The 71,519-nt window shown below is 46.0% G+C and overlaps 6 protein-coding genes across 6 annotated transcripts in view; 4 read left to right on the top strand and 2 right to left on the bottom strand.

The window, feature by feature from the left end:
* Positions 1-14,715: 14,715 nt before the first annotated feature.
* Positions 14,716-26,172, top strand: psip1a (PC4 and SFRS1 interacting protein 1a; the record flags this gene model as incomplete). Its single annotated transcript, XM_080534643.1, has 16 exons — positions 14,716-14,787; positions 14,885-14,961; positions 15,788-15,926; positions 17,126-17,209; positions 17,709-17,810; positions 19,194-19,253; positions 19,376-19,436; positions 19,608-19,701; positions 20,471-20,675; positions 21,057-21,127; positions 21,683-21,738; positions 23,371-23,441; positions 24,172-24,273; positions 24,725-24,926; positions 25,157-25,256; positions 25,963-26,172. 16 exons carry the CDS (start codon positions 14,716-14,718, stop codon positions 25,991-25,993), a joined length of 1,527 nt encoding a protein of 508 aa, XP_080390769.1. The 3' UTR covers positions 25,994-26,172.
* Positions 26,173-27,268: 1,096 nt separating this feature from the next.
* On the bottom strand, positions 27,269-31,480 carry snapc3 (small nuclear RNA activating complex, polypeptide 3; the record flags this gene model as incomplete). Its single annotated transcript, XM_080534642.1, has 9 exons — positions 27,269-27,717; positions 28,697-28,804; positions 29,189-29,347; positions 29,910-29,992; positions 30,190-30,339; positions 30,432-30,539; positions 30,679-30,757; positions 30,970-31,053; positions 31,251-31,480. 9 exons carry the CDS (start codon positions 31,478-31,480, stop codon positions 27,570-27,572), a joined length of 1,149 nt encoding a protein of 382 aa, XP_080390768.1. The 3' UTR covers positions 27,269-27,569.
* A 2,588-nt stretch (positions 31,481-34,068) lies between these two features.
* Positions 34,069-41,345, bottom strand: dhx40 (DEAH (Asp-Glu-Ala-His) box polypeptide 40; the record flags this gene model as incomplete). Its single annotated transcript, XM_080535313.1, has 17 exons — positions 34,069-34,749; positions 34,887-35,103; positions 35,492-35,561; positions 35,726-35,820; positions 36,272-36,380; positions 37,024-37,138; positions 37,384-37,541; positions 37,820-37,900; positions 38,215-38,397; positions 38,545-38,631; positions 38,910-39,009; positions 39,298-39,429; positions 39,528-39,594; positions 39,824-40,060; positions 40,362-40,481; positions 40,660-40,805; positions 41,156-41,345. The coding sequence occupies 17 exons, from the start codon at positions 41,343-41,345 to the stop codon at positions 34,631-34,633; spliced, it is 2,226 nt and encodes a 741-aa protein (XP_080391439.1). The 3' UTR covers positions 34,069-34,630.
* Positions 41,346-52,226: 10,881 nt separating this feature from the next.
* On the top strand, positions 52,227-66,939 carry dnajb14 (DnaJ heat shock protein family (Hsp40) member B14). The gene is made up of 8 exons (XM_080533269.1): positions 52,227-52,377; positions 55,654-55,828; positions 61,742-61,887; positions 62,347-62,535; positions 63,125-63,210; positions 64,596-64,705; positions 64,990-65,162; positions 65,832-66,939. Exons 1-8 carry the CDS (start codon positions 52,245-52,247, stop codon positions 65,954-65,956), a joined length of 1,137 nt encoding a protein of 378 aa, XP_080389395.1. The 5' UTR covers positions 52,227-52,244; the 3' UTR covers positions 65,957-66,939.
* A 592-nt stretch (positions 66,940-67,531) lies between these two features.
* pla2g12a (phospholipase A2, group XIIA) lies at positions 67,532-70,422 on the top strand. Its single transcript, XM_080533624.1, has 4 exons — positions 67,532-67,906; positions 68,476-68,552; positions 68,782-68,947; positions 69,423-70,422. Exons 1-4 carry the CDS (start codon positions 67,672-67,674, stop codon positions 69,539-69,541), a joined length of 597 nt encoding a protein of 198 aa, XP_080389750.1. The 5' UTR covers positions 67,532-67,671; the 3' UTR covers positions 69,542-70,422.
* Positions 70,423-71,481: 1,059 nt separating this feature from the next.
* Positions 71,482-71,519, top strand: part of LOC308159807 (caspase-6-like) — a 6,745-nt gene continuing 6,707 nt past the window's right edge. Inside the window, exon 1 of the mRNA XM_080533623.1 lies at positions 71,482-71,519. This exon is cut by the window's right edge and continues 53 nt beyond it. The gene's annotated coding sequence lies outside the window, so the exon portion shown is untranslated.

The raw sequence follows: 71,519 nt of genomic DNA, 5'->3' as shown, positions 1-71,519 counted from the left end.
ACACAGTCAGAACACAGTCAGAACACAGTCAGAACACAGTCAGAACACAGTCAGAACACACTCAGAACACAGTCAGAACACACTCAGAACACACTCAGAACACAGTCAGAACACACTCAGAACACAGTCAGAACACACTCAGAACACAGTCAGAACACAGTCAGAACACAGTCAAAACACACTCAGAACACAGTCAGAACACACTCAGAACACACTCAGAACACACTCAGAACACAGTGCATTATTGATGGATCTCTGTGGCGTCTGGGGAGTAAATAAGGCTTTTTAACACACGCACACCGGCGATCGCTGACAAGCAGGCTAGCACGTTTCACCCTGCTGGAGTACCCCCATAAAACTCTCCCCCCCGACCCCCCTCTCCCCCCAGGACATTTAAATTGCTAATCACAGCATCGCTTCTTTAACATCATACGGACAATCAATTATTTAAACGTGTGTCCAGCCAGCATAATTATTTAATTTTCAGCCCAAATGTTATTTTGTGTGTGTGTGTGTGTGTGTGTTTTTTTTGTTGTTTTGTTTTTAATCTGTCCAACCTTGAACATTAATCATGGTAATCCAGCGATGTTTAAAGGAGACGAAAGCGTAATTACGGGCCGTGTTCGCTCGTTACTGAAACCCAATCAAGGACAGGGAACCTGGGAGAGAGTGGGTACCATGGGTGGCCCTGGGATGAGGAGGGGGGGCGGGGGGTGGGGGTTGGCGGGGGGGGGGGGGGCACCCTATGATCCCATCCATCTTCCCGCCCACTCATGTTCAGAGCGGCCCACTCTACTGTAGTTTCACTGTGAAGGGAGGGGGGACCGAGAATCTCCTCTACGGACCCAAAATGAATCAAAGGAGAAGTTACAGTACAGAATTGGAAGCAGTGTTTCTCCACGCCGAAAATCACTTCACGTACAGTTATTCATACGTCCAAGTAGGCCTACGTAAGCACTTCTAACACCACCCCAGTGATCAAACGACTTTGATAAAAAAAAAAAATCTAATCAAATCAAAACTCGTCACTGAATGAGATGTAATGAAGAGCGCTCACAGCTTCACAAATGAACAACACAGTCATCCAGCATCACGGCCTGTTTGGCCAAGCAGAACATTCCCAGCTTTGACCGATATACGCTATAATGAGTGATCATCTCTTTTCCTCTAATAGGTATCGCTGTAACGACTCACTCCATTGGCTGCGATATTGCCAGTGACAGCAGCGGTACATCTCATTGGTTCGTGACAGCTTGATTGCACAGTGAATGAAAGCCTGGCTCCATAAAAAAAAAAGAAGAGCGGCCTTAAATCATGATGGCCTGGAGGCAGGCTGTCTATCTCTCTCTCTCTCTCTCTCTCTCTCTCTCTCTCTCTCTCTCTCTCTCTCTCTCTCCTCTCTCTCTCTCTCTCTCTCTCTCTCTCTCTGTCTCCTTTTGTCTCTCTGTCTATACTTGTAGTTCCCATTTCTTAAAAAGTTAATCCAGTTTTCGTTTCAGGTTTACTATTATTGTTATTTGTCTTGTCCTTGTGCAATTGGTCCTTTTTCATTTCAGAAAAATAACTTTTCATAGCTCTGTACATGTATGGTACCAATATGATCTTTTGCCTTTGACTTTTAAGAAAAAGAAGAATGTCTGAATATTATAATCTGCATTGTTGTTGGTCGGGGAGGGGAGCGGGGGAGGGGAGGGTGGCTGGGGGCAGTTTGGAGAGACTCACCGCAGGTGTTGAACGCAACACTGTGTTTACGGTGCATTCTCTGGCTGCGGACACAGTCGGGCTGTTTTACTCGCCTCTTGTTGCATCACATCGATATGAATACAAATAAAAGGTTTAAAAGTAAAAAAGTTTTGTTTGTGTTATGCCTGGGAGTGTGAGAGCACGGGCTGTGTTCTGAAGTTAAGGGGTGAAGAGGTCAGAGAGAGAGAGAGAGAGAGAGAGAGAGAGAGAGAGAGGGACGATGGTGAGAGGGGAGATGGGTTGTTTGGCACTGGGCTGGATGACTTTGGCTGGGAGTAGATGGATGGTATGGATGGATGGGGTTAGGAGGGGGAGAGGAGGAGGGTGAAGAAGGGTGAGGGAAGTGCGGGGGGGGATGGAATGACTAGCGTCTAGGTGCCTGCGTTCGGCCGTGGGCCAGAGAGAGAGAGAAAGACGTGCCAGAGTTGAAGCTGCAGTCTTAAGCGCCTGGCCTGGCCCGGCCCAGACCCAGACCCAGACCCAGACCCAGCCCGGCCGCACAGGCCCGCCAACACCCCCCCCCCCCCCCCCCCCATCCAACAGGTCCAGGCCCAGCACAGGAAAACCGCTGCAGGAATAACAAGACCAAGATGTCTGAGGGAAAAATCACACCGAAGGAAAGAGAAGGAGAAAAAAAAATGAACTCTCTCTCTCTCCGCAGAAAAAATCTAGAATCAACAGAGAATGTCAATGTTTGCTCTGAGGGTGAAAAAAAAAAAAGAGACCCGTTTAAATATACATTTATTCAGAGCCCAGGCAAGATCAAACAGCAACATTGATCTGCGCTTCCCTCACCCCCATCCTCCCCTCCCTTTCTGATTCCCCTCTTCTCCACAAGTATCGACTTTCTGCGTGGGCCATCGTGGTGAGGACTCTGGCCTGCTGTCACCTCTCTTCAGGGCAGAGGCTCCAGTAGGAGGGGAGAGAGGCCTGGCTGGACGGCCCTGGGCAGAGAAGTGTGTTTGGGAGGAGAGAGAGGAAAAGAAGCCCTTTTTTTCACGGACGATAGTACACGCGCTGCGCACACAGACGCACATACAGACAGAGACACAGACCCAGACAGGCACACGCACCCACACACACACACACACACACACACACACACACAAACACACACACACACACACACACACCAATCGCCCTTCTCTCGGCCTTACAGCCAGAGACAAATAGGTTGCCCGGTCAGACCACAAACCGAGTTTCTAATCAAGACAAGGAACTACTTATGGATCCAAGCCCGACCTATGCTACATTTCCCTAGCGTCCCTCACGCATTGACCCAATAGGAAACCAGATTAACTCACTCCGGCCAATCAAATGTAATTAGTCCGTTCTCCGATATTGCTTAATTGCAACCCCGCCTTTTTTACAACATAGGAGGATGTCAGAAACCTTTCTCGGGTGATCAAATATTTACTAGGGTATTTAAAACGGAGGATGTGGCTGTAAATTAGAAGTGGCGTCCTGTCTTGTAGTCAGCGGTGATGATGACTGATTGCGGGGTGCCGAGGCCAACGTTCCGACCGCCGTGAACCGCCTTGACCTTGTGTCCTGACCACAACCGTGGTCAACCGTGACCAATAGCCATAGATCATATTCAACAGGGAGAGAATCGATTGGCTAAGTCGCGTGTCGATTATGTGTTCGGACCAATCAACTCTTCCGAAATGACAGCCGGGTGAAATTCTCCCCAACTAAGTCAATACTGTGGCACTTTTGTTTAGATGGGAACAGTATGCTGGCTATACTGCATGTAAGGGTTTGACATGATAAGTGAAGGGTGTCACTGAGGCCATGGAGGAGAGTGGGAGGTTGTGGGGGAGAGGGGGAGGCCGTGGGGGAGAGGGAGACCGTGGGAGGGAGGGGAGATGTGATTGCGGCGCAGTGCAGATCCTGATGCAACACCCTCCTCCTGGCATGGAGCTGTAGCCTAGACAACCCAGAGATGGACCCAGGAACAGGATCGATACAACCAGGAGCTGATACAGAGAGTGATGGGCACTCCAGGCATCACACACACAACACACACACACACACACGCACACGCACACACAGACAGTGGTAAATTACATTAGAAACCCAGTCCGCTGATTCATGACGAAACAGAACAAAGAGACGGATAAAAAAAGCCTGCCAAAACCAGAGTGTTGAATTCTTAAAGTTCGATCCAGTGAATCAATACCATAGGTCCAATGTAACGACCCCCCCCCCCCCGCCCCGCACACCCCCAATACAAATTGTGAAATTGTTATGAAGTTTTCTTTGGTTCAACCGAATCATTGGGATTTATGGGTGATGAGGGAAGATATCCTGGTTTTCATATGAACACTCGTATGACGCAACGGCAGTGAAAAATCCGTACTGTGATTCTGCATCAACTCAGTCGATACAGTACAGGTTGATACAGTACAGGTTGAGGAGATGTGGCACGCCTGTATCCAATCAAATTGAAATGAACGTCAATCAATCACTCTCCCCTTTTCGACAGACGATTCATCTGGATAGCGCACGGCATGCCAAACCTGTCAGAGTTGACGAATATGGATGGGTCTAAATGCAGGGAAGTTCACGTGCAGGCCAACAACCGCCACATTTCATTTCGTCCGTACCTCGCAGATAAATCCATACTTTATGGATGAATATGTTAAAAATGAATGTAAAAAAAAAAAAAAAACGACACAAATCGTTAATATGTAAGTACAGAGAGGAAACTACGTAGAGAATCTATGATGTGAGGGATTCTCTGAAGAGCAGCCAGTATAGAGCATGAACGTGGTTTGTTTGATACCGGGCTGATCAAGACAGCCGTAGCGCAGGGCTGGTGGAGGGAGAGTGGCTCTGACTCCTGAACCTAAATCTCCTCCTGCGGTCAGAGCAGAACAAGAACACAGACAGGGAAAAGTTATGTGTCCTCTCCTCTCCTTTCTTGTCCTGTCCTCTCCTGTCCTGTCCTCTACTCTCCTCGACTGTCCTCTCCTTTCTTGTCTTCTCCTCTCCTCCCTTTTTCTCCTTTCTTGTCCTCTCCTCTCCTCTCCTCTCCTGTCCTCTCCTGTCCTCTCCTGTCCTCTCCTCTCCTCTCCTCTCCTCTCCTCTCCTCTCCTGTCTGGTCTATTTCTCAGGGCAGATCCATCACTGTCCTGTCCTGACCAGTCCTAAGGTCCAGGTCCAGGCCCGGTTAGTGGTTAGAGCTACCGGAGCACATTTTTGTTGGGCATGAGATCCGATCCCCGGGTCCACTAACACACGTCTATACTGTGTCCTGTTCTCACCTAGAACTCCCCCTAGGAGTCTGTACCTGTCTAGTTCAATCTACTTCTGCGGTGATCGCGTGTGTGTGTGTGTGTGTGTGTGTTCTTGTGTGTGTGTGTGTGTGTGTGTGTACTACAGTATGTAGCCGACTTGGCCCAAAAGAGCCCTAACCAGCCCTGAGGTCACCTCCTACGCTGTGTCTCCTCCTATCCCGCCCCCCACTATCGCCTTCCTACCTGTCTACCTTGGGAAAAAGAAGAATTGTGAAAAGCGTAACGAAAATGGGTTGTCCCCATTGAACCAGTGGCGGCGGCGGTGTGTGTGTGTGTGTGTGTGTGTGTGTGTGTGTGGACGTAGGTGAGTGTGCGAGGTGGCCCGGTGCCTGAGGTCAGGAGGTCACGGTCCCGACGAGGGAGCCCCGCCACGGGTCACCTGGCGCCGCCTGGCCTGCTCGTTACTTATCTCCCTCCGACAGTCCATCCCTCTTCCTGTCACCGCCCCCTCATCCCTCCTTCATCCCCCTCTCCTCTCCTCCCTCCCTCCCTCCCTCCTCCTCTCCTCCGCTGTGTCTGGCACCGGTCCTCCTCCGCTCCACCGGCGCCAGCTCCAGCTCCTCGGAGCCAAGGCCCGCTGAGCCGACCCCCACGCCACGCCACCCCCCCCCCCCTCCCCCCGCGCGTGCCCCACCTGCCGGCCGGCTAGGGTCATGTGACGTCCGGCGTCGGGGGGCTTTCCTAACGATGGAGGCCACAGGGGGGGGGGGGGGGGGGGGGGGGGAACCGGGAGAGGGGGGGGGGGGGGTAAAAGTCCAGAGTGTGCGAGTTCCTCGGACCGCGGCCCCGGGCCGGGGGCTCCTCTCAGCGGGCCCGGCAGTCCAGGGTAATTATTTCCCAGAGTTTGGGTTTCTGGAACTGGACTCTCTGCCCCAGGACGGGTCCCAGGAGTGGGTCCGGGACGCTGCATCCCCAACCCCCCCCCCCTCGCCCCCAACACCCCCCCACCCCCACACCCCTTTCATTAGGAGAGGAGCTAACAGGGGCGGGAGCCGCGGCGTAGCCTGGACAGAGTGAAGGGCCCTCTCCTTTGGCCGGTGATGAATTGGTTGTACTCGCAGGGCTGGTTGGGGAGGTGGGGAGGTGGGGGAGGTGGGGGGGAAATGACACACAGAGGACACGATGGGAGGAAGACGAAGAAAAAGAAGAAGAAGAAGAAGAAGAAGAAGAAAGAGAAGAAGTCACAAAGGGGGGAGTGTATTAGCAGATAAAAATACCTGGATAGCTGGCTGGCTGGAGGAAGAGAGAGAGATGGGGAAGAGAGAGAGAGAGAGAGAGAGAGACCGAGAGAGGGAGAGAGAGAGAGACCCAGAGAGAGACCCAAAAAAAGACCCAGTCCATTTGTAGCTACCGACAGTACAGAGTGTCTGGCCCTTAAACAAGAACACTATATCTGTCTGTACTACCCAGGGACCACACATCAAGGACCATGGCCTCGAGTGTGAACAAGTGGCGGCCATTAACATCAATAGAGGCCGAGGTAACGACAGGAAAATAATTGCTATCATCTTCACAGGCTCCGTCGGTTAGGCAGAACTCCACCAAAGCCATGTTCAGGTTTTTTTTTGTACCTTCCAATTATGCCTTCCAGCGCTCACAGCCAGTTTAAAGTGACACGGGTAAAAAAAGGACGGAAGGAAAAAAAGGCTGGTGAACGTGTAATTAGCGAGCGGTTTCATATGAGCGCTCTTTGATGTATAATTCAGCAGTGAGGCGGGAGGGTGGAGGGGGGGGGTGAGGGGGTGGGGGGGAGTGAGGGGACGTGAGGTCCATACCTGGACTGTATCTACCTGCCAGGCATCAGATCACAGAGAGGAGAGCATGAGAGGAGAGGGTCAGGCGGCTTCTGTGATAAGGAGCTCTCTCGTGCGCATGCATGCATGCACACACACACACACACACACACACACACACACACATACTGTACACATACATACACACACACATACGCCACAGACACAGACACACACACACACACACACACACACACACACTGAGGTGACAAGGCCAATAAAGCCTAATAATACAATTTAGCTGATAGTCGGTGTCATATCTTGATTTCAACAATCAGATCTTAAAGGAACATCTGATTGTCGTCACCCAGTTTGAAGTGGTCTTTCTAGTCAGGAAATGTAAAACAACTCCAGCAAAATAAGAGACAGTCGCTTTTGATCAGATCAGGAAGTCGTCGTAGCGAGATTGACGAATTTCCCACAAGTCTCTAGTGCTCTGCACTTCCCAGCCAGCCAACGCAGGCCCGTCTGAGCTAAGACACTAAGTACGTTAGTAAACACAAGTAATAGACGGCTGCGCTAAGGATGTTAAACAAACCACGCGGCGTCTCATTCGGAAACGATGAGCTCACACTTCTTCTCCCTAAAGCTCCTTGTAGTTTTCAAACTCGTGTGATTAACCCCCGAATACGTCATTCTGGGCGGGAGGGGAGGGGAGAGGGGGGATAAGAAATGGGCGATGTGCCCCTTTAAAACCACTTCGTACGCAGGACGCGTCTTGGCCGCGATACTCTTGATAGGTTAGCCCTTGATGAAAAGGCCTCTGACAAGCCAAAGCTTTCGATAATGAACTCTGGTGTAGGACATCACTCCTAGTCTCTGCTGCTTAGAGCCCGCAGTGTTGTCTGTCAGCAGTGGCCTGGTTTCCCTCTGCTCAAACACACACTCCTGGCTCCTCTCCCTCCCTAGCCGCCCCCCCCATGGGTCCCCTGATCCCCTCCTCATCTCCCTTATCAAGCTAATGTGCTGATTCAACGTTTCTTTTCCAAACCACCCCCCCCCCCCCCCCGCCCCTGATCCCCCACAATCCCCTCTGCTCCCTCCGGTTGCGCTCCCACACCCGAGCGAGGATTCCGCCGCCGCTTTGATCGCTTGTTTGGTCCCCTGTTAAAGGTTTAGGAACGTCTCAATTCCTGAAGCTCGTTTTCGGGGGCCTCGGCGGTTTTGGACTTAAAGGGGTTTCCATCGTGCCCCCGCCCCCCCCCCCCGCCCCCCCCCTCACACACACACACCACCCCTTGCCAACCTCCACCCACCACACAACCCCTGCCCCCCCCCCCCCGTCCAAATTCTTAAACGAGGAACCATTCTATCCTAGTTTCCCATCCCAGCACCGCTTTCAAGTTTCCTCCCGATTGGGTACCCGGGGGCGTAAAGCCCTAGATTTTGTCTCCCCCATCTTTGTCAAGCCCGTTTGCCAAATACAAAAAAGGGCCAATAAGCTCGGTCTTCATCGCTCAGCTCTCCAAAGTAATCCTCAGCTCTTCTCGGTCTCTCGAAAATCAATGCAAAGGTTGAGAGGAGGTGAAACCTACTTTTTTTTCCTATTCGTGTCGAGGTTGGGAAGTGGTAGAAATCGAAAGATCCTATTTTTTTATTACTGTCGGGTGACGTACTGTAATTTGTCTGGATCACAGGCGGCAGGTGGAGGTAGTAATCGGAGGACGGGCTCGTTTTTATGGAATGAGGAATGGTATCAAACACAGGTGTTCCTCATTCCTATACAATTACATTACATTTCTCCCGTTTCCACCTCCACCAGTCTCCACGGGTCTGTACAGTATGATGCAACTGGAAGCCTCATGTCAATCGACCTGCCGTCAATCTGCAGCTCGACGTGTCGACGCGTCCTCCAACATGAGCAAAACCTACTCAACTCGACGGTTGAAGTTCAGATGTTATCCTGCAACCTTATTCCTTATGACGAACGGCATTGTCTAAATGTGGTCCATCTGTCGTAGTTTTAACTAACCCGCAAGTGGCCAAGGAGTGGAGGTCTGGTGCGTGTGTGTGTGTGGGTGTGTGTGTGTGTGTGGGGTAAAAAAAAAAAAGTAGGTTAGCGCTGGGACGGCTACAGGACCTGCCAGCCACCTTGGCTAATGTCAGCCCTCGGAGGCTGGAACGCAGCGGGGCGCGATGTTCCACTACAACCCTCGGCCCCGGGTCTAGCTCCGTAATTAATATGTTGTTGTATCGGAGTTGAAGCGTTTGCCTTCCGAAAATGTCCCTCCGTGCGCCCCCGCGCCTCCCTTATTGAAGACCTGACCTCCAAGCCCAGCTGAAGGTTGCCACGGGGAAACTTGGCTCGCCCCCGAGCGAAAACATCTGCTTCCCTCGCAGGCAGGCGGACGGGCGCAACGCCGCCCCGCGGACCCCGGCATCTCAGCTGGCTCCCGCAAGCCCAGCGAGAGAGCCCTTCCCCTGTCCTCATGCGCTGACCCCCGCATTTATAACCCCGCCAGCAGCCCCCCCCCCCCCGCGCGCCCACCCCCACCCGCTCACCAACCCCCAACTCACCCCCAACCCCCCCAGCCCCTGGCCCAGGCCTAGTCTGCTCCATCACCTCCCTGCCCCCCCCCCCCTGCACACCCGCGTGCCAGTGTGGTCACTCTACCGCTGAGAGGAGTGCTCCTGTCTTGTCATCCCCCACCGTAGCCTGTCGAGAGGAGGGGATGGAGAGATGGAGGGGATGGAGGGATGGAGAGGGAGGGAGAGGGATGGAGAGGGAGGGAGAGGGAGGGAGGAGGAGGAGGAGGCATCTGCAGCGCTCCCACAAAGCGGCGACTGTTGGAACGCTGACAGAAGCATCTGTCATCCCCTGCCTTCACACACACACCTGCTGTCCGAGGGCCTGACTCTCTATCTCTCCTTCTACCTCCCTCCCTCTCCCTCCCTCTTACCCTCTCTCTCTTTCCCTCTCTCCCTCCCTTTTCTCTTTCTATAGATCCCCCTCCTCTCTCTCTCTCTACATCTGCTTGGGCTTGGAAGAGCAGCTCTACTACGCCTCTTCTAGAGAAGTCCTGCCTTCTCCTGACATCGGCTACGGGAAAATTGAAAAAAAAATGATTTTGATTATAATGAAAGTCCAGTTATCAAGAGATAAATCGAATAATAGCACTGTCCTTTAGTCATCCAAATGCGTCACTCATCCATTACATTCACGTACTGTGTGCAAAACGTACTGGATGACACTGAATGTAATTTTGCACACAGTACATTCATGAAAGAATGTACATTTTGTCATCTAAAGTATTTCACTTTAAATATAACTTCAACTCACCTCAACTGAAAAAAACACCAAGGCCTACTAATCAATCACCGAGGGATTAGGTCTTTATCTGGCATAGATCACCAGGTCATTGGCACATAAAGTAGTAACACTTCCTAAACAAAAATAGACCCCCCAAAACATGGCTCCAGTGTTAATGAAGAGACTGACCTGCCTGGCGACTACTTTATCATTTTTCCAATGGCATCCCCGCCCACCCCCCCCCCCCCTATCTAGCTGAAGGGATGCCAGCACCAAAGGCAAGGGGAAGGATGCCAATCCATGGGCACGACTGACACACACACACACACACACACACACACACACACACACTACACACACTACACCTACTTGTTCAAGGACATCATCGCTCACTGAACTCTAGGAAGGTGCCCTTCAGAGGGCGCGAACCCCAGTTTAGAGCACAGCTATCACACAGTACACGGTAAACAGCCTAGAGTACAGCTATCCCACAGTACACGGTAAACAGGAACCCCAGCCTAGAGTACAGCTATCACACAGTACTCGGTAAACAGGGACAACCAGGGTTGTTGTTAGGATCTTGAAACATCGGGGGCTTAGCCCAGCTCACGTTTCGTCGACGGGGGGGCGGGTGGTAACATGCGCTAAATCGACGGTGATGCGGTCGATTTAGACTTTTTTCGTTTTTGTTTATTTTTTCCCAGGAAAAAAGATCCGGGGCTATTCAGAAAACATTCATGGCTCGAGCCTCCAAGGCCCAGGACTAACGACACGCCTGGGTACAACATACAGTACACCAGTAAACCAGTAAGACAGTACACCAGTAAACCAGTAAGACAGTACACCAGTAAACCAGTAAACCAGTAAGACAGTACACCAGTAAACCAGTAAACCAGTAAGACAGTACACCAGTAAACCAGTAAACCAGTAAGACAGTAAACCAGTAAACCAGTAAGACAGTACACCAGTAAACCAGTAAGACAGTACACCAGTAAACCAGTAAACCAGTAAGACAGTACACCAGTAAACCAGTAAGACAGTACACCAGTAAACCAGTAAGACAGTACACCAGTAAACCAGTAAGACAGTACACCAGTAAACCAGTAAGACAGTACTGAGTACACCAGTAAGACAGTACACCAGTAAACCAGTAAACCAGTAAGACAGTACACTGTAAACACTGTATACTGTAAACCAGTAAGACACAGTACACTGTAAACCAGTAAGACACAGTATACTGTAAACCAGTAAAACATAGTAGCCTACACTGTAGACCAATAAAGTTTACAGAATATTTACTGTTAACCTTTTCAAAGTGATACACCACACAGCCTTGAATACTCAGTCTCAGCGTTTCTGAATAACCCATCCCTGTGTGTATCATTTGAATAAAAGTGTCCGGTACAAGACCCCTCTCTCCATGGGATTCCACACATTTTGAATGATAATGAGTTTGTTTTTTGTTGCTCGGGGGGGCTTTGCAGTCCCTTTCGATACACTTTCATAAGACAAAGACGTCCAAAGTTTTCATGTGATTATAATAAAATGCTTTAACACTGGGGGGAGGGGGGGGGGGGGGGGGCGTAGGCCTCGGAGGTGAGCAGTGGAAGAGCAGAAGGGAGAGAGAGGGAGGAAGGCGAGAGCAGCGATAGGACATCCAGCCCAGGAGAGAAAGAAGGAGAGAGGGATGGGACTCTGTGCCAACACCTCGTCTGCCAGGGTGAAGGGTATAGACACACATCCCTCCATCTCTGCGTCCCTCCCTCCTTCCATCCCTCCATCCCCGGCCCCCACCAGGCCTGTGTCTGAACAAGAACCCCACTGAGCTGGCCCGGGTCCAGCACCGAGGTCTCTCACCCGACAGGCTGGGCAGGGGTCCTGGATGCTCCTGTGTGCTATTCCTGGGCCTGCACTGTGGCTCCTCTCCTCCCGTCTCATCCTCCTCTCCTCTCCTCCTCTCCCCAATCCCCCTCTCTGGGACCACAGGGCTGACGGGCCTGTCCTTCACACTCATCAGTATCTTCTCCCATTGTCTTTCACACACACACACACACACACACACACACACACACACACACACACACACACGCACACAGCCACTCACCTAGGTCACCTTCATACACTCCAGCCGCCTGCTGTTCATTCTGTGGTAGAGGTAAAAATGTCAGTGTCAGAAGACATACTGGCCTGTAGTCATTATACCATTGCTAGTGTTGTGTTTCAGTTCTCTAGATAAGACATTTTTCTTTTTTTTATTCTCACTGTTTCTTTATTCCTGACTGAATAAGAACAATTACATTACATTCACAACATAAAACATTCACAGGCAAATAGACACACAGACATAAGAGCTCTAGCTACTAACTGCCAATGTGAAATCTTCTCCACTAGAGGGGGTTCAATACAAGCACATCACATGATAAGTCATTTAAGTGCAATACTAGGATTTCCCCACTAGATGTCAGCGTTCTATAAAACATGGATATTGGTAAATACAGTATGACCATAATGACATTGACATGCAAAGTACAGTATTTCATCTGTCATAAATAGTTAGGCCCAGCGCTCGCATAGAACGTTAATCTCACAGAAACTGAAAGCGTCTATCGCAGTGTCACTTTACTAAAGTACACCATTTTATTGCAGTGAACGAATATTATTAGCAAAAATATAAGTGGTAGTTAGAGTACATTCAAATCTTAGTTGTGCTTTCAGTAGGCCACGTTTTTGTATGTTTGCCATGTAGCAGTGTAGTGAGCTACACTAATAAATCCACTATCTATACTACAATAAATGGGAATGTAACTTATTTGTATAGTATAGTATAGTGGATAGTGTATATAGCCTTTATTTATGTAAACCAGCTCTTTTCCCTTCTTGTTTTTAGGATTTTTTTCCTAGCACCAGGGGAGCCCCCCCCCCTCCCAAATTTCGTTGTATGGTACCTGTAGGCTACTATATCAATGACAATAAAGACCATTCATTCATTCATTCAACTTGTTTTCCAGCGCTGGAATTTCAAACGTCCATAGTTAGTATGTAGTCCCTCTGCTGTCCGTGTGTTTCTCTGTCTCAGCGGTTTCATGGTTTCATGGTTTCGGTTGCTCAGTTTCTGTCGAGTCACGGTCCAGTCACTGACTGTCGTGTGTTGGTTTCGAAGCAGCTTTAGTTTGTCAAACTCTATTTTTTTCAAGGTGTAGTAGCTTGTGTGTACTGTTGTTCAACTTCTTACCTAAAGTCATTGGTAACTAAATCAGAGTAACGTCCTCAAACAACCGCTCCAGCTGGAACAGGTGAGAGAGATGTCAACAACTATCACGGGTGGAAATAAAATAGCTTAGCAACTTTACCTTGAGCTACATAAGCAACACTTCATACCGGTATGGCAACCAGTATATAGAGACAATGTCTCAGGGACACGTCCCCTTCCTAAACGTAGGTCTTCACACCCAGCCTGTTAGTAGTGTGTGGTGCGGGTTGTCTCAGCGCCGCAGCATCAGTACCATGGTAAACTCACGTAAACTTACGCATTTGACGGAAACTTACGTCCACTCAGGGAGCTTAGCGTAGGTGTGCCGTATCACGTACGTCATCCAATGAATTGGTCATGCGTCTCAAAATAAAACTTAATATAAATCAAAACCTCAATATAAAAAATACAAGGCCTTTGGTGACATTCAGTGCATAATAATAATAAATAATAAAACAATTATTTTGGACATATCTAGGTTTTTGTGTTCAAGACAACGCGCCCCCTATTCTCGTGCCGTTGGTACAGTCCATGTTGTCCTGCGCGGGAGGAGGAAAGCGTGTGCATATTGCTTACGACCAGGACAACTCTGTTATCGGTAAGCTTGTTACATTGTATTCACGTGTTGCTCAAGATCCTTTGAAGTGTTCACGGTAACAACATGCATGCAGTATTAATCAGGCTTTGATGTTTATGAATTATGGTTATTATAAAGTCGAGGTCATAGTAAGGAAAGACAGCTTGGCCGCATGTTGATGTTGTCACACGGAGAAATGAAGTAAGTAGTGTAAAGTAAATGTTGAGCATACATAGCTACGTTTTGACAAGTGCCGACACGTTTACGTTACGTGTACCATGTAACACGGTGTTGTTTGGCTTTGCGGGGAAATCTGGATGTATGATTTATTGAAAATATCCGTCCACGTTTGTGTTTGCGTGCTATAGTGCATGGATGGATATACTGGGGGAGGGGTCAGCGGTTTACACACCCACTGCATGTAGGAAGCACCCCTATGACTTTGTACAATGTGTTTTATTATCACAATCGGTTATATGAATCATACAGTTCTCAAATTGGCATGTGTATGTAAATGAAAGCACGAGATGGCTGCTCTTTCTGTGCATAATAACAACATCAATATAACAGCAAGAAAAGTCATGACATTATGGGCCGGTTTCAGAGACAAGGCTTAAAGCCTAGTCCTGGACTAAATCACACTTTCAATGTAAAATCTCCATTGAAGATGTTTTTTAGTCTAGGATTAGGCTTAAGCCTTGTCTGTGAAACCGGCCCAAAGTCTGTGTCCTCTGTTGGGTTTACAAGTTGTAAAGTTGGTATTCTGTATGCTTCAACAGTGTGCCATAATCTGTGTGACGATGGCTCAGGGTTTCAAACCTGGTGACCTGATCTTTGCCAAGATGAAGGGCTACCCACACTGGCCTGCCAGAGTAAGTCAATGCACAGACATTTCTCCCAACATAAAGTGATCTATGCATCATATCATGGGATTTGTATGATTCTTCTCTCTCCCTCCCCCTCTCCCAGATTGACGATTACGCTGATGGTGCAGTGAAGCCGGCCAACATGAAGTTTCCTATCTTCTTCTTTGGTACCCATGAAACGTAAGTAGCTAGACACCCCTCTGCTCTGCCTCTTCACTACTGTGCATTGGTGTTGTACTACTAGTGCTCTACTATGCACTATTCTGAACTATAAGATGTGTTTCTTGTTGAATCGGAATCAGAATTATTTTTATTGCCAAGTATATTTGCACATACAGGAAATTTACTTGGTACGTACTTCATACTACAATAATACTGACCAGGGAAAGCAGACACTCAACATTATAAGTCAGTTATATCATCTATCCTGACCTGCGTAGAACATATAGATCTGCAGTACACCCACTGGCTTTAAATACCACTTGTTGTTTATTAATTATTTAATTTATTCTACAAAATTATACAATTTAAAAAGACATATATACGATCAAAGCACTAGAGTGCATTAACGTGAGGAATTCAAACATGTATTTAATCCCCTAAGACCCTCAGGCAGGGCCGTTCCAGGCTCTCGACCCAATACAAAGGGTGACCCTGGCTTTGCCATTAGGGCCCCCGACTCTGAACGACCTGCCTGAGGATTTTGGGCCAGCAAGATTATTCTCTTTTGAATCTCTTCTTAAAACTCGCTTTCATAAACTAGGCTTTAATTGATGCTGCCATTATCATTTTTAACGTGTTGTGTTTTACTGTTTTCCAATTCTGTTTTTGTTTTTGAGGCTCCTCTTGTTCTTGTTCATGTGTCCTATGTTTTACTGCTTCTACTTCTATTTCTGTTTTTATTTCCGTATCTGTTTTATCTATTTGGATGGTTTTTAAAAAGGTGCCTCGAAATAAAATGTAGAATTAAAGTAGATTATTATTGTATTTCCCGCTTCTGATCCAGAGCCTTCCTGGGGCCCAAAGACATCTACCCCTACGCAGCCAACAAAGACAAGTACGGCAAGCCCAACAAGCGGAAGGGCTTTAACGAAGGGCTGTGGGAGGTGGAGAACAACCCTAAGGTGGAGCTGGATGGACCCAAGGTACGCAGGGGTGCAAACTGCTAAATTAGCAGTTTTTACCTCAAAATAGGTCATCCATGTGAATCATGTAGATGCGCAAAATATTTTTATTTGGGGGGGGTGTCTAAGTCTCATCCAAGTCACATGATGAGCGAGCTAACTAATCTTCCTGTCTGCTAAACTCCACTACTGTTTAAATAACTTTAAGCTTCATTGATTATTTTATTCGTTTTCAGTCTCGTGCCATCACCAGTTTTTTCGTGCCATCACCAGTTTGCACCCAAGGTACGGGAGGCCTTAGATGCTGCCTCCGGTGTTTCTCTAGGAAGTGACTCATGATAACCCAAACCGTACTGGAACTACGGCGTGGCTGTCGCCCTAGCCCTTAAATACTGGCGGACCGTTAGGCTGTGTTGGTTGGTTGCAGGCGTAAGGAGGAAGAGGGTTGTTCTGGTCGATACCTTTTTCATTTCTTTAAAGATGTTGTCCATAATGGTCCGTTGTCTGTACAACATACAGCACATTTCACAGAATCTGTGTCAGAGTTCACTGAATAACTTCAACAGTTCATAGGCAATAAACTGCACACAAGATTACCTTTCAACGATCACACAATACGTTGTGAAACAACATAGACAATCATATCACACACAATAATCTTGAGTTGATCCTAGCGCATTGGAATGCCACATCACATAATCTTTGTGGTCACAATTGTGCGTTGACCTCACTGGTTTATCTATATACATCAGGGGTTGACCTCCTTGGTTAGGGTCACATTCTGGTCAATTTAGGGTCAGGATTCCTGCTTTGACCTTACTGAAATGTATGCACTCATTGCAATGTAAGTTGCTTTGGATAAAAGAGTCAGCTAAATGGCATATATATATATAGGATTGACTATATTGGGTTCATTCTAGCCAATCACAAGGCCTTTTTCCCATTGGGGGGTGGGGATTAAGACCATACCTATTCATCTATTCATCTATATTATCCATGAGTGGAAAGGCATGTCAGGGTCTGTGTGGGGTGGACGGTGTTTAGAAGTAGAAGAGTGTGCTGTCTAACACATGGTCCCGGGTCAGATTTGTTGAATTCCACTAAAGGCTCTGGCTAGACGTGTGGGTAAGGTAATCTGATCTGAGGACAGCGGTTTAGTTTCGACAGCTGCGTCAAGTGTTTTGTTTTCTCACCATCGTGTCCGCGTCTCGGTCTCCTAGATGTACCCCTCGGAGGCCATGACGGAGAAGGACTCTGACAGCAACCAGGAGGGCGACGAGGACGGAGAGGAGAAGAGGAAGAAAGTAGGTCTTTGTTCTGCTTCCACCAACCCCTGCCTGCCGTGTCATTCCCTTGTAGACCAATCGGTGAACAGAATACCGACCGGCGGCTAACCTCACTTTCTCCCCTGCATGTTTCCAGTACATTGAGACGCTTAAGCGCTAATCGTGCCTTTTTGTCTTTGTCTGCTGAGGTCTCTTGTTTTGCTAACTTGTGTCTTGTCTAGTGTGTACCATGTGTGTTGTGTACCTAGGACCCATAGACGACCCTACACTGACAATGAATTGGCGGATGTTAGTGTTTTTTTATTATGATCTATTTTGTTGGGAATGATTGGATGGAAGTGCTTGAATATAGGTGGTTTTGGCAATACTGAAATTCCAGACCGGTTCCACCCAAAGAACTCTCTGGAAACAAAAAGGAACAGGGGCCCAACCTCTCGAACCCCAAAGACTAGTGGTCATTTTGGCCCCCACTAACCCCACTGGCCCCCCACCCTTCTATGTGTTTGGTGTAACCCAGGTGTCGAGCAGTGAGGCTGGACAGGTGGATGATGAGGAAGAAAAGGAGGAGGAAGGAGGAGAGGGCATGGAGGTCTCTGAACAGGGGCCTGAGGGCCAGGATGTACGTACTTTGCAATGCATGACGGGATAGGTGGCCTCCCTCCCACCTAGGGAAAGCATGTGGCACCTGGTGGTTTTTTTGATGTGGTTGTTTGTTTCTGTCCCAACTGTTTTTGTACTGATGACGGCCCGCCTTACGCAAAGCCACAAAGTGACGGGTCGGGTTTTGCCGCGGGTGGTTACCGCCCACGCCCTCTTCCTGTTCAGTCGCCGGTAACCTGGTTTTGCTGTTGGTGATGGTATTCTAATATGACTATGGTTTTTGGGGAGATTTCTTGAGCTTTGCCACACACCTTTCTAGGACAGGCCCAGGGAGTGTGAGTGTGTAGGGGGGGGGGGGGTTCTGTTGAAGTGAACGGTGAGAGGGTAGATGAGAGGCTTGTGGAGAAGGATAGCTGTCGTTACTGGAGTACACATGTGTTGTGGTCGTAGCTGTGAAAGATCCACCCGTCTTCTTAATTTTGCATAAACCTTGAATGTCGACATTCACCAGGGGAAAAAAGTAAGTTAAGTGAAAACAAAGTCGAGTGAATTGGGTATGTGCAAAATGGAACTTGCATGACCTGAAAGCATGTCCCACCTCCTCCCCCCTCTCCATTCCACGTCCCTAAACGTTTGATATACCCTGTTATTGATTCAACATCGCGTGTTAGAATTATAAGGTTCTATCTCCATTTTTGTCAAAATTTAGTTTTTTACATAATCTGATCCATTAGGTGTTTATTAATGCCTGTGTGGTGTTATTTTTTAAATGTTGACATTTTGAGTTAGTAATTAATAAAATACAAAGGTTCCATCTCACAAAACATAATGGAATGTAAAAACTTTGACGCTCAATATCTCTGAACTACCCTAAACGGAGATAGAACCTTATCATTCTAAGCTCACGATCGGTGTATAATACCAGCAGTACACTTCTCCAACCCTCTGTCTTTGTAGTGGTTGGTTTCTAGGGTGATTCTGCGGCTTTGCGGCGTGCGAGCGTGCTTCACAAACATGTCTGCTTCTGTGTTTTTATCAGTTGAATCCATTTGTCTTTCGTTTCTTTTTGCATGGCTTTCTATATGCTTTGGAGAAAGGTAAGTTTTCTTTGAGTGTTTTTGTACACAAATGACCATTTACTCGAAGAACATTCAGTATGTTGTGTTGACGCACCATCACAATGACCTATGCAATGACTGCCACCGACTGTATAGTGTGTGTGTGTGTGTGTCTGTGTGTCTGTGTGTCTGTCTGTTTGTCTGTTTGTCTGTGTCTGTGTAGTGTAGTACAACAGTTGTCCACTAGGTGGGGCTGAATACTCACTTAGCTGCCCCATGTGTTTGACGGCATGAGCAGTGTTGTGGTGGAATTCATGAAATTCAAATGTTTTATTTGTTCCTAGGACCCCACACAGAAAGACTCCACAGACACTCCCAAACCCAAGAGAGGCAGAAAGAAAAAGGTGTCTCAAATGAGCTTCATACGTTCATGGGTGAATCTAGAAACACTGCAGCAGTTTACTCCAACTGTTACTGGTTTGAAATGGAGCTGAACGTATCTGTTCCATTTCTTGTTGTCTGACAGAGTGAAACGGAGCAGGACTCAGAGAAGGACGAGGCGCCAGGCAGCCCGACAAGTCCTCCAGGTAGAGTGTCTGTCCGTCTGTCTGTCTGCCTGTGTGTGTGTGTGTGTGTGTGCACGTGTGTACCATAATTGTGTGTGTGTGTGTGTGTGTGTGTGTGTGTGTGTGTGTGTGTGTGTGTGTGTGTGTGTGCACGTGCGTACCCTAATTGTGTGTGTGTGTGTGTGTGTCCAGGTGGAGAGGGACCCAAGCGGCGAGGCAGGAAGCCCAAGGCAGAGAAGATGCTCCTACTGCAGCAGCAAGACCCCCACGGCTCAGGCAGTGAAATGTACTATCACACACACACACTGTACATACTGGCCTACATGTGCCACCTATAGACATATGTTTGTGTCATGCCTATATATACACACCCATCAACCGTCTTGAGTCTTACAGTATACGAGGGTTCACAGCCATCAAGATAACATTTACACCCATTTACACCCAGTCAAAAGGAAAAAAAGATGATATGTATGTTCTTGTCTTTGTTGTTCTTTGTCTCCCAACAAGGACCACGTGTTTCAGTACACTTTTACCAGCACTCGAGTTTACCAGTCCAAATCATCCCCCTTCTGAAACTGCCATCCCCCCTTTCCATCCCTTTTATCATTTTATCAATGAACGTGGTATTACTGCTATTTCAACATTTAGTTTTGCGCATATTGAGTAAAACTGTGGGCGAGGGGGCACGCACACATGCAATGACACTTTTACCAAGTCACTGACACTGAAGTCACTGAAGCTGTGGGGATGCTAAAATTGTCCCCATATGATAAAATCCACCATCCCCCCTGATTTTCTTTTACAACTTCAGTACTGACTTTTACGTGCTATCCTCTGGGATGTACTATCTGTACTTTTTACCCAAATAAAAGTCAATCAATCAATACAAATCTCATATTAAACTTCCTTAGGAAGTCCTAGGAAACAAATCGAGCCTCAACACCCAACTGGCCCTCACTGGTGTCCTCCTCCTGTCTGCTGTCCTCTCCTCCTCCTCCTGTCTGCTGTCCTCTCCTCCTCCTCCTGTCTGCTGTCCTCTCCTCCTCCTCCAGGGACACGGCCGAGACGGACAGGAAGCGGAAGAAGACGCCGGAGGACAAGTCCAAAAGAGGAGGAGGAGAGGAGGAGAAGAGGCCGGACGGGAGGAGGAAGAAGGAGGAGGGCAAAGCAAAGGAGTCGGACGGGGGGAAGGAGCCCGAGGCCAAACGGAGGAGAACCGCCAAGGAGGAGAGCTCCTCCGACTCGGACAACGAGGAGGCAAGGGGACCGCCCGTCCTAGATCTAGAATGACTAGAACGGGTCTAGATCTATGACTATGACTAGATCTAGATCCATTCATAAAATGTATATTCACTGAATTCAGAAAAGTGGGACAGTGTCAGGGGACAGTAGGACTCAATTTACACTTCCTCTTCCGTACGTATATCTGAAGCTGTCGTATTGTTTTTCTGGTGTTGACAGTCTGTGTGAAGGAGACCCCCCCATCACGAGTCTCTGGGAGGGTTAGAAAAGCTCCATTCATCTCTCATGGGGGTGTTATCACACTGGGTGTCAAGATGTCAAAACCCGGTTCAGTGTGTGTTATCTAGTAAGAGTGTCTTAGTTCTTTTCTCGCCTTTTTCCTTGTCCAATGAATAGAAGAGTAAGGGGCGAAAGAGGCAGCAGACAGCAGCTGAGACGGAACGACGTAAACAAGACGAGACGAAAGAGTAAGCAAGCACACACACACACACACACACCCCAAGCAGTAGTTGAGCATGCCATTGAGTCTCGACTACTGTACATACAAAGACAGTATAGGTTTCAGGAAAACCTCTTTCCAAGTATGGCGTGTGTTGTCTAGTCAGACAGCTGGTATACAACCTCTAAATACACACTGAACCCCTCTTTGCTCTATATCTCTCTCAAAGTTTGAATCGCTGTTTGTATGTATATTAATACAACTTCCAACAGACACCACACAGCTACTGTACTGTATTTTGTATAGTTTTTCTGTGTACCACATGTACAAAAGAAGAGATTTGGTGAGGCTGCATTCTCATTTTATGCACCCAAATTGTGGAATGCACTGCCAGTTTACATTAGGGATGCAACCTCAGTAAATAAACCTCTTTAAATGACTAAATAATTTAATTAGGATTATATAATGATTGGAGCACTTTGAGCTGCAACGTTTGCAGGAAAAGCGCTATACAAATAAAAAAGTTATTATTATTATTATTATTATTCTTGATCACATGCTTTTCATGTGTTTTCTCCTTCAGGCAAAACAAAGAAGATGGAAAGAAAGGGGAGGAGAGGAAAGGCGAGAAGAAAAAAGGTGAGTTGTGGTGTTTCTCCAATATGGTGGTAGAAGTCTTCTGTTCAGTCTGCTCATATGGAACGGCCCACCACTGTGTTTACGGGACGATAAAACATGTTATTACGGCTTGTAAAAGTAACCGACAAACAAGTTAACCTTTCATGGTTGTCATGTCGATTGACAGTAAACTGGTTACTGGTTACTTTTAGAGATGCTCCGATCAGGGTTTTTGGTGCCGATCACCGATCACCGATCACTGGAATCAGTGATCTGCCGATCCGATATCACCGATCACCGATTACAGCGTCGAAAATGGCAATTGAAGCATTCTATTTATTGTGTAGCATTATTTATGTTTTAAATTATTCTTAACACCATTGACATTGTATATTAAGTATTTAAATGAAATTAGGAGATGAGAAAGTATCATGAATTGACGACCATCTGTTTTATTGAATTCACAACCACCTGTAGCTTACTTCAGGAAAAACAAATAAAATGTGAAAATAAAAATCATAATAAATAAAATGTACACTGTCACATCAAATGTGCAACATTCCACTCGAATGAGAGGAACTAGGGGCTCTTAGAGAACTTGGAGCTTATACTGTATCTGTAGCTTTCCTGAGGAACAATAAACATACCCAAACTAAACTGCAACATAAACAGGCTATAGCCAAATATAAAATACTGTTTCAAGTCAGTCAGTTTCAAGTCATATTTAGGAGGAGATAAGACAGCAAGTCAGCAATAATCAATAAAACAAAAAAACAAAACATTGCACCTAAGGAGATTTCAGACTCAAACCTTACTTCTGATTAAGCAGCATCACTGGCAGATTAGCCTTGAGAAATACAAGCATCTCAGCGTTTTTGGCACTCAGCCTGTTCCTCTTATCATCTAAAATATGTCCTGCTGCTGAAAAGTCGCTCGCTATCTACACTTGTGCAAGGTGCACAGAGGAAGACCTAAAACTCACGCGCTAATAGTTGTTGTTGCTATGGGCCAAGTGACTTCCTGCTCACGGGGTCACATGACGTCGGTGAACACTACCTACACTACGCTCGTGAAGTCGCGCTGGAACTCTGACCAGCACTCGTGGAACGCCTCTCGTCCAATCAAAGCACTCGGTCCCTTTATGACGTCGAGCCCAGTGTGCGCTTCGGCGCTCTCTGAGCGAATCGACGAACGCAGCAAATGCCGTATGATATTCGTGGTATTGAAAGACCTTGCGTGCGTTCCTCCGAAAGGTATTTCTTTTGAGCAGACATTACAAACGGCATATTTGTTGTCTCTTTCCGACACTGTGTAATATTTCCAGACTGGCGACGCCATTTTGTAAACTGATCGGTCATGTTTGATCGGCCGTTTTGAGAACTCCGATCAAAACCGATCAAGGCCATATCGGCCGATACCGATCGGCGCCGATCAGATCGGAGCATCACTAGTTACTTTGTGTTACTATGTGTTATTCTCCACATTGTTTACCAGTGATAGTGGGCCAGTCAAAAAATCCCACAGCTTCCATGGTCCAAATCCACGGCTGCTCACTGTGATTGACTGAACCTCCAAAGCCATTCAACGTCACACACACTGAGGGCGATTGCATCGTGGCATTGTTTTGTTTTTTTGATATTTCCTTTCACGCAGAAATATCCACAGAGTCACGACTGCAAAGACTCCACGGCGAAATCAAAATCTCTCTGAAGATCGACAACCCGGTGAGTGCCGATCTAAAGACTGTCAACGCCATAAACCCTGAGGGCCATCCGTTGACTCAGGGTCACTTAAAACCCTCCTTTTTTGGGGGGGGGGGCAGAAGAACCTTTTGAAAGGGTCTTGGGGGTATTAGCTGGGAGACGGTTTAATAACGGTGATCTTCCTCGGGGGCCGTCACGAAGCTGAAGGCTTTTGACTGAAACCAAAGAGGAAGGGTATTACGAGGATTAAGACAGGGCAAAAAAACGCAAAAGAACGCCTTGGGGCTTTTTCCCCAGGTAGGCTTACGTAGCTCTTCTTTGAGGAAGCCACCGATCATCATTTCTTTGTGAGGCTTTACTGTTCCAGGACGGTATTTGAACCATTTATCACATGGCACTTTGAGGGAGAGCATAGTTGTGTTAGAGTTCACCTGCCTTTTTCTAGGGGATGTGTTTTACTCCCAAAGGCACAAAATGACAGTTTCAGACTCTGGTAGCTGTCTCTTCAAATCGGGAGCACATGTAGAAACACCACAGCTAATGTCTGATACTGCAAGTCCATTTGGGGGGTTATATTAGTACTATTATTATTATTATTATTATTATTATTATTATTATTATTATTAGGACTGACTGAATGACCAGCGGTGGCAGACCTCCGCACAGTTCCTTTAAGATCTAAGCCAATTATGCGCAATATATAAGAGCTGTCCAGCGATCTTGAAATCTCTCTCTCTCTCTCTCTCTCTAGGATGTGAAGAAGTGTCTAGTGGCTCTGGAGGAGCTGGGGTCACTGCAGGTCACCACTCAGCACATGCATAGGCACAGTGAGCTCATAGCCACGCTGAAGAAGGTATGAAGCTCCTCCCTGCCTGGCCCGCTGACCCCACTGACATAGAGAGAATGTGCACGCATACGTGCATACTTTTACATACGTCAGTGTGCGTACGTATGAGTTGATGTGCGGGTGCACACCTTGATGTGTACGTTTATGCGTTCACACTTGTATATTTCGTGAGCTTAGAATTATAAGGTTCTATCTCCGTTTAGGGTAGTTCAGAGATATTGAGCGTCCAAGTTTTTACATTCCATTATGTTTTGTGAGATGGAACCTTTGTATTTTTATTAATTACTAACAAAAAAATGGAAACATTTTTAAAATAACACCACACAGGCATTAATAAACACCTAATGGTTCAGATTATGTAAAAAACTCAATTTTGACCAAAAATGGAGATAGAACCGTATAATTCTAACGTCACGATTTGTGTGTGTGTGTGTGTGTGTGTGTGTGTGTGTCTCAGATCCGCAGGTTCAAGGCCAGCCAGGACATCATGGACAAGGCCACCATGCTGTACAACAAGTTCAAGAGCATGTTCCTGGTGGGGGAGGGGGACTGTGTGCTGAGCCAGGTCCTCAACAAGTCTCTGGCCGAGCAGAAACTCTACGAGGAGGCGAAGAAGGGAGCACTGAAGAAGGCTGAGCAGGCCAGGGAACACCCCACAGGTGCTGGACATCCTTCCTTCCTCCCTTCCTTCCTTCCTTCCTTCCTCTCTTTCTCCCTCCCTTTCTTAGTCTTGTGACCCCCACTCATCCTAATAACAATACAACAACTGTCCAGATTTTCAACCAAAAAAAAACAAATGAAATGACGAATGGGGAATTTATGCTGGCTAACAAAAATAAGTGTGTGTGTGTTCTTGTGTGTTGGTGTGTGTGTGTCTCGCTCTCTCCAGATAACAAACTGACAAACGGCGACTCCAGCCCTGAGGATAAGAAGCAGGAAGTAGAGAGAGAGAAGACGACAGAAGAGGCTTCTGGGGGAGACACCAACAGGTCAGACAGACAGACAGACAGACAGACAGACAGATGTTACATTTTAACCATTTTAACAGACACTTTTATCCAAAGCGACTTACAATTCTAGATGACAGGGACAGTCTCCCTGAGGTAACTTAGGGCTAAGTGCCGTACTCAAGGGCACACCAGTGGTGGGATATGAACTCTTGACCTTCTGATCACCAGGCCAACTCACTAGAACTAACAGATCAGTACATTTTAGACTAGCGTGTGTTAGAATAGCTACCCCCCATGTTTAAACAAAGCAAGCTGTGGGATTTCTTGATGTTTGATTCCTATGGAAATGCTGCCACGTTATTGAGACACATCCTTTTTAATGGAAAAAGATCCCCAATCCCTTTTTTATCAGTAATGGAATCTGTAGTTCTCCTAAATTGAATCACTTCTGCGGGAATGGTACAGTACCTGCCATCTGTTTGGAACAAACCTTTTTTTTCAGAAATCTCAGATCCCCCTCACGTTCTTTTGTCAGTGTCTGTACACTCTTCCTATTTCACTACTTCACTACTTTCGCCTTTTGTATTACCGCATTACATTGTATTACCTTAGATTGTTGATTGTTGTCGACTGTTGTTGATTGAGCAGCAAGATCCCAAAGCGTTTCACTGTGCCGATTACGGACGTATGCGAAATATACGTGACGGATAAAATGTGATTTGATTTGTTGTCCTTCTACTCGCAGTGCGGCTAAAACCACCGAGGAGTCTACCTGAGGAGAAGGAACACGTCTGAACTCTGTGCTGAAGTGATGTTTCTGCTGCTGTTACAAGTACCCATGAAGACCGGCTTCGCACTCGCCGACAGCCACGGTGTCTGGTCCAAACTCACCCCCCCTGTAGAGCTGCTGCCACTTGAGTCCTGAGTAGTGTTCAGGAGGGTGTCAGGGCCTGAACGGTGCAGATAGAACATAGAGCAAAACAAGACCTATCACTCTTCTCAGAAAGGCAAGTTTATATACTGTGTTCCTAGCTGAACGTAGCACAACGTTGTGCCCTGCTGAACACCCCCCACCCACAGGGCCATCTGAGGACGGGGGTTCCTGGTCTGCACACCCAAGTTAGCTGGAACCCTGTGGGGTGACGTTTGTCCGTAACTAGTCATAGTTATTTTAGATTTAGATTGTAGCTGCTGTATCAAAGGTTCTGTCCACTGTTTGTTTTTAAGTTGATTCATTGTAGTCCAATATAAATCAACCCTCCAATGCGTACCGCGGTGTTGATACACACTCGACATATCGTCAACTTTTAGTAACATTTTTATTTTGTTTATTCTCAACCTGTCAGAAGTGAAACGTGTACTTATGTTTGAGAGGTTTGTGTCAAAGATCGATCAGTAAAGAAGCTGTAACAATTCTGTTTTAACAAAAAAAAAGTCACCTCCAGCAAGAATTTTACATTCCAAAAGATTCAGTGCAATTCATATCTCTCAAGTAGGTTAGATGGGTAGTTTGAGTAAGTACTCATTTTGAAATACATACTGACTAATATTACTCCTAGAGAAGATGTACATCTTTTAACCTACTGTTGCACAGAAAGGAAATGCTACTTGTTAGTTTGCCAAAGTTTATTTTGCCAAGAAAGTGCTTTTTCTTTTTTTTTTTTACTCATATTGAAGTGTTTTTAAGTTGTCCATTTTACTGACATTGATGTAAATAAGATTATTTTTGTGCCTGTTTGAAAACCAGTTTCTGCCTCCATTAATAAAGCAATGATTCAATAAGACAAATCTTGTTCTCCATCATTTCAGTCAATAAAATATATCAATAGTCACATGCAGCCATTTCAGATGCAAGGAAAGATGCCGTAGCATGAATGATACACTATTGTAGCCAGCACAATAGGTAGAACATGTTTGAAGACAAAGTGTATGGTAGGCCTGAGTGTGTTGCTACTTGCTACACCATAGAAACTTACATTAGGACACTCGCATCAGTTCAACCATTTATTGCATGAAAATTGTCATAAGCTTGGCTTAATACAATGGCTCCACTCTGTAGAGTTCCCTGCCTGGAGTTTAACAGCCACAACATGCCCTATCGCCCTTCATACACTATATATCATATATTCCAACAGGAAATACATGCAACAAATACTTTATTAACAAAAAACAAACCTTTTCAATGTGAACATAAAACTTCAGTCCAAGAAAGATGAACATACTGTAGCAAAAAGTGGCAAAAGAAAAGAAATACAAAATTATTTCCAACTGATTTTGTTTTTGTTCCCTATGTCCCATTAGCATACTGCACAGCAGTAGATGGCCGTAGCGGGAGGGTAACCATGGCTACGCTCAGTTGAATGCTCCAGGGTCCACGTAGGGATAGGCCTGAAAGTCTCCTAGCTTGTTGCCGTCGTTGTCGTAGTGTAGTATCCGGAAACACTGATCACAAAAGAGGCAGGGGTCGTTGGGGGCAAACGGGTCATTGGTGGTTAGCCATCTGGAGAGAGAAGAGAACAGGAGAGACACGTTAACCACTGAAGGAAGTTGGGAATGGTGAATCCTGCTACTAGGGATGTCCCGATCCCACTTTTTCACTACCGATACCGATACCGATACCTGGGCTTCGGGTATCGGCGATACCGATACCGATCCGATATTTGTATACATTTTTTGACCCCTGAATATTTTTTTTTTTTTTTTTTTTTTTTTCTAACACCAGGGGAGCCACCCCTCCTAAATTTCGTTGTTTGGTACCTGTACTGTAGCAATGACAATAAAGACCATTCATTCATTCATTCATTCAAATACCTCCCCAGTATATAGTCCACACCAACAACAGTTAAATTAAAGACTGCCAGCCTTTATTAAAGCAACAAATGCGACGTGTTGTGGATTGGAACTACGGATCATAAGCTTTCAAATGATGTGTCATACATTGAAATCCGAAAAAATATGAAGTTAGAGTAATTTGAATGTTGTTAGACGTCAGGCACATAGGGTTAACCTCTTTGTAATGAAACCGGAAGCACACAGCGCAGCGCTATGCGCATTTTAAGCGCATATAGGACTCGCGTGAAGCGCTATGCGCATTTTAAGCGCATATAGGACTTGCGTGAAGGATTTCTGCGACACGTGTTTCTGTTCACTGTTTTTATTCTCTCATCGCTTATACACATAAGTTTGACTGCGGATGACAGTAGGATCGGATCGGAGCCTTTTTTTTTTCTGGTCCGATCTCCGATCCAGCATTCAGGACCAATATCGGGTCGATATCCGATCTCAGTATCGGATCGGGACATCGCTACTATTGCAGTACGTCCCAATTCTCCGACCTGTTCCCTGAATTATGGACGTAGATTATCACGTGAATCTAAAATGCCGTGGACTGGTGTACTGTAAGAGAGACCACGTGTACAAGTGTACACCTCGGGAAGAGAGTGAGGAATCGTGTGGAGCGGAGTTGGACTTCTACACACCTGCTGATGTAGATGTGACAGGCGGAGCACTTCCGGGTCACCACCTGGTGCTTGTGTGTGAGGAGCGGGAACAGCGTCCTGTCCAGGCAGTCGTCCTTATGGGCCAGTCTGGAGAAAGGCAGAGAGAGAGAGAGAGAGAGAGAGAGGAAGAGAGAGGATTGAGAGACAAAGAGAGACATGCCCACGTCAGATGCATGCTGAAGAGAGCCCAACCAGGAAGCCACGCCCAGAGCCTGGCCAAGCACATTGGTCTCTCTTCAGATGTCCTCACTCAAATATATGTGACATTCATCAGGCCTGTCCTCCAATAAGCAGGTATGGTCTCCCAAAGCACCTGATTCCACAAAGACATGGAAGGCCTCTAGGCTCTTTGACATGCGAGGGGAGTGACTTAACTACATGTGACGGCAGTGATTTAAGTTATCTTGAAGGTCGCTGCTCCTGTATAATTTAAAACCCACGCATGCACACACACACAGGAGTGTCTCTGACCTGATGTCGGTGATCATGACCAGGTGTTCACAGTCCCCCTGGTGGGTGTAGTAGTAGGGGTAGCCCACCTTCACCTGCAGGTCAGAGAACAGAGTGTCCTCCATCTTGGCCTGTTTGAACGCGGGGAAGTCGCGGGTCTTTGCCCACTCGATGGTCGTCCTGGAAACATCAGCGTGAGAGAGATTTGTGTTATTCTTACTTATGATGACGGTTGTTTCTGGAGAGGGGGGCGCCGGAAAGAGGATTTTCTTGAACACATGCGCCTCGAAAATATTTCTTATTTGGAGGTTGAAATGTTGTTCCCCAGCTCATCCATTGAGATTAAATCAAAGTACGATAAAACATTTAGGGCCGGTTTCAGAGACAAGGCTTAAGCCTTGTCTGTGAAACCGGCCCTTAAAATTATATTTCATGTGAACTTATGATATAGCAAGCTTAATGCAAAGTTCTACCCCCCACCCAATATGTCCAGCCTCTATCAGCCTCGATCCTGCCCACTAAGCTGTATGACTCATTCTATAGTGAAGCCAACAGGATCATTTGGAGGTGAAAACCAAATGAACCAAAATGAACACTACTCTGAACTCAAGGAGAAACTCCAGTTTAAGTCTCTCAAGTGGCATTTCACTCAGGGAACGAGTAAAATGCTGCCTTTAAACCATAGCCTTGAGGGAGAGCTTAAGGAGAAAGGAGGTGTCAATGAGGCTTTTAGGGCACTTACTGACTAATGTCCCGGCACTCAGGGTAGCGCATGTCGTTGTAGAAGATTCCCTCAAAGTAGAAGAAGGCTGATTTGCAGTGATCCTGAAACAATAAGGTTCATCGCCACCAACACAAAAGATCAACTGATCATTGCAGCACGCTGGTAAAGTGGAACATCATTGGAGACACCCAAACAAGCGTGCAACGGTGTAACACTGTCATGATAATGCTGATCATTTGCCTGTCAAACTTGATCCGACCGTAATAAAATGTGGTGTGTGTGTGTGTGTGTGTGAGACCTTGCTGATGAAGTCTCGAGCCATGTCAGGGGTGTTGCTGAACTCTCCAAAGACCTGCAGGTCGCTGACACAGCAGATAGCGTCCCTCAGGTCAGTCAGTTTATGAGAGCCCAGCATCAGAAGCGTCATGTGAGGCCTCACATATCTAAACTGAGGAAGACAAGAGAGGGGGCCTGATATTAGCAGCAAAACGATTTCGGGGGGGGATGGGGGGGGGTTAAAGAAGTAAAATCAGCGCCTACTCTCTCGTAAATAGCCGGATAGAGAACGTTGACACTCAGAATAACCTCTCCCTCAGGAACCAGGTTAGCAGGGTCTTCAGGCCTCTTTAGACCCACCGATAGTCTCTCCTGGAATTCACACACACACACACACACACACACACACACACGTCAGTCAGTCAAGCAGTTAGGTAGTTCTCTGAGCTCTATGGAAGCTGCGTCATGCCAGTTGTGACTGAAGGCCAGAGGGGAGCAGGTTAGCACTGACCAGTTCATCTGCGTAGTGGTCGTGTCGACATATATTGCCCCTCTTCCCCTCTCTGTAGTCCTGCCTCTTCTTCCTCTGTCTGTCCACACATCACCCAGACAAAAGCAAGCTGTCATGTATATGTGAGGGTATCATGTTACATCATTAGAGGGGATCGTATGGAGAGAGAGAGAGAGAGAGAGAGAGAGAGAGAGAGAGAGAGAGAGAGAGAGAGAGAGAGAGAGAGAGAGAGAGAGAGACACACACACACACACACACACACACACACACACACACACACACACTTCTTACATCAGTGTTTTGAGAGTGGCGTCCGCAGGGACATGGTCCGTCTCAGGAGGGTCGTCTTCAGGGTGGCAGCGGAGAGAGTCGAGGCTGGCGGGGTAAGGAGGAGAATAAAGGGACAGCAGTCAAATGCATTGTTGCTTTGCAGTGCATGAAAGAATGACTATATTATTGACATATCCAACATAGTTCACTACAAGAGCCAATTGGTCGTTAGTCAGCCTACGTAACTGTCAATGGACAACTTTGATGGGCAATTCCAGACGGATCTCAACCTGAGGTTTTACCTGCAGATGGCTTTGAGTTCATCCAACGTGTCAGCTGCGATTCCCATCTCCTCTGCAAACTCTGCATCTTGGGTCTCTTCGTCTTTTTCCTCGTAAGAGTAATCTGCCGGTGTCAGTTTCTCCAGCCACGCGGTTCTAAAAGACCCGACGTGAAACGGTTTGGTGTTTATATCTTGATATTCAAAAACGGGGATGTTTTCTTTAGTTTTGGAGGTGCCGGCCGCCGCCATGTTGAACTACGTCACATGTTTGCAATGAACGCTGGGAAATGTAGTCTTCTTCTTCTTCTTCTGTTGGGTTTAACGGCAGCTTGCATCATTCGCGTTGTACTACTGCCATCTTCTGGATTTATCCAATTCCTACATTGTCCATTTCGTCAGTCTCCCTATCAGGCCAGTTCTCTTGAGAAAACTGACCAGACACTTCCTGCTCCTCCTCCAAACCTTCTCTTGTCAGTCCCCATTTGTTCAGTCCCTCCATCATTTCCTGTCTTTCTGACGCATATTTCCTGCAATTAATAAGAACATGATCTACTGTTTCTATTACATGACAATAGTCACATAATCCTGTCGGGTGTTTTCCTATATTGTGTAGAGTTCCATTCAGATTACTGTGCCCTATTCTTAGTCTGGTCATCACCACCTCCTCTTTTCTATTTCCTCCCCTGATTCTCACACCACCCACTCTGTTTTGTAATGCATATAATTGTCTTGCCCTTGTCTCCTGGTCCCACTGTTGCTGCCACTTTTTATTGGCTTCCCTCCACACAATACTTTTTCCCTCTGATTTTGGAAGTCCATCTCCGAGCTGAGGACCATCAGCACCGGTTCCCCGCAGGGCTGTGTCCTGTCTCCCCTCCTGTTTTCCCTCTACACCAACTGCTGCACCTCCAGCCACCAGTCGGTCAAGCTCCTTAAGTTCGCGGACGATACCACCCTGGTAGGGCTCATCTCCAGGGGGGATGAATCTGCTTACAGGAGCGAGATCGACTTGGTGGTCTCCTGGTGCACCCGGAACAACCTAGAGCTGAATGCTCTTAAGACAGTGGAGCTGATAGTGGACTTCAGGAGGAACCCACCCCCTCCCTCTCCAATCATACTGGGAGGCACTCCAGTCACCACAGTGGAGTCATGCCGCTTCCTTGGGGTGACAGTCTCTCGGGACTTGAAGTGGGGGCCCAACATCGACGCCCTCACAAAAAAGGCCCAGAAGAGACTGTTTTTCCTGAGGCAGCTCAGGAAACTCCACCTCCCAAAGACCACGCTGGTGAACTTCTATACGGCCATTATTGAGTCCATCGTCACCTCCGCCATCATCATCTGGTTCCCCGCTGCAGCGGCCAAGGACAAGGCCAAGCTGCAGCGGGTGATACGCTCGGCGGAGAGGGTGATTGGCTGCCCTTTGCCCCCCCTTGAGGCCCTGTTTAAAAGTAGGGCTTTGGGGAGGGCCAGGAAGATCATGGCTGACCCCGCACACCCAGGACACCGTCTCTTCGCCCCGCTCCCCTCAGGCAGGAGGGTGCGGTCTCTAAAAACTGTGAAGGCCCGACATGCACACAGCTTTTTCCCCATAGCCATCCGGCTCCTAAATGCTGCTGCCCCCCCCCCCTGACCTGACCCCTATCTATCTACCCTCCCTCCACCCCAACCCAGAGAGCTTTGGACTGTCTGGACATGAACACTTGAACACTTGATCTTTGCACTTCTTATATTTATATTATTTATGACTCTTGCACTATGATGTTGGTTTGCACTGTCTTGTCCTGTCTTCCAACTGTCCTGCTGTAAACCGTGCTCCACTGTCCCAAACCAAATTCCTAACATGTTTACATGTCATGGCAATAAAGTCTTCTGATTCTGATTCCGATTCTTGATATTTGGATTTCTGTGTCTATGTTTCCTTTTTTAACAGCTTGTTTAGCTAGTTTGTCTACTCTTTCGTTTCCCATGATGCCCATATGTGCAGGGACCCACATGAACACGACCACCACTCCCTGCTTCACCACCCTTGAATGTACTTCCATTATACTGTGCATTAAGTCTTGGCGCTTGTTAGATGTCCCACGCCCCAAGCTGTACAGACAATGTATCCATACAGGGGTTGTAGACCACACCACCATGTGTTCTTGTATCCATACAGGGGTTGTAGACCACCATGTGTTCTTGTATCCATACAGGGGTTGTAGACCTCACCACCGTCGGGCAGAACTCCATTCCATACACTCCCAGGTGTCTCGCTGCCGCATCCCCCGTCCACCCAAAGCTCCACTGCACTGTTCCCTCCCTTTCCCAGCAGGCCTGTAGTACCTCTTTTGGTTGGGTGGTTCTCTCTGTGCCCTCTTAAATTCACCCAATAATTGACACAGATCTGTTGCCTTCTTATATGTAGTGGCATTTCCCCTGCCTCAGCCTGTATGGCACACACACACACACAGGTGATGTCCGTGTTGCTCCTATGCACAACCTGAGGGCCTGGGCCTGGATCACATCCAGTTTTCTAAGTATTGTTTTTCATGCTGATCCATACGCCACACTCCCATAATCCAGCCTTGATCTGATGAGTGCTACATATATACATTTCAAGGATGCTACATCAGCTCCCCAGTCCAACCCTACGGGAAATGTAGTGCCGGGAGGGAGACTTTAAAAGGCATTATATGGATGGGTCCATAGATACAGTATGTACAGGTGAAAAGGACATCAAGTACAGTGCTGTATTCTGTGTTGTGTGTTATGTTCCTTCAGGGAATGGGCCAGGCACAGAGAAACAAGACAAAATAAATGACTTTGCATTTTGTATGTTTTATTTGCAATTGCAAAAAACAAGGGTTCAAAGGTTAATGTCTCCTCTACATCAAATGAATTGCATACTGTACACATTTCTGTCACTGGCCCAAGAGAGGATGAAAAACCCAGATTTGGCACAATCTTCTCTGAGGGCTAGACTGACACATATATCGAATGATCATTATAAAAAATAAACATGCCTACAATCATGGACCTGCAGCATTGGGCATTAGAGGACACACAATCTGCATCTATTCCATATTGACGCACACTTTGCTGTGATTAGAGCTAGACGTCTCTCCTATAAACGACTTTGTTCAGAATACATTTACATTAAATGTTTGGCATTGAGCAGACGCCTTTATCCAAAGCGACTTACAACAAATACATTTGACTAAGTAGTGACTCATCCATCCACCAGTCATAGCAGGAAAATTGCTATTGCTGTACAGTTCAGTCACAATGGAGGTCGTCAACCCTGAGAGGAGATTCCAAGATTCTGTCCTGGTCCATCCAAATGTGTCACTTTCCTGTTTGCTTCACACTCGTTCTAGTAAGGCCCCTAGGACGAGTGTCACCATGTTCTCTCCTCCCTCACGGTGCTTTGCCTTGCTGACGTTCTTGTTTCCGCTGCAGATACCGAGCGCGGGCGTCGCTAACCGAGCTCTCGTCGTTCCGTTTCCCCAGTTTCTTTGAGTCGTCGACCGACTCCTCTGGAAAACAAAAACGACAACAAAAAAAACGCAGCGACAAATTGTGAGGTCGATTCCAACAGAGAAATCAAGCTATGGAAGTTGGGGGGGGTGTTGAAAAGGCGAATAAATAAATTTAAAAAAGTCAAAAGCCCCACCTGTTTGTCTTTTTGTCTCCCATTTAGCCACCTCCTCTTCGGTGACCTCTTCCCTCGCCACGCTACTCAGCTCGTAGACGTCCACCTCGTGGAGCTTGGGCAGCAGGTCCTTCACCCACTCGTAGCGGACGGGGCACACCGTCCTGATGTAGACCCGGGACGTGACCATCATGTCGTGGAAGATGACCCAGTCTAGCTCAGCCTCCCGGTGGAAGAGCTGGGGAGTAAAGTAAGTAAGTAAGTAAAACTTTATTTATATAGCACCCTTCCCAGCACGGATGCACAGGGTGCTTTACATACAAGAATAACAAATACAGAAAGTGCACATTTTTGAACATCAGTGTTTAAAAACACAAAAGGGACAACATAAACAAAACATAAACAGTAACAATAAGAAGGCTCAAATTGACTGCCGGCCGGTCTAAAAAGTGTCTTTAGTTGGCGTTTAAAGATTAGTTCTGAGGGAGCAGCTCTCAGGTCAGGGGGGAGGGCGTTCCATATGCAGGGAGCAGGGCAGAACGTGAGAGGGGACACTTTATGAAGGAGTGATGGGAGGGGAAAATGTATGTTTAGGTATTCCACAAGTTCTGGATGTTTCTCTTTACCGATGATGACGGATGAATGTGAACTATGGATCCATGTCCATCCATCGTGCAAAACACCTTCCCAACTGACCTGAGAGAAAAATTAAAAAGTCACTTTCATTCACACAAACTAATAGGAAGTCATACTGTTATGACTTAGTACTTTTACAATGGGTTTTAATTTCCAAGCAGTTTGATATGGATTATGTATTTATTGAACTCGATATCAAAACTCGTGTTCCTGGGATAAAGTACCTTCTCGCCACGTTGGTGAAGTAGCCTGTGCAAAGACATCGTCTGAACAGCTCACTTTTATTGCCGTCGAATCTCTCCGTAGGGAAATCTCTCTTCTGAAAAGCAAATTCCAATAGAGAAAAATTCCAATTGAGCAGAGACTCAAATCAATGTTCTATGCAGATAATATCATAATGTTATATGGCATTTAGCTGACTGTTTTATTCAAAGCGACTTACATTGCAGTGAGTGCATACATTTTTTAGTATATAGGGTCCCAGCGGGAAGGATTTAAACGTTTGACAAGATCCTCTCCAAGGAGGTTCTCATCTCAGCCATTCTCTGTTCCCCCCTTCCTTGAAGAAAGAAATTCACTGATCTGACATGATTTAATCATGATTTAAATCATCTATCATGAAAGATCAGTGGAAAGGGGGGGGGGGGGTACTAGGAAGGTCCTAAGTGTATTTGAACAGGGCCCAAATGATGATGACAGTAATGAGAGGAAAGACACATTGATCCTTGATAGGATATCTAGTGTTGTGATGCGTACATGACCCAGCAGACCTGTTGGAGCCGCAGGAGGATGTCTCTGAGCTGGGTCTCCACACTGAAGGCTGACTTTAGCGCCCTCCAGTGGATGGAGTGGTCTTTGCACCACGCGGCAGGGGAGTCACTGCAGCATACAGGAACACATGTTCACATTTAGGTGAGATCATTAATGAACAGGATTGCATGGAATAGACCCCACCATGACCATTCATACACTGGTAAAGTGATTGCATCACTGTCTGGGGTCAAAGACAGCAAGTTTGTATTGAAATCTCCATAAGAGACTAGTAAATAAAGCTTAATTATCTATATTTTTATTGTGATCAAATATTTGTATTTGATATGTGTGTACTGTTACAAGTAACATGGCTAACATAACCAGTCGCTAAAATAGCTGAAAACCGTTTTTTGGAAAATAAATCTCCTAATCTGTGCAGTTTTTCACACCGACACTTTCAGGGATGATGGGGAAAAGTTTGACAGCCAAATCTACATGAGTAGGTCTGCATGATATTTCACTTTACCAGCTTATTAAAAGTCGAGATCACAACTTAACATCTGAACACCTGTAGCCACAGTGGCATGGCATAGCGTACTGACATGATGTGTCTTTACTTATCCAAAACAAACTGATTACTTTTCATAAAAGCCAGTTACTGTTTTCAACAAGGTCATTGTGATGTCGCACTGAATGGGAGTGGTAAGACCTGTGACGTGTCGTTCTTAAAGACTGGGGGAAGGGTCTAGAACGGTCTTCCATATCGTACCTGGCTTTGCATTTCTCAAACACACTGAGCAGCAAGGTGAAGTCATTACAGCTGCCTGCCTCCGCAGCTAAACGCCTGTGCTTCTCATCCGCCTCCTTCTGCTTCTCTGGATGGCCTGAAGGGGGCGCAATAGATGACAGTTATAACAACGACCTTGAAATCCTGCCTCAGATACACTGGAAAACATAATGCTACAAATAATTGTCAACACATATGCTTATACATAACTGAATAAGTGTAAAAGTGTAAAATACATATCTATTAGTCACTACACAAGAACATAATACCCCCTCTCCGCAGGTCAAGTGACAAGAACATAACATTCTCTACGCTTTGTGTGACCGTGAAAATCGCCCTAACCTGGTCGGATGAAGATGTTCTCCACTGACAACATGGCCGCCACGGGAAGCAGGAGGTCCTCGCAGCCCAGGGAGGCAGCCTTGAGCAGGGCCCGGGTCAGCCCTGGAGGCAGGGGTAACTCCACCATCAGCAGCCCGAGCTGGGTCACCTGACCACGCCTACAGGAAGTGAGTAGTGTTTGAGGGTGAGCAGCGATTGAGATGTTAGTGTAATGGAGTGGAACAAATGAAAAGCTGCGAGTATGAGGCAGGGTTCATACTCCGTCATTTGAACGGCAGGACAGGATAACACCAGAAGAGTCATAGTTCAAGTTAAGAGTTCGGTGCCCTTGGGAACCACCCTTTACCTCCATATCAATATTGTACATTCATTAAACTAAAAACACTTACCTCAACGACTGAAGTGTCCTGACTGAACTTGTGTTTACGTCACGTACCTGTCGATGGCGTCACACTGGTAGAGCTGCTTCAGTGCTTCCAGGATAAACCTCTCCTCAGGACGGTCCAGGTAAGGGAACCTTCGAAAGACACACCATGGTACAGAATGTAGTTTGGAAAACAACATGTATTTGATAAAGAATATATATGTACATGTTTTATTTTTTATTCTTTTCACTCTACATTCTAAAGGTTTTGGTTTTAAATCAAACAATTACACAAATACCATCAAATAAAAGCTGAGAATCTCTTTAACCTCAGAACTTTTGGAGTGTAGAGGCAAAAGAAGAAAACATGCTTCACTGTCCCATTACGTAGGCAGGGCGCGGTCGATGTCAATGTCTGCATTTCAATCCGTTGTTTTCTCTCCACCTACAGAGGAGGTGTACTGTACCTGATGACATCATGGACTCCCAGGCACTTCAGTGTGAGAATGACAGCAGTGAGGCTGGTCCTCTGGATCTCTGGGATGGTGTACTCTGGCATGCACTTCTCCCAGAATTCTTTGCTGTAGATCCGGAAACATTTCCCAGCGGAGGTCCTCCCGGCCCTGCCCGCTCTCTGCTGCGCCTCGCTTCTACACCCCCACAAGATCCACAGTTCAGTTCACTAGCCCAACCTTCATGAAAATGTAATTCCCCCAAAACTGCTGGTTCGGTGTCTGATTGTCATGAGCAGAATGTATTCATGTCAAAGTGAAATAAGTGACTTTTTCAACACATACTTGGAGATGGGCACCACTTCCAGGATGTCCATGCCAACCCTGGAGTTGTGGTTGAGTTGCTTCACAAATCCGCTGTCAACAATGTACCTGCAGTGAAAAAGACACAGATACTTGTTTGTATTAACATTTTTCAGATTTCTGATATAAACCCAATGAAGATAAAACTCACCATTTTATCCACAGAGACCTTATTCAATGTTTCGGATCTTTTCCATGCCAGAGATAATAATAATAATTATAATAATAATAATAATTATTATTATTATAAAAAATACACTACACACAGGTAGATTTTGAGTCTTGCCCCTCTGTGATGAGTTAAGGCAACTCTTTGTTGCGCAACTAAGCCAAAGGCTCTCACTCACTTTATTCCATTAATGGTCAGAGAGGTCGCTGCGATGTTGGTGGCCACCACACACTTCCTGATGCCCGGTGGGGGGGGCTGGAAGATCTGCCTTTGTTGATCTGCCAGGTGACACATCCACAATGACGCAGCATTTTTGTGTGTTAGTTTGTCAAGACAGGAGGACAAAAAATAGCTACAGTACATTTCATTTCCCCCTCCTGCTCTAAATCCTGTGAGTGCTGTCGTACTTGATCCATTCAGTAGGTTACATTTCACTCTGAGGGGACACTACAGCACAGCGCTGTGTTACCATGACGAATGCACAAAGCAAATGGGATGCTAAAACACTAAAACACATGGACAATGTTGTATCACAATGAGGGGTAGCTGACATAAGCTGTCCATACCTGTGGGCATGGATCCATATAAAGGCAAGATCAGCAGGCCTTCTACGGAAGGATCCGGCACATCATAGCGGTAGTCTATGTTCTCTGCCTTCTCATACAGCATGTCACACGCCTTCTCAATCTCAGCCTGCCCTGTAATGACAGTCGCATGCAAGAACTATCAATTCATCATCATTACAGTAGATTCCTAAAAACAAAACAAAAAAGGAAGCATTACTAAGCTTATTTACCTGTCAGAAACACCAGGATGTCCCCGGCCATCTCACTGGTGTGCACATCCAAGGCCACCTTCACAACCTGTCAGAGCAAAGACAATCACAGATATTCACTGATGCTTTTTTCCCCACAATATGCCAGACACATACGGTCCAATGTACCCTGCACCAGTAGAGTTCATTCAGTAGAGTTTAGCAGGGTCACATTGCAGATACATTTCTTGTATCAAAAAGGTCATGTATAAACGTAATCTAATCCCCCTCTCTCCATAAGACAGGTGTGGGTCAGTGAAAACAAACCCACAACCCACCTCTTTCACGTAGACGGAGCTCTCTGTGTCTTTGGGTTCGATGGCAAAGCCAAACCTGGAGGTGACGGGGAAGGTCCTTCCAGGGATGGTGAAGACGGGACAGCTGCCCAGGAAGAGGGACAGCTTGTCTGTCTCCAGGGTGGCTGACATCACCACCACCTTCAGGGGCACAGAGCGGCCCTGGGAGCTCTTATCAGGACGAGAGAGGGTCTTCTTCAGCAGGCCCAGCAAAATGTCCTACAGCACAACACATAATAATAATAATAATAATAATAATAATAATAATAATAATAATACATTAGACTTATATAGCGCTTTTCTAGACACTCAAAGACGCTTTACAAACTGAAAAGATCGAGTAGACATGACATCACATGACATAACATCACATATGTCCCATAATGCTTGTGGGACTGAAACAAAAGTTGATCGATGAACTCAGGTCAACAGTTTCATGTATCTTTTTATATATTTTTAAATTCGTCATCAAATCGATTTCAGATGGGAAAGGCTCTGCTAACCATGGTCGGGTACTGACCGTGTTAAGGCTCCTCTCGTGAGCCTCATCCAGGATGATCACACTGTACTGTGAGAGCTCCGGGTCAGCCAGGATCTCTCTCAGCAGGCATCCATCCGTCATGTACTTCACCAACGTGTCCTGACAAACATTAACCACTTTATTTATTTTTTAACAATATACATTACACAATCTCTCTCAATGTAAACAACACTCAAACCAATTTACGGTCCTTAAAATATGAAGTAGGGGCTAGGGCTGACCCATAAATCGTATAGTCGTCGTCATGGCGATATGAACGTAGTCCTGAGCCTCTCACCTGTGACGTGCAGTCATCAAAGCGTACTTGGTAGCCGACCTCCCTGCCCAGACTGCAGCCCATCTCCTGGGACACCCTCTGGGCCACCGTGATGGCTGCCACTCTCCGAGGCTGGGTGACACCAATTTTACCACCTTTCCCAAATCCTACATCACACCAGAAAAGTGGCATACTATACTTATAGTACATGACAATGAGACTCACAATGAAGGTCACATTTCTCCAGCACTCATAAGTCATAACAGGCAATAGCAAACAGTGTGCATTGAAGCTCAATTCCAATCAAACCTCCAGCACAATCACATTTAAGGGAATACAGCATTTCATCACATGAACAGATGACTTCATATTATGACATCTTGCCCTGTTGCAGACAGGCAGAATTGATTTTGACACCTACTATTTAGTGCCATTGGCACTGGATCAACTAAGTATGTACAGTACAACAACTGTAGGCTAAATGGTGATTTGCGCCCAAATACTGCTGTAACTTTACCTGCTTGATACAAGTACTGTGGAAGTTGCGTGGTTTTCCCGCTGCCAGTCTCACCAGTGACAACCAAGAACGCATTGTCCTTAACAGCCTGGACAAGTGTCCTCTGGTGTTGGTAGATGGGCAGGTTCTGGGAGTCGTTCAAATCCTCCTTAGTATCTTCCTTGGTATCCCATTTAGTTCTTTTTGACATATTCTTGAGTTGGCAGGTCTGTCAGGCTGACAACACCACAGGTACCTAACAACCGGATAACACACACACACACACACACACACACACACACACACACACACGCTTATTCAATAGACTTGAAATGATGGTAGTAAGTATCTCCCTATCCCACGCTTTTCGTTAACAATACGAAACGTTACACATACTTCCGGGATAATATGCGCTCTGCATTTCCATTGGTCACATTCATGGTAACGTGACCGGCACCAGCGAGGTGGAGATTTACAAAAACTCCTCCCCCTTCGCTAAACTTCGCTCACTTTGATTGGTTACAAAATGAAAACCTATAATTTATGCATTTTGGGCGATTTAAGACACTGGTGGCCCTGCTAGAATGTTGAACATTTCACCGACCTTATTCACCCTCGGCACTGAATTGATTCATATGACGTTGTCTTTAAAATGACATGGATGGGTTTTTCTTTGTAAAACAACACTCCTATGGGTCCCAAATGTGTGTATTTAACTCAGGAGCTGCCTAGACTGCCATGTGTTTTATGTGGTATTTACCTATTTACCTGATTGGCTACAAAGTGAAGCATAATAATTTATGCCTTTATTGCGAATAAAGTCACCCTTGCCTTGGCACTCTATAATGTACATTTGACAGACTTTATGTATCCTCGACACTAAATTGTTTGAGGGGGATTTTCTAATATCCAGAATGCCAATATAGTAGTAAATCCACTGCACCATCTTATTCTACCGTATATAAGAAATTATTAATATATAATTTCATCATTTTATATTGCAGAAATATCATTTCAGAGACAGCATGTTGCATATGAATGTCTATCCTTGGAGAGTGGTGGAGGTAGAAATCATAGGAGGGGCATGTTGTAACTTGTAATGCAACACACACACACACACACACACACACACACACACAACACACACACACACACACACACACACACACACACACACACACACACACACACACACACACACAGATATACAGATAAAAAAGAAAGAAAGGAAGAAATAAAGAAGATAATTATTATATTGTAATTGTAAAATTGTAATTTCACAGGGGGTGCCATCCCAGAGAGCGTAACAAGTGATCAGCTGTCAGGTAGTACATGTGTGCATAGTGTATATACCAGTGGAGGCTGGTGACTTCCAGAATTGAGGAGGCCAATTTTTTTCAAAGAATGTTTAAAAATGCAGTAATTTGATATGGAAGAATATTAAATTGACGTAATAAAACGAAATCGACTACATTAAAAATAAAACTGTTCAATAAATCCTAAATGTTCGATGTATAAAGCTTCCGAGGTCATTTTAAGCAAAAGTATTTGAGCTATTATTTTCAGGGATAATAGCCATGGGTGTTCTCGACGTGTCATGCAAAGGACAAGTTGATAGGACACTCGTAGCCACTATGGCGAGTGTTTCTTTGACTGAAGTGACTGGCGAATTCTCAAAATGGCTTCATGTGATTGGACGAACAAAATGTCAATCTTTCAGCCCTGGACTCAATGCATGGTGAGGCCAGGCCTCCCTTGCCCACCCATTTTCAGTGATTTGGCCAATCACATATTGCCATGAAAAAAATTGCATTACATTGACTTCTATGAGAAACCACTTTCCTGGGGGAGGCCTGGCCTCCCTCAATACAAACAGATAGGGATTCTGGGCTGTAGGTGCTTTACAATTGCAATATTGGGTTTTAGCAATGGAAAAATTCAGATTTATGAACAAAACGGAAATAATATTAATATATATATTTTTTAAATGTTTTTTGTTAAATAAATAAATAAAATAAATATAATTATTGCTTTTTTAAATCTCTCTCTCTTCTCTCAAATTATTGGGGAGGCCAGGCCTCCTCCACCTCTATGGAGGAGCCTCCACTGCAATACATGTATGTATGACCTTATCATAACCCCAACACCAGGGGCTTCTCACTATTACGTGACCTATTATGATGTGTTTTTGTTGTCATAGCAACACTTTGTAAACAGATCAGGAGGATATTCCATCAACGTTGATAAAGGAAAAATCCAGGCTTATTTTGATAAATCTCGCGAGAGTTATCAGAATAAGGCTGGGTTTTTTGGTAACTCTCGCGAGATCTATCAACATAAACCTGGATTGTCTTTTAGCGACGTTGATGGAATACCCCCCAGGGCTATTCCTCTGTCATCTACCTTATACCTGAGCATGTGTTTGTGTCTGTGTGTTCCTAGCATGAGATTTAAACCAATCAGGAGTCACCTATGCGTCACATGCCCAGGAGGCCTGAGAAAAGCATGCCCAGCTTCAGACAGCTCTATCTCAAAAAGTACAAGTGTCACAACTTAGATATTCACACCGTAGGAAGCCTGGGAACCAGATGCACATCTGTCTATGTTTTGTGTACCTTAAAAACTGTTGTAGCGGTCACAAGTTAGAAATAGGGTTTGAAATGGAAATTACCATTTAAATTCCGTTTTATATTAATTCAGAATAAATCATTTGAAAATAACAATTCACAAACAAAATCACCCCAGTTAAACATAATGGGAAATTATTTATATAAATGATTATTATTAATGTTTACAAATTACATAGTATTGTTTGTATCAAAATAAAGTAGTTTGGCTCTTCTCACTCTAATCATCGGAATTCAACTTCCCAATACAGCAATGATGTCATAATGCCCACTGTGACAACTTCATTACAACCCTCCAAACGAACACAACTCAACTGTCTCTCTTCGAGTGCAGCTGCTTTTTCAAGTTACTGGATGATTTTAGCTCTTTTTAAATATGACAAGGAAGTGTGCTACTATAGGTTTATTATTGGTTATTGGTGTTTTGGTGGCCCTCCACACTCTGGAGCTCCCGCATGGTGAGGTCCTTCTGGACACACTTACACCCCCCATGGTGCTCCGGCATTGGGCCAGCACCCCTCATCTCCAGGCGGACACCCACACAGCCAAGAGTGACCTGGTCAACCGCCGGCCAAGCTGGACGACCGAACTCACTACGGTACAGGCTCACCAGAGAACCAGGGGGGCTAAGGCTACTAGACCCACCATCAGTGCCTCGCGTAGCCAACAACAACTACAACAACAACAACAACAACAACAACAGAAACTGCTATCTGTGTGGAGGAAGGTTGGAGAGGTTAATGGCAGGCCAGAGAGGACCAAACTAGCTAACATTGCTAACGCTCACCAGAGGACCAGGGTGGCTAAGGATCCAGACACGATCGGTGCACGTGGTGGCCGTGTATCTGACCTCACCAGTGAGGAGAGAGAGAAAGCCAACGGGGCTTGCTGGATGAGGAAGTTTGGAGAGATCCTTCTGCAGGTACAGTGATGTGATGAGGCAGTGGGGGTCTGAGAGGGGTAGAGGAGGGCCAGGAGAGAACACCATGTTTGTTATAATTCACATAGTAGATGGACAGTATTTGTAGTGCATCTAAGTGTGCATCGATATGTGTGTGCCACAACACTCTTCACAAAAAAGAAAAGAAAAAACAACACCATTGAAAAGTCACCATTGACTACCGAGTCAATAATATTAAAGTGAAGAGAAGGAATTATATAACTACAGTTGATGAAGGGAAATCTTACACAGCTATGAGGGGTCATTTCAGTAACATTTTTTATATATAGCTATCTTTGCACTCGATCAAATTTCAAGTATTCTTACATTTTCAAAATCACATCAGGATAAGCTAATATAAAGCTATTTTGCCGTTTTTCTGTGTAGGAAGCAGGCTAATTTACAAGCGGCCAACTAGTGGTCGTTGTGTGTAAATAGCAGTTTAGCATTGTAAAAAGTACAAGTGTCACAACTTCTCACGTCTCAACTTATTCCCGTGCTCCGGCAGTGGGCTCCTCATCTCCAGATGGACACCCACACGTCTCCAGGTCTCCAGGTGGACACCCACACGGCCCAGAGTGACGACCTGTTCAACCGTTGGGGAAGCGGGATGACCGAATTGACGACGGAACAGGCTCACCAGAGGACCAGGGTCCCTCGTAGCCATGTACGGACACCCAATATGGTGTACAACAACAACAACTGCTACAACTTTTTTTAGTTATTCCTATTTGGATTACTTTGGATGGACAGACAAGCAAGACAACTGTTTTAATGTTCACAACAGACAAGGAGTGCGAAGTGTGCGTTCATTATCCAACCAAACCAACTATTTTCATGCCGTGGTCGAACGGTCTTTACATAGAGTCTTCTCTTACTTTTTTATTTCGTAAAGGAGCAATAAGCGAAACAATACATTGAATATAAATGTTAGTTCTACTTCTTGTTTTTCTATGATTATAAGTGCTGCCAGTCCCCTGAAATAGCCCTGGCTGGGTACCGGACACACCACATAGACATATGATGACTAGAACACACCACATAGACATACAATGACTAGAACACACCACATAGACATACAATGACTAGAACAGACCTCATAGACATACGATGACTAGAACACACCACATAGACATACGATGACTAGAACACACCACATAGACATACGATGACTAGAACAGACCACACATCACACCACATCAACCATGGGAATAGTGCAATTCTATAACCGTGCAATATGTTTACATTCTTGTGTTAGGGTTCATATACTGTATATAAGTTTACTAGTATATGTTTATAAAAAAGTACACAGTTACATGCTAACTCCCCCTGTCTATATACCCCCCTGTGAATAGGCCAGTGTATATAACAGTGGAGGCTGGTGACTTCCAGAATTGAGGAGGCCAAATTTTTTTCCACTTGCTCGCTTCACTCGCGATGGAATGTTCCCTGTTCTTCTTATCTGTCTTTGTTAAAAATTATTAATTTGTGTTTGGCGGTACTGAAGGGATTGGGACACTCTCAGGATGGTGGATGAAGCAGCTTTTATTGCCTGCACAATGGGTCATCAAATAAACAAAACAATTGGCATGAATCTCTGGTCCGCCTGCAGCAGCTATTGTCCCTTCTGCTCAGGCTCACAACCTAAATCCTAAATGTTGTCTAATCTATTCGATGCATAAATCGCGCCAGAATCTCGCCGACTTCCGAGGTCATTTTAAGCAAAAGTATTTGGCCAAATCAGCTATTATTTTCAGGGATAATAGCCATGGGTGTTCTAGACGTGTCCTGCAAAGGTTGATACAAGTTGAGAGGACACTCGTAGCCACTATGGCGAGTAACTATGACTGAAGTAACTGGCGAATTCTCAAAATGGCTTCATGTGATTGGACGAACAAAATGTCAATCATTCAGCCCTGGACTCAATGCATGGTGAGGCCAGGCCTCCTGTGCCCACCCATTTTCAGTGATTTGGCCAATCACATATTGCCATGAAAAAAATTGCATTACATTGACTTCTATGAGAAACCACTTTCCGACAGGAGGCCTGGCCTTTCCGACAGGAGGCCTGGCCTCCCTCAATAGAAACGGATAGGGATTCTGGCCTGTAGGTGCTTTACAATTGCAATATTGGGTTTTAGCCATGGAAAAGATTTATGAACAAAACGGAAATAATATTAATAAATAATATTAATATTAAAAAAAAAAATGTTTTTTGTTAAATAAATAAAAAATAAAACATAAAAAATATAATTATTGCTTTTTTAAATCTCTCTCTCTCTTCTCTCAAATTATTGGGGAGGCCAGGCCTCCTCCACCTCTATGGAGGAGCCTCCACTGGTATACACACACACACACACACACACACACACACACACACACACATACACACACACACACACACACACACACACACACACACACACACACACACACACACAGATATACAGATAAAAAAGAAAGAAAGGAAGAAATAAAGAAGATAATTATTATATTGTAATTGTAATTTCACAGGGGGTGCCATCCCAGAGAGCGTAACAAGTGATCAGCTGTCAGGTAGTACATGTGTGCATGTATATACACACACACACACACACACACAGATATACAGATAAAAAAGAAAGAAAGGAAGAAATAAAGAAGATCATTATTATATTGTAATTGTAAAATTGGAATTTCACAGGGGGTGCCATCCCAGAGAGCGTAACAAGTGATCAGCTGTCAGGTAGTACATGTGTGCATGTATATACACACACACACACACACACACACACATTTTTGGTCCTCATGGATCATGGACTGATTTCATCAATAGAATGAGTTGCTCTCTTCTCGCTCAATCAACCATCATACACTTTAGCTCTGGTTTGTCTCTCTCGTGTGGTTGGTTTTAGTATTTGGTGTTAACTCGGGTGTTTATGGCTGGAGAATTACAAAACGAAACAAACTTGAACAACAAACCTGTGTGTTTCATCCCCCTCAGGTACAGGTGAGGGTAACCTGGTTGAGACAGAAGCCCTATATTGATAAGTTCCCCAACGTAAGTTAATGGCCTTCCACCCCAGCAATGCAATGTCGCAATAAAGCCAACTCATTCATGACTTTCCTAGAGACAGGAAGTGATGTATGTGCGGCACAGACACACCATCATTGGTGAGAGGCCTGAGCTGACATCCTGGCCACATTAGAAGCAGAGGAGCAGCTAAACAATGACACAAGTGGGTGTTTCCCCCTCTACAAGTTTCTTCAGCCACAACCTTCTGATCAGTGCAACACAGCAACTAGAAGGGCATTGCCAGTAAAGCCCAATTTATACTTCTGCGTAAAATCTACGCCGTAGCCTACGCCGTAGCTTGCGTAGGCCCGCAGGCTACGCCGTAGGTTGACGCGCACCTCTCCAAAAATGTAACTACGCGGCAGTGCCTACGCAGACCGTAAGCACTGTGATTGGTGTGTGACGCGACGCAGACCGACCAACGCAGAACTATAAATTGGGAGAGCCTTTGCGTAGGCTACGGCATAGCCGCGCGTAAATTCGAAGCAGAAGTATAAATTGGGCTTAAGGCTACATGCAACAATAGTCACACATCCAAAATTCAGACTAAACAGCTCTGTGAAATAATTCACCGTGTCCCAGTCAATATGGGTGTTGGGATCCAATCCCTCTTCTTTTTCAGGAGGGAACAACTTTCAAACCACACGCAATAGTGAATACATAAAAGTGACCAAATCCATATTTTCCTCTATCCCCTGATCCATCTGTTTATCACGTGGATGGTGGGTGTGTTGACAGGTGTGTCATGTGGATGGCGGGTGTGTTGACAGGTGTACCATGTGGATGATGGGTGTGTTGACAGGTGTATCATGTAGATGATGGGTGTGTTGACAGGTGTATCATGTGGATGGCGGGTGTGTTGACAGGTGTATCATGTGGATGGCGGGTGTGTTGACAGGTGTATCATGTGGATGGCGGGTGTGTTGACAGGTGTACCATGTAGATGATGGGTGTGTTGACAGGTGTACCGTGTAGATGATGGGTGTGTTGACAGGTGTACCATGTAGATGATGGGTGTGTTGACAGGTGTATCATGTGGATGGCGGGTGTGTTGACAGGTGTATCATGTGGATGGCGGGTGTGTTGACAGGTGTACCATGTAGATGATGGGTGTGTTGACAGGTGTACCATGTAGATGATGGGTGTGTTGACAGGTGTACCATGTAGATGATGGGTGTGTTGACAGGTGTATCATGTAGATGATGGGTGTGTTGACAGGTGTACCATGTAGATGATGGGTGTGTTGACAGGTGTATCATGTGGATGATGGGTGTGTTGACAGGTGTGTCATGTGGATGGCGGGTGTGTTGACAGGTGTGTCATGTGGAGGATGGGTGTGTTGACAGGTGTATCATGTGGATGATGGGTGTGTTGACAGGTGTGTCATGTGGATGGCGGGTGTGTTGACAGGTGTGTCATGTGGAGGATGGGTGTGTTGACAGGTGTATCATGTGGATGATGGGTGTGTTGACAGGTGTGTCATGTGGATGGCGGGTGTGTTGACAGGTGTGTCATGTGGAGGATGGGTGTGTTCACAGGTGTATCATGTGGATGATGGGTGTGTTGACAGGTGTGTCATGTGGATGGCGGGTGTGTTGACAGGTGTATCATGTAGATGATGGGTGTGTTGACAGGTGTATCATGTGGAGGATGGGTGTGTTGACAGGTGTACCATGTGGATGATGGGTGTGTTGACAGGTGTATCATGTGGATGGCGGGTGTGTTGACAGGTGTGTCATGTGGATGGCGGGTGTGTTGACAGGTGTATCATGTGGATGGCGGGTGTGTTGACAGGTGTGTCATGTGGATGGCGGGTGTGTTGACAGGTGTGTCATGTGGATGGCGGGTGTGTTGACAGGTGTATCATGTGGAGGATGGGTGTGTTGACAGGTGTGTCATGTGGATGGCGGGTGTGTTGACAGGTGTATCATGTGGAGGATGGGTGTGTCTGAGAAACCTGGGCCGTCTGGACAGGCCGAGCTCTGCTTCCAACACATCATCTCCAGCTGAGGGCTGGGAGGGGGAGGGTCAAAGGTCACAATACAACTCCATTTGTCCCCTGAGGACTGCAGTAGGGCATCAGTACATACAACATAGGAAGGGATGTACAGTACACATGAAGAGACAATATAAAACACCAATACGTTCCAATGAAAACAATGGTAAATGGACTGCACTTATATAGCGCCTTTTTTGCTGCTCCAAAGCAGCAACGGCCTCTCATTCACCCATTCACACACACACATTCACACACACATTCACACACACATTCACACACCAATGGCGGCAAGCTACCATGCAAGGCGTTGGCAGCAATTGTGGGGTTTAGTGTCTTGCCCAAGGACATGTGGCCAGCCAGGGCTCGAACCGCTGATCTGCCAACCTTGTGATCATTAAACAGTGACTCTACCTCCTGCGCCACAGACGCCCCAATGGTTAAAGGTCAAAGGATGCAACCCACATGTCCTGTACATATGAAAGCGTATGTGTTGACAATAAGACTGTTTTTTTGCTTGTTTGTTTTTTTACAGAGAAAGCGATCAATCAATCAAACTTTATTTATACAGCACAAGTCATGCGTTGAATGCAACTCCAAGTGCTGAACATAAAAACAATAGTCAATAAACTACAATACAATAAAACCAGAGGTAGGAGAAGTGCAGTAAAAGTGGCCTCACCATGGGTCTTAGACCCCTGGAACAACCAAGAGACTACTACCAGAGGACCTGAGGGATCTAGTGGGACCATGCTTTAAAACCATGTCAGACATCTAGTCAGGAGCAAGACCATTTAGTGCTTTGTACTGATAAAGCTGATAAAATAATTTTAAAACCAATTCTACGACTAACAGGTAGCCAGCGCAGAGATTTAAAAATAGGTGTAATGTGTGCTCTCATTCTGGTCCTGGTTAAAACACAAGCAGCTGAATTTTGTACAATCTGGAGTTGATCTATGGCTTTTTTTGGTAGACCACAAAGGAGAGCATTATTAATAATAATAATAATAATAATAATAATAACTTTATTTGTACAGCGCTTTTCCTGCAAATGTTGCAGCTCAAAGTGCTCCAATCATTATATAATCATAATTTAATTATTTAGTCATTTAAAGGCAATATTAAAAAGATGGGTTTTTAGTCTTGACTTGAACATATTTGCTGAGGTTGCATCCCTAATGTAAACTGGCAGTGCATTTCACAATTTGGGTGCATAAAATTGAGAATGCAGCCTCACCAAATCTCTTCTTTTGTACATAGAAAAGAGAAAACCAGCGTCAGAAGACCTGAGTATTACCCTAGTATCTCAGTATTGGCCTGGGAGAGAAACAGACGCACTCTGGCGATATTTTTTATGTGATCAAAGGCAGATTTGGTCACTTTCCTGATGTGGGCATCGAAAATTATGTTGGAATCTATGATGACACCTAGGTTTTTGGCCTGGTGCCTAGGACTGAGTGCCAGTGATTGCCAGCGATATCAGGTTTGACAACTACCTGGTGCCATACAGCACATCTGACCGTGCCTGAGGGAGACTCGAGGGCTATCATATCGAACATGCAAAGTAAGTCTTTCTACTGTATGCCTCATGTGTTGTACACAGAGCCACATAGCACTGTGTGTTAGTCTATGGCTCTGGTTGTACCCTGTTCCCCTTTGTTTTGGTGTTAGTTGCATTTGATCAGGGTTGGAATTACACACCGACTCTTGGAAGTGCCCAAAGACTATTAAGGGTGCCAAGATAATTGACTATTTAGGGGGCATTGTCACTGTGGGTCCCCCTAGCTTGTTGCTGTTGTTGATTATAACCTCAAGTGTATAACCACTGATGATAGAGTTTAAAGGGATATGTTTTACTTCATGCTTGTCTGTTTTGTGTTTGAAATGTCTGTTGTGTCTATTATGATGTGTGTTACACATTTTGTCATTGTGTTCAACCCTTTATGATACAAATGTTAGTATTACAAATAAACTGAATCAGATTTCCTGTTAATGTATTTATTATTTGCATTCCCATACTCTACTTGTCGTAAATGTGCCCTTTGTGTCAGAAGCCAGTCATACCGTATGCAGCTCGATTTATTTTTGATCCTACTGAGATTCAGATGGTTATGTGCAGCAGGTTAGATATATTATTTCTGGATGCCCAGTACAACTGTTTCATCATAGTCCATCATAACCATTGATCACTGCCACATTATATGCAGATTCGACAATCTAGCAATGTATACAGGCAGGGAAGCACACTCGAAATTCTGCTGGCAGATTATTATTCTGTGATTATTATTATTACATCTGTTTGAAGGTTTGATCCCATGTATTGATGTGTTTCTTTCTATCTATCCTAACGAAACAAGAACACTATCAACACCTTCCAGTCAGTGGATGTTGATGACCGGTGACGAAAGTGCTGCGGAGAAAGCTCAGCTGTCTCTGTGGTGTTCTGCGGTGTGTGTGTGTGTGTGTGTGTGGGGGGAGGAAGAGGAACGAACATGGAAGGGAACAGAGACGAAGCAGAGAAATGTATCAATATCGCCGCTAAGGCCCTCGAAGCGGGCGACAAAGAGAAGGCGTTTAAATTTCTAAACAAGGCGGAAAAGCTCTTCCCCACCGACAAAGCGAAAGGTACGTTTGTTGTTGTTGTTGGCTAGCCCGGCTAGCAAGAAGGTGTCAAACCACCGAGCGACCTGTCAACCGACCGATGCTGTGTCTGCCGTCTGCCTTAGCTCGTTAGCTTAGCATAGGTTAGCCCCGCTGCGGTCTCTGCCGTCTGCCTTAGCTCGATAGCTTAGCATAGGTTAGCCCCGCTGCGGTCTCTGCCGTGACACCTCCACCACCTCATCTGTCCAGGGGTGACCACCACCACCACCCAGATAGACAGACAAACTGTTGACAAATCGGCATGTTAGCTAATGATAATGTCAAGTATAGTACATGACTACTAGGACGAACAACAGTAACCTGCTTCTTCTTCTTCTTCATCGAGAGATGTGTCGACCCTAAGCTAGCTAGCTAACGTCATCATCATCCTCCTCACCTTAGATTTTACAGCTCCAGGTTTCACTGTTCGTCTCGTTGTCTTGTCAGCAGAAGAATCAGAGCATGTCGTTTAACATGGTTTCTTGTCACTTAGCTGATGTGTTGTAAATGTCTACGCCAGCCTGCTATGCTGCTGACAGTCTAAATTGGCATTATTATTCTGGCCAGCTTGTTACTAGGCCGAAGTGAGTCGGATTTGGAGCACTTTGAGTTGACTGGCACAGGCTGGTGGTTGTGCAACTCGTATAGGGTGTGTGATTACTGATTATAGCTGCCCACAATTCCATTTGAATTCTACAATAACAAGGTTATTGTGCACAGTTGATCCTTTTGGAAAGGCCCCCCTCTTTTTTAATCTGACCACCCTGGCGATTGACACGTTCAGATTCGATCCCTGTGGTTGTATTGATATCTGGTCTAGAAACAGACACCCCCATAATGAAGTTCACAGCTACTGTGATGTATGTGGTCATTCATAGCGTTGTCTGTTTTTCCAAGTATGTTGTCAGTAACCGTAGACTTGATGTTATGTTAGTCATGTGATGTTATGAATCATGTGATGTTATGAATCATGTGACTTTCTTGCACCCACCTATGGATTTATTAAGAGTTTCTCACATGGTGTGACCATGACGGAACGTTAGTGTTGAAGTCGGACCAGGTGATTTTATTGTAAAGTTTCCATCTCCATAGTCTTCTAGTCACCTTAGTTTTTTTTTATACATTTTAGAGATTAGAAAGCATTATAACACTTGGGTATACATTAGATTATTGTGTGTGAACTGGGCAATAATCTAATGTATTAACAGCTGGAAAGATTTGTCTCTGTAACTCTCACATATGCAGTTATACATTAGCTGCTTCTACATTCACATGGACCTCTGGTTAAAGAATGTTCATTCATACAGGAGGGACGTCAGTGGATCACGTTCACTACTCTGACCCGTGGGTGTGTGCTGTGGAAGGGGGTTTAGAGTGGAAAGGGTGACCTTAGGTGCTCCTGTCCTAACATCTTCTAGCATATTTCCCCTCCTGGATTTAAAACAGAAAGTCAAAGTAATATGGTGGAATATCTCCCCAGCCCTGCTGGCACCAATCCAACACTTTTGAATGCATGAGGGGAGGTGAACTAATGCAAGCTTAAAGGAAACCTATTATGCATTTTTTAAAGTTAATGTAGGTCTCTGGGGTCTGCCTTTCATGTTATTGAAGTGTTTGGCTGAAAATACCACTCAGATTTTAATTCCAGCATGCCTCTAAACGCATCTGTTTCAGCACAAAACCATCGAGTTTCCCTTCGAAAGTATACGACTGCACGGCGAAATATGCCGCCCACAAAAAACTGACCGGATAGCTTTGTTTCACAGTTCCTGTGTTAGCAGGGTCATCAGAAACCCAAATGTACAGGGGAAACACTGAAAAAAGCACACCAGAGTGGTCAGTCAGGGATTCCGGCCAACTCCGCAGTGAGTGGAGGTGTCTGGAGCGCGTAGGAAGAAGTCAGGGAGATAACCAGGCGTGCCTGCCCAGGCTACACCCAGGCCTCAATCCCTTAATCATGCAATGATTGACCCAGTGCTGAGCGGAGCACAGTAGAGCATTAGCCAGGGCCTAATCTAGGGCCGCTGGGGCTGAGAGCGGGGGAGAAAAAACAAAAAGAAGCCCCACAGAGGGCCAGTTGATGGATTTATTTCCATATTTGTTTCCGGATGTTTCTATATGTGTAATCTTTATAGCGAGTACGACTAGGCCTGTTTTGGAAATTGGACACACACACACACACACACACACACACACACACACACACACAAGCCTCAGGGCGAGTAACGAACGCCAGCGCCCCCCTCTTCAGTCATGAAGATGAGCTCTGACCCGGCTGCCAGTGTCCCCCCTCTGTGTGTCTGTGTTCTTCAGAGTGCTGTGCTCCGTTGTGTCAGTTTAGCTCCTAAACAAATGGCAGATGTGTGGTGTACCGGCTTTAAGTGCACGGGTTGTTTGTGTGTGCGTGTCTGTGTGTGTGCGTGGGTGGAATGGGGAATGGACCGGCACACACACACACACACACACACACACACACACACACACACACACACACACACACACACACACACACACACACACATACAGACAGACAGACAGAGGAAGGGCTAAGCTGCTAGCCTGCTGTGGGGGGGGGTCATGGGTAGACAACCAGACACAGTGTTACACCACGCACTGAAAATCCCTGCCACAGAGCTGATAGACTACTATTGTAGTCGCGGTGACCTGCTAGGCGACATCGGCACATTGCGTAAAACGCCGATTTCTCTCGGACTCCCCCCCCCCCCGCGCGTAAACGGCATACAGCAACGTGCCTGAATTGATAAGTGTCAATGCTTATTTGGACGCTTAAGACATATTCACTCTTCAGCTTCGTATTATTATTATTACGATGTCATAGAAACATCGATCATGGTAGTACGTTCCTACATCCAACAACGGTACCGTAATGAATCATAAAACGAAAAATATGACATTTTTACATCCAATAAGAGAAACAAGCCGAGACACAGACAGTCCTTTATATTTAGAGACGGAGGACAAATCCCAACTCAGAGATATTCTCATTCGACAGGACTCTCAACGTCAAACAAGTACACCCGTTCAGTGGAAATATAACCGTCATATTGTCATATTGTTTCAGAGGGTTGCGGGTCTAACCTACGACCTTCCAAGAGGCCCAATGCCTTAGCCCAGGAAGCCTAGAAGTAGGCTACTAATGCCCTCTCTGGTTGTTTAGTTATTTGTCTAAGTGCTTCTTCTTCTTCTTCTTCTTCTGAATGTGCTACGTCATTCAACTACGTCCACGTCTCGCCCCCGCAGGCTTTTTGGACGCACTAACGAGGAACGGCAGCTCGGCGGGGAATGGAGCGTACTGCAGGAGGCCCACGGGCGGCTCGGAGGGGACCAGGGCCCGGCCCGCAGGGGGCGGCCAGGAGGGCGGCGCCGGGGAGCCCGCCAAGGTGTTCACCAAGGACCAGGTGGAGGGGGTGCAGAGGTGAGACACTCTCATTTACATTGACATTCACCAAGGACCAGGTGGAGGGGGTGCAGAGGTGAAACACTCTCATTTACATTGAAATTTTTGGCATTTTTCCAAAGCGACTTACGATCAATGCATTTGATTACGTAAGTGAATCAACTATCCAACTAGCAGGAGAAAGTCATCTATGCTCAGGCCTGTAGTCATATGGCGCTTTTCCACTACGATGCAGACCTGGTGCCGACCTGGTGCTGACCTAGGTCTGCCCGCTTCGGTTCCCTTTTCCATTCGTCGGTCCGGGTCGCTTCAGTCCTAGGTCCCAGGTACCACATCCGAGCAGGGTCCCAGGGTCCCAGGTCCCAGGTCCCACACCGTTGATTGGTCAATGGACAATCGTCATCCCATGTCCCATCCCATATTATTTCTTCACAACCGCCATCTTGAAAATACCACATTCACTAGGAAAATGTCACTACATTTTCTGTAATAGCTTATTAATAAAGATTCGGAAAATTATGCTGACCATCGTATTATCTTAGTTTAATGTCATTTCAATGAATCATATAACTTTTATTTACAACAAGCACAACACAAAAATCGCTATTATGCACCGTGTTTGTCCGTGAATAACACCGGCTGTGGAGGTGGTAAAAAAAACACAATACTCCTTTGCTAACTTCACCATCTGTCTACGGTCATTTTGAGCCCTTAACCACCGCGCTGACACCCCGAGAAGTTATGCTTTTAACCGTAAACTCGATGAACCGGGAGTTCGCCAGCAGCCGTCCAGCCATTTTCACCATTCACTCATGAGTCAAATGCCGGTTTTAACAGGGAATTCGCTCCGCGCTGTGTCCACGGTGATAGGAGTGGATGATCGACTCCATTCAAAAACTTTTGAATTCCCTGGCTTCTCCTCTTTCCGGACACGTTTGAATTGTTATCCTAACCCCCGGTAAACCGAAGTTATTAACCCGCAAACGGCACCGTGTTTGTCTGTGAATAACACCGGCTGTGTCATGAGTCAAATTCCGGTAGATTCGCGTCTTGTCTGCGTTTCCCGATGATGATACTACAGTTCATAAAGCAGACAAGTGAAGGCAGTGGTTTTAAGGGTTCAAAAAACATGACTTTATTATGTGTACATAGCTTCCTCTCTCTCTTTCTCTTTCTCTCCCAAAAAATCACTGCTGTGTACACCCGGAAGCTTTTTGCCAGGCTGCGTGTGACGCGTAACTCCGCCTACTATCGACGACTCCTCCTACTAGTCCGGTTCGGTTTGTGTAATGGAAACAGAACAGATCAAAAGTGACCCGACCTGACCCGACCCGACCCGACCTGACCCGACCCGGGCCGGTCAATGGAAAAGCGGCTATAGGCAGTCGTTAGAAGAAGGAAGATCATTTCTCATTTTATTCTTTACTTTAGACAACAAAATGCAGTTTAGCATCTTACCAGAAGTGCAAATAGTGATATAAAACATGATAGAGATTGGTACAGTATGGCTAGTACGGTAGTTAGAGGTATATGGTATATATATATATATATATATATAGGAGATGGATAGCAGTAAGCTAGGTACAGTTAAGGTAGTAGGAGGGGGGGATACTGAGAGTCAGTGTACCTTATGTTGGGGGTTGTTAAACAGAGAGTGTGTGTGGGGGGGGGGTTCATCTCTCTCTCTCTCTCTCTCTCTCTCTCTCTCTCACTCACTTAACCCCCTTTCCACAATATTTATCTCTTTCAAAGTGTCTTGTTTTCTTGTTGTGTGAGTGTGTGTGTGTGTGTGTGTGTGTGTGTGTGTGTGTCTGTCTGTGGTTGTGCATTGCTATGCAGAGACTACAGGCTCAGCCCTGGTTTGTTTGTGGTTTCTCTTTCGCTACCATAGAAGTGAGAGTTGTCTGCTTGAACCAATTAAGTAGAGTTGTGTTTGACAGAGAACGGGTGCGTGGTAAAATTCCTCCCCTCTTTCTTCGCTACCTGATTTTCCTGTCTTGCGTGTGTAACTGTAAACAGGTGAGGCCATGGATGTCCCCTGCAAGAATTAGATAGCTATCTAGGCTACCTAATCCCACATGGTCTCTCTGAACACACACACACACACACACACACACACACACACACACACACACACACACACATACATGCACACACCCCCACACTCACACAAACACACACACACACACACACTCACCTCTAGTAGTAATCTTATCACGACAACAATCGGCATTCCAAAGACACGGTTCGTACCAAGGTACAGACTAAACACTGAGTGATTAGCTGGGAGTTCTGACTCTTAATCCCTCGTTTCAGTCTTTCTCGCCTTATGGGGGGGGGGGTCTGGAAGCCAAGTCCTTGTCACCCCCCTCTACTAGACGATGGATTATACCGTATAAAGCCCTGTGGCGTGTCCACCAGCACCAGACCAACGGCAGCCATCTTGGTTTGAGAGGGACACACACACACACACACATACACACACACACACACGCACACACACACACACACACACACACACAGAGGCCTCTCTGATAGGGCTTTCACACCGGCAAAGAACCGTGCCGGTTCGCGTTCGCGAACCAAGTCTGGAACCGGCCGGCGCGTTCAGACCGAAGCTCAATTGGTTCGGAACCTGAAAAGTTGGTTCGCAGCGGGCACCAAAAAATAGTGGTTCTCAAGCGCGAACCAAAACGTAGAACAGTCACGTCGTCAGTGGGTGTGTCCTATTCTAGGCTGCAGAGACCAGCAAGGAGGAAGTAGACAAAATGTAATCTAATCTAAATATAATCATTAGTGATCAAAAACAATATCAAAAGTCTCATTATTCTCTTTTTCTTCCTCACATGCTCAGCAAACAAACACACACGCACACGCGCGGACATGCGCGAACGCGAATTTCGTAAGCCATTTCTATTCCAGTAACGGAGCAGCTGATTAGTAAAAGAACGCATATAGAAAGTGTCTTTTGTTTTGTTTCACAGAAAATTGTGTTTATTTCAGATACTGTAGTGGAAGATATTATCCTCTTTTCCAGTGAAGTAGCTGCCATCTAGTTGTGAAATGTTTGTTTATCCCGCCCCTTCATCACCCAGCGTTGATGACGCGGATGGTTCAGGTTACACTGGTATGAACGCGGGCTCGTTCGCCAGACAGCACCAACGTTCAGAGGTTTCCGAACGCGAACGCGAACCGGCACGGTTCTTTGCCGGTGTGAAAGCCCTATGAGAGAAGATTGGAGATGAGAGATACTCCTCCGTGACCCTTCCTGAGAGAGACTTCTAGAACCATCTCCTCGGAGTGTGTTGCTGTGTTGCATCATGGCTGTCTCCCCCCCCCCGTGGGCTCCGTGGCCGCCTGGGGGAGTCTCAACTCGCTGTTAATACCTCACGCCTCATACGCCTCCGTACTCCCCTCGGGCGAGGCAATTGGCTACTGAGGCTGATGTATCCATCCGGGCCTCTCTTCTAACATTCTTACGTGGCGTTAATTATTCCTCTAGTGGGCCCTAGTAGCCCCGTTAGTCACCAAGGCCCCAGCGTGGCGTGCTGAGCTTAAACACCTCGGCCCCACGTGGGAAGCTCAGGATTTCTGTGGTGTGTCGACTTCCAAGCAGAGCCTGTATATGTGGTGTTTCCTTTGCCACGGTAGAGTGGACATTTGTATTATTATTGTTATTACAGGGTTCCCGCGCTGGTCTTAAGAAGCCTTAAAGTCTAAAAATCCAGCAATCCAATTTATAAGGCCTAAAAAGGTCATGAATATCAGTTATTCGGTCGAAAAACGAGGTGCTTGGTCTTAAAAATGAGATCCTGCAAGGAAATCAGTCCGACCACATCTATTTACGCGGAAATTAATCAAGCTGGAACCAAAAAAATGCCAATCCGCTTCCTTTTTTGTCTGTATGGCAGTGAAACCCCTCTTACATTTGACTTGTTGAAACCCTGTATTCTTATTATTATACCCTATAGAGAGCCATCCAAGCTCTGGTCTGGTCTGGTCTGGTCTGGTCTGGTCTGGTCTGGTCTGGTCTGGTCTGGTCTTGTTAAGTATCCACCTTGGTAGTGCTGTAAAGGACAGTGTGAGCAAGACAGCATAGCATGGTTTGGGTCGGCCCTGTACTGTGTAAAACAACCTATGAGTGAGGCCATGTTAGAGGCCTGTTGATCTGCTGCTGAAAATGAATTTCCCTTTGGGGATTAATATCTCTCTCTCTCTCTTTCTCTGTTTGACAGAGATGCATGGGTGGCCTGTTGTGGTGGTGGGCTTTGGGCTGAGATGGAACTGTTTCTCTCTCTCCCTCTCTCTGTCTCTCTCTCTCTCTCTCTCCCCCCCCCCTCTCTCCCTCTCCCTCTCTCTCTCCTCTGTCTGGCACAGATACTTGGGCAATGTGTTGTGGGCTCTGCGCTGAGGTGGAACAGTGTTTGGTGGGGAGGAGGTTGTGGCCTATAATCGTGCACTAAACGAGGACACTCTCCCTCCGCAGTGTTCCGCACACCCAGCCGTCACTATGGGAACCACTGGGGACTTGGCAGCTGGCCAGATGGAAAGAAAGAAAGAAAGAGAGAGAGAGAGAGAGACAGACAAAAGAGAGTTGTAAAACGTCTCGCTGTGGTAACAACAACATGTGTGTGGTAGGCTTTACCAAGTGGCCGTTCCATTGTAGAGAGCATAGGGCAGAGTCAGGCTACCGTATTTTGCTCAGACGAAGACCGGCTGCGTTTTTTTTTTTTAGTTTTTTTTTTTTACATACTGTTCACCGAGCGATAACCCAACCGTGACGGCAGCGCAGTCAAAGTCACACAGTACAGTGATGATACCGCATATTTCAAGGGGGGAAAAAGAGTGTCTGTGTTTGTCTGTTTTTAATCCCAGAGAAACGCTGAGGAAGAGAAAGCGCGTCCGTTTGCCTGCTGCCGCAATGATTAGGAATTCAAACAGCTTGTGCAGTTTAAAAAAAATATACACTATATAATAATGTATCACTTCATTAATCAGAGTGATGACATCCTTGCGTTGTGTTATGCGTGTAACAGTCGGACTGGTCTTTCAAATGATTCCCCCGTTGGTTGTGGTCTGGGGACAGGCACCTCCACTACTGCAGATCTCGCAACTCGGCCAGTGTGTTGCGTTTGAACTCTCTCACCCCCCCCCCCCCCCCTCTCTCTCTCTCTCCTCCAATACGAATTTGCCCCCTGGTGGTTTCAAAAGAGACTTCCAGGAACCTCCAGGAACTTCCAGGAACTGTTGTTCAAACACAACCATGCTTGTATGGAAGCACCTGTGAAAATATGCTATAGGCCTACTTGTTTTGCGTTGTTATTCTAGGTTAAAACGGTGTTCTAGTGTATTGATATAAGACCAGCTGTGTAGACCTACATGATATATCGTTCCCTAAGCACTGTAGGCTAACCACTACCATCGTGAACGCTGTCTCAGAACTGCAGAGTCACTACCCATCTTCTGTCGTAGACTGAAGACCCATCTCTTCAGGTTACACCTTAACTGCTCCTCCTGAGACATCTACTGCCCCTCACCACTGCGTCTCCTGAAGACACCCACTTTTCCCCTCTACTGTGTCCCCTAAAAACTTCTATTTGCCCAACTTCTGTTTTGTTTTGTATTGTTTCTCTGTAAAAAAAAAAAGAAGAAAAAAAAGAAGTTAGGTTTAGAAGAAGGTGATAGAAGAAGGTTTTTCCTTCTATCAACGGCCCCGGGCCTGAGCTGGATTACTCTTCCTGCTACGACTGGTGGATTGATGATTCACTTGCTTAGTCAAACGTATCGATTGTAAGTCGCTTTGGAATAAGGTGTCTGCTAAATGCCAAAAATGTCAATGTAAATGTCTCATTCCCTTGGAGGATGTCTCTTGTGGGACCAAGGTGGAGTGTTTTCCATGGTTGTAGATGACTCTGGTCTGTCCCCCTGTAGGATAAAGAGGTGTAAGGACTACTACGAGGTGTTGGGGACCAGTAAGGAGGCCAACGAGGAGGAGCTGAAGAAGGCCTACAGGAAACTGGCTCTCAAGTTCCACCCCGACAAGAACCAAGCCCCAGGAGCCACAGAGGCCTTCAAAAGTAATACACAATTAGAACCGATGTTTGTGTGCGTCAATCATTTCTGTACACACACACACACACACACACACACACACACACAGTGTGTATTCAGTTGAAATGTACCGAAAAAAAACATGCCCTAGGTCTGGTAGCCTACTGATGTGACCGTTCGTCTCACACACACACTCACACACTCACACACTCACACACACACACACACACACACACACACACACGCACACACACAGGCACATATTCACAAGGACATGCGGGACTAAGAGCCCTACTGTCGATCAAGCTTTATTCGAGGGGGTAAATTAACTGAATTGGAACAGACAGGGATTCCCCCTCAAGAGGTTGGCACGTTACCGTGGGAACGGTTAAATCCGGGAACAGGAAAAGAGCTGACCTCTCCTGTATGTCTTTTCCCCCCCTGATTTGGCGTCTGACTGTTTCTGTTGTCGCGTCTGATTCCAGAGATCGGCAACGCCTACGCCGTCCTCAGCAACCCGGACAAGAGGAAGCAGTATGACCTCACGGGAGGGGAGGAGCCAGCCAGCCCGAGCCACGCCCAAAGCCAAGGGTTCGACTTCCACAGGGGCTTCGAGGCGGACATCACCCCGGAGGACCTCTTCAACATGTTCTTCGGAGGAGGCTTCCCCTCTTGTAAGAGAGAGACGCACACACGCACGCAGGCACGCACGCACACACACACACACACACACACACACACACACACACACACACACACACACACACACACACACACACACACACACACACACATATCAAGCAAACAGGCAATAGACTAGCTGCCTTAAAGGCTATACATCCCCCATTAGGGGGCTGATCAATTCCTTGTATGCCGATTATCTAAACCTATCTTTCCCTAAATCCTTACGACTATTTCGATATATTCCCGGTTTTACATCGCCGTTTTTTTTCCGAGCAACCTTGTCGCAAGGTTCTCACTCTATATCCTCCTGTAATTCCCAGAGGAGAAGGTGATTTTTATTTCCAGTCCCACGCCTCCCTCCCTCACCTGCTGGGATCTGGAGCCACCTAATTAGCTCGGCGGCTACGACAGCTATTCCGGTTTAGGATGCCGTTGACCTCGTGACCTCCCAGCGCACTGCCTATCACACCCCCGTTTGTAGATACAGTCAACAATATTGCAAACACGACCGTGCTGTGTTGAATAAGTCTCTGTTGAGTCAATAACGGTGTCGGCTTGTTAACTCTTTCCCCTCCGCAGCGAGCGCACAAACGTTCACCAACGGCAGGGCGCGCTACAGCCAACAGACGGACCAACGGCGGGAGAGAGCGGACGAGAGGGGAGACGTACGTACTACATGTCTTTTTTTTAATCTATTTCTCCTAACGATGTGTTTAGTACTTTTATTAGGACAGACGTGGATGAGAGGAGGAGGAGGTGGAGGAGGTGCTTGGTATAGATAGAAAGTGTCCACCCTACTGTGTGAGTGAGTGAGAGAGAGAGAGAGTGAGAGAAATAATCCAAGAGTCACATCCGAGCCATCCTCTGATATCCTCTCTTTCCATAATGACATTTGCTGTTGATCACCACTCTCCTCAGAGAGAAAGAGAGTCTGAGTACTGGGGGATTGTGTGTACATTATACATACTGTGCTGTTAGAGTGATTAGATTGCACTTTACCGTCTGCTTGCGAGAGAAATGTGCTCGATGTGTTTCTGAGTAGGCTATAACCATGTCATGCCTACAGTCTTAAGTCACCAATAGCAGCCCGTCAGTCCCTGCTGCTAGAAGGGTAGTGTTGATGTGTGAGTGAGTGAGTGAGTGAGTGAGTGAGAGTGTGAGAAAGAGAGAGAGAGAGAGAGAGAGAGAGAGTGTGTGTGAGAGAGTGTGTGAGAGAGAGAGAGAGAGTGTGTGTGAGAGAGTGTGTGAAAAAGAGAGAGTGTGTGAGAGAGAGAGAGAGAGAGAGTGTGTGTGTGTGAGACAGAGAGAGAGAGAGAGAGAGTGTGTGTGTGTGAGTGAGAGAGAGAGTGTGTGAGAGAGAGAGAGAGAGAGAGTGTGTGAGAGAGAGAGAGAGAGAGTGTGTGAGAGAGAGAGTGTGTGTGAGAGAGAGAGTGTGTGTGAGAGAGTGTGAGAGATCACCTCAGGTGTGTTCTCCCCCCAGGCTCCTGTCAGAGATTTAGGCAGACGCAAATAGCTCCAATTAATTCCAGTGTGCTGTGGGAAGTTTGGGAAAGTGCAAAGTCATTCCCAGCAGAAAGTCGAAGCACGTTCCGTTTTAGCTTTTGGACGGTGAATACAGTATGCACTGTGTCGAATGACCATGCAATGTCGAATACACATGTATGTTTTTGTAGTATTAAATAGGATCCATCCAGTGTCATTACTGTAGAATAATAATCCATTAATTATTGGATATTGGAGATGATGTTGTGTTAGTGTCTGTGGGACATGTGTTGTGTTGTTCTGGTGGGTGGATGATGAGGTTGATGTGTGTGTGTGTTGTGGTGCAGGGTGGATGATGAGGTTGATGTGTGTGTGTGTGTGTGTGTGTGTGTGTGTTGTGGTGCAGGGTGGATGCTGAGGTTGATGTGTGTGTGTGTGTGTGTGTGTGTGTGTGTGTGTGTGTGTGTGTGTGTGTGTTGTGGTGCAGGGTAGATGATGAGGTTGATGTGTGTGTGTGTTGTGGTGCAGGGTGGATGATGAGGTTGATGTGTGTGTGTGTGTGTTGCAGGGTGGGTTCTCCATGTTTATCCAGCTGATGCCCATCGTGGTGCTGATCCTGGTGTCCATCCTGAGCCAGCTGATGGTGTCCACCCCCCCCTACAGCCTGTACTCCAGACCGTATGTACCCCCCTCCCACACACACACACACACACACACACACACACACACACACACACACACACACACACACACATTAATGCAATAGACTGATGCACACGAAATTGACTTGTTGTTGTTTTAGTTTTTATCCCCCTCTACTGAATGTCCTGTGCAAATGGCAAATTAACTTGAACACACACACACACACACACACACACACACACACGTCAGTATCTTCCTGTTCCCATGGCAGCCTTGGGTAGCCTGCCTGACGTCTATCCCCCCCCCCCCCCTCCTCCCAGGTCCACGGGCCAGACAGTGAAGCGGCAGACGGAGAACCTGCATGTGGATTATTACGTCAACAGAGACTTCAAATCCGAGTACAAGGGCTCGGCCATGCTGAAGATAGAGAAGGGCGTGGAGGAGGATTATGTGTCTAACGTCAGGAATAACTGCTGGAAGGAGAGGCAGACGAGTAAGTGTCCCCCCGGGTTTGTTTGCGCGAGCCCGACGACGCTGCTAGATCCTGGATATTTGTACCTGTGTGCAGGAAGAACAACAGACGGCGCAGGCACGAGACTAGGCTAGTCTGTTGTTCTTCCTGCACACAGGTAAAAATATCCAGGATCTAGCAGCGTTGTCGGGCTCGCGCAAACAAACCCGGCGAATGTTTTACTTGCTCCGGGCAAGTAAAAAAGCGTTACTGTCGAACCCTGCTTTTACTTTCCGGTACGGAAGAGTTCTCGATGTCTTAACGGTGCCTTTGGTTGATGTGGTGTAATACTTCACGGTGCCTTTGGTGGATGTGGTGTAATTACTCATTCACTGACTGTCTGGTTGACCGACTGACTTGGGGGGGCGGCTGTGGCTCAGGAGGTAGAGCCTGTGTCTAATGATCGCAAGGTCGGCGGTTCGATCCCCGGCTCCTCTCTGTCCACGTGTCGAGTTGTGTCCTTGGGCAAGACACTGAACCCCAAATTGCTCCCAATGTGCGGGGCCCGGCGCCTTGCATGGTTGCAACTTGCCACCATTGGAGTGTGAATGGGTGAATGAGAGGCTGTTGTTAAGCGCTTTGGAATAAGGTGCTATAAAAGTGCAGTCCTTTCACCAGTTTGCTGTCTCTGTGTCTCTCTGCGTTTCTTAGAAACAGACCTGCAGTATGCTGCCAAGGTCTACAGGGACGACCGACTACGCAAGAAGGCCGAGCTGATGACCATGGATAACTGCAGGGAGCTGGACCGATTAAACGACCTGTTCAGAGGAGGATGAGCCCAACGCTACTGGACGCTTTTTAGAAGAAAAGCATATATATTCATATATATATGAATAGATTATATGTATGTATGTAAATGTTTTTTTAAGAAAAGGAAAAAAATTAACTACGAAGATAAGAGGGATGAAGAACGGGAAAAATAATGTCAAATAAAACAAAAACATTCTCCTTATTGTGGAAGCTCTAAGATGTCCCGCTTCTCCCACCCTCCTCCTCCTCCTCCTCCCCCTCTTCACGTTCCAACCTCACCCCCCGTCCCCCTCCCCGTCCCCCATGACCCCTAGGAATCGCCTTGCATCATAATGAACCAACTGAACAATAGCCAACCTTCCAGAAACACTTGTGAACACCACCACGTCTCTTTCTCTCTCTTTTTTATTTTATTTTTCATTTTGCTTGTCTTTTTGTGTTTTCCGGGAAATAAGAAGCCACTCTGGAAATGAACACTTGACTGTAAAAAGCAGAGAGCACCAGGCGCGCCTGGTTCTCGTCGAGTAGTAAGGCCACAAGCGCTCTGCTCTGCTCGAGCAAAATCACTCTCTTCTTCTTCCTTAGATTAAAAAACGACTCCACCTCTGCTTGACTGAAGAAGAAAAAATTCAAACCTCCATTAAGACTTATAACGTAGTCGGTTCACCAGGAGACGCTGCCCTCCTTCCAGGTCCACTGCTAGTGTCTTGAAGAACCCAGCGAATGCTCCCCAGCTACTCACACCACAGGATTCAGAGTGGAGTTCCATGGACCTCGTAAAAAACAGTTCTGGAGTTGAAGACGTACTGTTTGACCACAGTCTCGTGACTAGAGAACATTTTTGTTGGTCTCTCTCTGAAATGTGAAGTTGGAAGCTACCTACACTGAAGGATAGACATCTGAGCTGTTGTAATTCATTTATCAAGTTGTTGTACATTTTTAATTTTGAATGTTTGAAGTTATGGAGTTATTTAAGTAACTAGAACAACAAGGACATGTTTTTCTTCAATGCTCGACTAATCATTTGAATAAAGTATAAATTATTACCAAAAGCAGTTTGGTGTTATTGATGGATATTAGTGGATATCCACTGGGATGTATATATTTCACAATTGTTTGTGTGTCTGTCACAGAATTTATTTCATTTTCGGTCTCACCACCTGTCAACTATTGATAATGTCTCACATTCTGCAGTTTCTAACTCGTGGACTTAGCCCAAACATTAATTGTACAATGTCACATAACGGACATTAATGCGTGCATGTGGTGTGGCATTACTTCACAGTTAGGTAATTATCACAGACATGTTATTATCGGTAATATTATGTATGAACTTTGTCCACTGATGAAATCATGTATGACCACGTAGACTTGGGTGCCAATGTGACCTGATAGGCTCATTAGTCGTCACGTGACAACAACCCGGAAGAAGACATTGTGGGTGCGTGCGTAAATCCGCTCTGGAGATCTGATCAGCACTCACGGAATGCCTCTTGTCCAATCAAATTACTTGGTCGCCATAGTGACGTTGAACCCACTGTGCGCTCCGGCGCTCAGGACGAATTTCAGAACGCAGCCATTGTAAGGAGTGCAATGTTGTCGTTCCGCTGGACTTCATTCTGCGAGAGAGAAAGTGATTTTGTTAGTCAGTTCTATACTAAGAACATATTTGGGAACGTTTCTGAAATGATGTTTTACCGACGCTGATATACAATTTGAGCCTTTGCGACTGAAGTGGACCATGCAGTATCGCAGTTGGACCTCCGTGTGTCTCGTGGGATTATTACTGTACACCTGTAGGTTTATGACAACAAGTGTCTCTGCGACGAGCCAAGCTCATGAACCTGTCACTCCTGACTGGCGAAAGACTTTAAAAACCATTCGTAATGGCATACACAAGATCGACACGTATCTGAACATTGCTCTAGACTTGTTCGGAGGACACGACGGATTGTGTCATTATAAATGCGGTGATGGTAAGGTCTCTCTCATCCACACGCACACACACACACACACACACACACACACACACACACACACACACACACACACACACACACGCACACGCACACACACACACACACACACACACACACACACACACACACACACACACACACACACACACACACACACACACACACACACACACACACCCCTTCATGGACGTATGAACAGTGGTCCACAGTGTTTCCTTCAGGTTGCCTGGTGTGGTATTCTGCCATGATCCACTTAAAGCATGGGCAGAGGAGGTTGTGATGTATGGTATAGGCCCCATATCCCACACAACATAGCAAAAGTGATAAAAGTGGTGAAAGTGATCCTTGACTCTATAGCCCCCTGTATATATAGGGCTATAGAGTCAAGGATCACTTTCACCACTTTTATCACTTTTGCTATGTTGTGTGGGAGCCAAAGGTGAACCATTAACCGGGTACAGAGCGACCACCAACGCTGTCTGCTGGATGCTTCTATCTCACAACAAGATAAGTAAGGGTGGGACTGCTCCCAAAGTCTTTACCTTTGCTCCTTCTGTTCTCTGCAGATTACACACCAGTGCCCCGTCCGGGATACAGACCACCCCCACCTAATGGATGTGGATCTCCACTGTTTGGCTTTCAGGTGAACTTATGAATGTATATTATATTTATAGTTAATATTATTGACATTTATTGGGCCTAATAAGCAGTGGTCTTCATTCACTAGTCCTTATTGAGGGCCGCAGCGCTATTAGCAGGCTGGGGGCCGTCCCAAGGATTCCAGTCAGACAACGTCCTATCTCTCTCTCTCTCTCTCTCTCTCTCTCTCTCTCTCTCTCTCTCTCTCTCTCTCTCTCTCTCTCTCTCCACAGTTCGACATTGGCATCCCATCCATGACCAAGTGCTGCAACAAGCACGACCGTTGCTATGACACCTGCGGCCGCGAGAAACACGAGTGCGACGATCAGTTCAACGATTGTCTGGAGACCATCTGCAAGAACGTCCAGAAGACGCTGGGGCTGGCCCAGAGTGTCCAAGGTGAGACGGCCCCCTGACTCAGGCCTCCTTCAAAAAGGCTCATTTCAAAATGCACCTTTCTCTCTTCCGGGAAGGAATCATCAGTATGATTTGATTGGTCAATGCAAGCATTCTACACACCAAGAAACACCACGAGCGTCAGATCAGCCATGTCCTTTAAGGAAGGAAGCATTGTAAGAGAGTTCAAACTGGGTGTGTGTCACTGTCAGTGGCCGTAAATGTAGGTCATTTATTAGTTAGAAGGATTGACTGACTGGGAAGTTTTGGCTCTGCATTGTTACTAACATATAACATGTTTAATCTGACTCCAGATACATCCAATCCCAAATCGACTCCTAGCCCCAACCCTCTAGGCACTTCTAGGGCCGTTTCCCTGGCAGAGATTGGCAGGGAAAATGGTTGCGTGCGTGCTAGCGACTATACCAATCATGTCTTCCTCTTGTCCCCCTCTCGTCCCCCTCTTGTCTCCCTGTAGCGTGTGAGTCGGCGGTGACGCTGCTGTTTGATGCCGTGATGCACATGGGGTGTAAACCGTACCTGGACAGCCAGAGGGACTCCTGCATGTGCCAGTACGAAGAGAAGAAGGAGCTGTGAGGCTAATATATACGTCAAGTGAAACAGAATGTTAGCTGGCGATATCTGGCTGGTTTACCAGGCTGCCATACACAGAGCACACTCAGGCATACTCTGCATCTGACACTCAACTATTGAATGGATATAATACATAATACATATACACACACATAGAATAATAATAATTATAATAATAATAGCTTGGATTTCTATAGTGCCTTTCATAAAACCCAAGGATGCTTTACAATTCTAAGGAAATGGTCAGACAGACAAAACAGAAAACAAACAAAGCAAAAACAGAAACAGTGACTAGGGGCCAAAGGCCTTGGTGAACAGATGGGTTTTAAGGGCTGATTTGAAGGAGTCCAGGGGAGTCCTATGAGGAGAGAGTTCCAGAGGGTAGGTGGTATATATATACCACCAAAATGATTAAATGTAGCCATATTCAGTACAATGAATGTTGTTTAGGAATCTCAGGGATAGAGCAATGGTGGTTTATGGTGGTGTTTTACTCTGACACTTTAGTGAGGCATATGGATGTGTCTGTCAGCTAGACATGAATGTAGGATTCCTCCTAGGTTTGTTTTTAAAATTGATACATTTGTAGAATTGTTCCCATGTGCGAGGATTGTTGTGCGTATTGAATGGAGTTGCGCCACATTTTATGTGGAGTCGTTATCAATAAAGTATGTTGCCACTGAAAGGCTAAAGAATGACTATGCTGGCAGGCAACACTGTGGTACATTAATGAATTCAGTGTGTGGTTTACTGTATGTCATTATTCAACGAAACAGAGATGTTTATTGCTTAGTTAATATTACATGTTTTATGTTTGATTTGTAATATGCCATAGGACTTTATTCATTCAGATGAATAGTCCAGATCAATACAATAAAGTTATTGTTTTAATAAAGTGAAAACTAAAGACCCATCTCAGGGTCTCAGGCTGGTCTTAGCATAGATGACCTTTTCTTGTGATAACTGATAGATAGATGATTCACTTACTTAGATAAATGTATTTGTTGTCATTTTGGATAAAGGTGTGTGCTAAATGCCCAAAATGTAAGTGCCATGTAAATGTAAAACTTAATCTTCAAGTATGTTCTGTTTATGCCCCAGTCCATGCAGTCAAATAACATTTTGGGAAAACCTGTTCACAGATTAATTTATGAGCGTGTCACATGAGTACAAGCAGACATGTAGGAACAGTGTCTAGTTATTCCAGTAACATTAACAACAAGAATGGCAAGGCAAGGCAAGGCAAGTTTATTTGTATACCACATTTCATACAACAGGGGCAATTCAAAGTGCTTTACATACATTTAAAATTACAGCAAGAGGAGCATAAGAAAATAAAAAAATACAATGAATAAAAGCAAATATAAGAAGTAAATAGAGAAAACATTTAAAAAGACAATAGTTAATGGAAAAAAGACATTGATAGAAGTGTTTGTGTTTAATCATAACTGGTGCAAAACATGAAGGTTTTGTTAATGCCTGCATCTCACCTCCGCCCCATTAACACAGGCCCCTGATCTCCGTTTTACTGGCCCCATGACTAGGCCACAGGTAACTTATTTAGCCCTAACCCTAAATAAAGTCTGTGAGTTTAGATCATAGTAACGGCACATTACCGGGACATGCCTCCGGCTCTGTCCTGTGCCCCACCTCCACCTCCACCCTCCCCACCTCCCCCCTCCCACTTCACCTGCAGGACCCTGGCATGTTTCAACGTGCCGTCCCGGGGTCATCGCGGTCAACCGTGGTCAGTCCAAACCTACTGGGGACTCTTGGCATTTCACCGGTCCCTCTATGGAAGAGAGCTGGAGTAAACGGAGCTGGAGTGGCGATACGGAAGTTGTTACATTGATGACAGCATTTGATTAGCATTTTCAACTGCCACTTGTGTGCCACCTACAGGGAGATCAACCAATCACGTTAAAAGGGGCGGGATATCTCCTCCTCAGTCAGTACTAGCAGAGCACATACATTATTCAGT

Source organism: Nansenia antarctica, assembly GCF_963989245.1.
Source record: "Nansenia antarctica genome assembly, chromosome: 6".
NCBI lineage: Eukaryota > Metazoa > Chordata > Actinopteri > Argentiniformes > Microstomatidae > Nansenia > Nansenia antarctica.
The sequence above is the reverse complement of the archived record's forward strand: the minus strand, read 5'-3'. Positions and strand labels throughout refer to the sequence as shown.

Coding starts and splice junctions, on each gene's coding strand:
- dnajb14 (XM_080533269.1), top strand. CDS start 52,245: ATGGAAGGGAACAGAGACGAAGCAGAGAAATGTATCAATATCGCCGCT. Junction 61,888..62,346: donor AGCCACAGAGGCCTTCAAAA/GTAATACACAAT, acceptor GTCTGATTCCAG/AGATCGGCAACGCCTACGCC. Junction 62,536..63,124: donor CGGAGGAGGCTTCCCCTCTT/GTAAGAGAGAGA, acceptor TCCCCTCCGCAG/CGAGCGCACAAACGTTCACC.
- pla2g12a (XM_080533624.1), top strand. CDS start 67,672: ATGCAGTATCGCAGTTGGACCTCCGTGTGTCTCGTGGGATTATTACTG. Junction 67,907..68,475: donor TCATTATAAATGCGGTGATG/GTAAGGTCTCTC, acceptor TGTTCTCTGCAG/ATTACACACCAGTGCCCCGT. Junction 68,948..69,422: donor GCTGGCCCAGAGTGTCCAAG/GTGAGACGGCCC, acceptor GTCTCCCTGTAG/CGTGTGAGTCGGCGGTGACG.